The sequence below is a fragment of the Triticum aestivum genome, chromosome 1B, assembly GCF_018294505.1.
Source record: "Triticum aestivum cultivar Chinese Spring chromosome 1B, IWGSC CS RefSeq v2.1, whole genome shotgun sequence".
NCBI classification, from domain to species: Eukaryota; Viridiplantae; Streptophyta; class Magnoliopsida; order Poales; family Poaceae; genus Triticum; species Triticum aestivum.
The window spans coordinates 10593334-10663912 of NC_057795.1; the positions used below are offsets into that span (position 1 = coordinate 10593334).

The window sequence follows — 70579 nt, forward strand, 5'->3', positions numbered from 1 at the left end:
TGCCCATAGACTGGACAGTAGATAGTGGACTGAACCTGTGGCTTTAGTCTGATTGCGGACTTGGTTCAGCCCACTGCCAATAGACTAGACAGTGGACTGAACCAAGTCTACAATCACACTAAAACCACAAGAGCTCATCCTCAGGCGCTGGACAGTTCGACCGTGGCCGTGGCCGCAGCCGCTATGTCTGGCAGCATGATGAGAATAAGCCAGGTGGTGAAACAAAATAAATTCCGCCGTGGCCGTAGCTTTGAGAGACCAAATACCGAAATCCAGGTGGTGAAACAGAATCAATTCCACTATAGTAACCAAAGTAGTAAGAACATGATTCCACTGTGGAAGAGGGCAGCTTTTTTCTCGAAAAGGAGGATTACCCCCGGCCTCTGCATCAAGCGAAGAAGAGGGAAGCTGCTACTGGTGCTGAAGGTGGGATCCATGGCCCAAAAGTAGAAGCCGGGTAGTTGATGGTAGTCACATAGTATGTTTCTGTTGATGTGAATTGTAACCTTGCTACTGATACAACTCAGCTCGTATGCTTGAACGCCGCACTGCAGAGGATCACCTTACCAACTGAACCTGTAACTCATGTTCTTGTCTCTTTATACAAATCATCCCAGCTATATCGGAGCGTTTGAGATATACTTTAAATAAATGAATGGTTTGCATAATGGTGACAGCTACGCTTGTGCAAATGTTGCAAATAATTTGGGTACTTCCCAAATATTACAACGAAGTCGTGTCCGATGGTTCGGTGTTAAGTCTCGATCTAGAACATCGCAAGAGAGAAGTCGGTTTACTTATTCACCATTTAGCAAAGTGACAAATAAAATATTCAAGTTAAATTATTTAATTAATTAAATCAAACTTTAAATAGGGAAAAGTTCTGGGACGTTCTCATCCCGTGATCCAGGATGAGAAGGGGAAAGAGGGTTCGTGTACGAATATTCGCGGTCCACATTGATTACACCACTAACAAATAGTCCTTGCATCATATTGAACATGAGATCCTTCCATTGAAAGGTTGATGGCGCAACTAAACTATTAGGTTGGTCAAGCGAATGTCCCCACGATGAAATCTTAAATCATGCTAGACTCAACTTCAGTCGAAATACAAAAATATAAGGAACAAAAACAAAAGGGATTAGAGCTCTCGGACTGACACAACTCTCCCCAAATTATAAGAGTCTTGCCACAAGATTCAGAAAGAAAAAAAGAGGAAGAGGTTTGGCTATAAGTTGCTTCTTTGACAAAGAAGTGATACCAAAGAACCTTGGGAGTTTGAAAAACTTGAAAAAAAAACATGAAAGACAAGAAAAGAATTTGAAACGCTCCGGGTGAAAAGAGGGTGAAGGGACACAACAAGAACTTTGGCAAGAAGGGAATAAAACTTCGAGAGAAAGCAAAACACGATTGCTTACGAAACAAATGACTAGTGAGCACCCATATTCTCCACCCTGGGCATGATCTGCGGTAAAAACTGCAAAGAACGGAGAAGACAGTGAAGGATTGCAAAGTAATAGAAGGATGAAATGCACCAGAGTTCCCCATGAAAGATTCACAGATGCACTAGGGACTTGATATCCTATTTAGTTCTGTTATTAAGAGTCCTGATTAATCACTGGGCAAGGGGTCGACACCGACAAGTTGATCATATCCAGCTGTATATGTCAATTAATAGTGTGAGTAGGCACTGGTATATGCATGACGTGCAGAAGAGGGAAATATGCTCTCGATTGTGTAGCTAGGAGCAGAAGACGACCCAGACTTGGAGTCTTGTGTCCCGTCACTGTAATTCATTTTTTGCAGGGATTCTCCTCATCCTCAAGCCTATAGACGAATAAGTGCTGTTTCTTTTTGCACTTCTTCTTCTTCCTCTTGCTCAATATCTTGGTACAGCAGTACAGAAAGATGAGTAAGTTACTTGCCATAGCACTCCTGCTGCTGCCTCTGATCAACCACAGAATCTACTTGGCCACGGCATGGGATGATAAAGATTTCTTCAAATACTGCCCACCGTCCAACTGCAGCCAACATGGTCCAGAGGTCAGGTTTCCTTTCTGCCTTGAATCCAGCAATAAATCGTCGTCATCATCATCATCATGTGGATGTGCCGGCAGATCAATCAGCAAGTTAGCATGCTCTGGTCAAGACACCATCCTAGTTCACCCAGTTCTTGGCCCATACAATGTCAGCGCCATAGATTACATATATTCTTCCATGAAGATCATCCCGCTTGTAGACCCCTGTTTGGTGCTACAGCAGAAGCTCGTCATCTCCAGAAGCTCGTCATCTCCACAGGTTGATGTTATCAACGATGAGAAGCCACGTCTTTACCTATGGAATTCTTCCTTAGTACGCTGTTTAAGAGAGTTTGCACCTGGTGCTGCCGATGCGATTGCTGGCCCAGTCTCCTGCCTTAGCAACACAACAAACTTCTTTTATTTGGTGAATGGTTATGAAGACATGTCTATTCTTCCGTTGGACTGCAAGGTCGTCCCACTCTCAGATGGTGTCGGTGGCGGTCTGATACCCATGTATATGTTTGACGACCCAATGTCAGACAAGCTCCCAGTGTCCTTCAAGGAACGCATAGAAAGAATCCTCAGTTTTGCTGAGACGACAGTGTATTGGTACTACGGTTACTATTGCGCGGAATGTGAACGCAGTGGGGGACGCTGCGCGTTCAGCTCACAAAGGGATAGAGAATTCTGCATGCCAGGCCCACATGGTATGAGTCAAAAACCATATATAACATCATTCTGTTTTATTTTGTACTAAAGTTGTGAAATCAATTATGATTTTACTTTACAATTAACTCATTCTACAGCTCCATGTGTTTGAATCTCCATGGGATTTTCGGTCAACTAAGTTTTTTTCAAAATTAGCATCACAAATCCTCCTCGAGAAATCACACTGAAGGACCCGGACAAAAACCTGAGCAATAATCCAGCAGGAAAACAAATATGTTTTGTTCATCTATCAGACACTACTGGCCTTAAATAATCCGGAACTCTTTAGTCAATTAACATGCATGGCTGCACCTCCTGCTGCGCTTGAGCAGCCACCATTGGGCATGCCTACAACCGCAGGAAGCTGGGATTGATGGAATTTGGGCAGGTTTAGAGGGAGCGGCGAGCAGAGTAAGGGAGAAAACCGACTGCCACTGGGTGCAGATCATAGATTAAAATCGCGGGAGAAATGATTTCGCAGCGGCCTCTCCCAGCAGCTATAGCGGCCGCCATAGCGGGCAATCGCGGCAAATAGCAGAAATTTTTTCTGGTGGAAGAGATTATTTCTAGAGGGTTTTGCTCATTGTTGAGCCATTTAGAGGGATTTGTGGGGGATATCGCGGCAGCAGCCATAGCGTAGCGGCGAGGCTCCCGGGCAGCTATAGCGCAGCTATAGCGGCTATTTCGCGGGCTATTTTAATCTATGGTGCAGATGCATGTGACTGCAAGCATTTTCTGAACAAAAGTTGCCCAGTCGGTCAAAGGGCCTTAAGTTGACTCTAACTGTTCTATGCATGGCAAAAATGTTAGAAAAACTAATAGGCCAGTAGCACTATCATAAATAGCACCAAAACAATACAAATTTCCCCAAAAAGGAAATTTGGTTGATAAGTTGTGACAGATTCTCTCTCTCTCTCTCTCTCTCTCTCTCTCTCTCTCTCTCTCTCTCTCTCTCTCTCTTTCTCTGTCCCTCTGTCTCTCTCTCTCTTCTAGAAAAGGCATCCATAAATAGCATGGTATATTTGTTCCTCATATACTAGGGCAATGTACTGCAGCCACGGTAGACAACACTCAATTTGTCTGTTCTACATTTGTTTGTAAATATAATTTCTTTCTGCTTATCTCATTCTCTTTCTTGGTATTTGCAGGTTCACGTATCAAAGTCATTGCAGGTACTGCTCCAACCAAGTCTTTTTAGCTTCAAAATATAACGGAGAAAATAAAAGCTTTCTGTTGTACAAATTCTTATTACTCTGACTCTTGACATCCTCTTATCATAACAAATAGTACTAAATAACGGCATTTAAGTCCTGGTGCAATGTGCTGATGACGTATTGTTTGCTTATTCAGCTACATCATCGGTGGCTGCACTTGTTGTTCTTTTGTTGACGGTGGCCACTGTGCTTTATCTTTCACTCAAGACAAGATATAATGCGGAGATACATATGAAGGTTGAAATGTTTCTCAAGACATATGGAACATCAAAACCGACAAGGTACACTTTCTCTGAAGTTAAGAAGATGGCACGACGGTTTAAGGAAAAAGTAGGGCAGGGAGGATTTGGAAGTGTGTACAAAGGCGAGCTACCAAATGGAGTGCCTGTGGCAGTCAAGATGCTAGAGAACTCTACAGGAGAGGGAGAATCATTCATCAATGAAGTTGCAACCATCGGATTAATCCACCATGCCAATATCGTCCGCCTCCTGGGGTTTTGTTCCGAAGGGATGAGACGGGCTCTTATTTATGAATTCATGCCTAATGAGTCACTAGAGAAATACATATTCTCTGATGACTCTAATATTTTTCAGAATCTTCTAGTACCAGAGAAGCTCCTAGATATTGCTTTAGGCATCGCCCGAGGTATGGAGTACTTACATCAAGGGTGCAACCAGCGCATCCTCCACTTTGACATCAAGCCTCACAATATCTTGCTGGATTACAACTTCAATCCAAAGATCTCAGACTTTGGCCTGGCCAAGTTGTGTGCAAGGGACCAAAGCATCGTCACCTTAACAGCAGCAAGAGGCACAATGGGCTATATTGCACCAGAGCTATACTCTCGGAACTTTGGGGGAGTATCGTACAAGTCAGACGTGTACAGTTTCGGCATGCTGGTGCTAGAAATGGTGAGCGGGAGGAGGAATTTAGACCCAAGAATCGGGAGCCAGGACGATGTTTACCTCCCTGAGTGGATCTACGAGAAAGTGATCAATGGGGAGGAGTTGGCGCTTACTTTGGAAACGACTCAAGAAGAGAAAGACAAGGTGAGGCAGCTGGCTATGGCGGCACTGTGGTGCATCCAGTGGAACCCGAGAAACCGGCCGTCGATGACAAAGGTCGTGAACATGTTAACGGGGAGGCTGCAGAGTTTGCAGATGCCCCCGAAGCCTTTTGTCTCATATGAAAATGAACCTATGCCATAAATCAAAACAGGGACTACCATACTCTGTCAACATTCAGGGACTACCATGCTCTGTCAACACTGTATTTCTATACTTTCAGTCCATATAATAGGTCTGGAGATGTATGAATAATCACTGGTCACTACCATTGTAATAGTACTCTACTAGTTGTTTGCAAGACATGCAGATTCACAATTGGACTTGTATTTTAACAGCTACGCCCATATTTATCTTCAAAAGTAGCAAATACTCTGTTGATTACCTTATTCTGCCTCCACTCCCATATTTCTCTGCATATGACAGTTAGTAGATCTCCTCTTATGATGTCCTTTGGAGCACAAAGTGAATGTGATCCACATTCACTCGTTTCACTTATCTCATCTGCAATTCGATAAAATGACATCAAACATCCACATCAATTGGAGCTTCACTTATTTGCAAGATAGGCAGATTACCTTATTCGATCTCCACTCGCATACTTCTCTGCATTGCAGTCCGTCCACATCTGACAATTAGTGGATCTCCTCTTTGCACTTTAACATAGATTAAAATCGCGGGAGAAACGATTTCACAGCGGCCTCTCCCAGCAGCTATAGCGGCCGCCATAGCGGGCAATCGGAGCAAATAGCGGAAATTTTTCTGGTGGAAGAGATGATTTCTAAAGGGTTTGCTCATTGTTGAGCCATTTAGAGGGATTTGTGGGGGATTTTGCGGCAGCAGCCATAGCGTAGCGGCGAGGCTCCCGGCTAGCTATAGCGCAGTTATAGCGGCTATTTCGTGGGCTATTTGAATCTATGACTTTAAGTGATATCTGACGGAGCTTTTCCTGTCCAGCACAAGGTGAATGTGATCCAGGTTCACTTACTTCACTTGTGTCGTCTGCAACTCGATAAAATGGCATCGATGCATCAAACATCCACATCAATTCGAGCTTCACTTATTTCATCATCAGTATAATAACAAACTAATAAGGAGTAGGTCCGAAACTGTGGGAGGGATCGAAAATCTGAGGAGTGATGTACCTCTTGTTCTTGAAATGTGTGTGTGAGAGAGAGGAATCGAATCGCGGCTGCTGCTCCTTGCTGCGGTTGCGGACTGCTGCTACCTGACCGCTGATTCAGTCACCGATGTGGAGGGCGACGGCCGGGGGTCACCTCCCTGCCGGCTGCTCTTGCTGGGCTGGGGAAACCGGCACATGCTTGCTAACGTTGGAAGCGGACGGGCGGCGGAAGTCGTGGGCGAAGAACCGTGGAGGCGGCTGGGACGGATGAGAATGGTGGATATAGGATCCCCGGCCAGAAAGGCAGTTTGTGACAAAGCAGTGGATAACAACAATAGTAGCTTCAGTCTCAGGACCATATATCAGCACTGCTGTTGTTCGAGAACATCAGCAGTGTCCCATCTACTGTGTAACTGACAATGCTTTCAACTGTCAGCATTACTGAAATTTCCAAGCGGAACCCCTCGTTGCACTGCGCACAGGTGGCATTTACATGACGGGGTTGCACCAAGCCTATGCAGCCACCCTGCATAAGATCGAAGACTACATGCAAGAAGATCAGCCTTGGCTCTGGTTCTTGAAGGCAAATTATGTAGTTCCATGACCACCATGATTTCTTAGCTGCAAAGAAGAAGAAAAACTATATGTATCTTCGGGGTACTTGGTGGTGCGCAGTTCTGAAGGGGAGAATATTTGTTTAGTTTCTGCTGAGATGAGAGGCTCTGCAACAATGCAAATATTTGTTTAGTTTCTGCTGCCTAGCTAGTTTCTGTGGCATACTGAACTTTGTTCATGAGAGCATGCATGGCCATATGATGCTGGAAACTCGACCTGGATTGATGTTGTTGTAAGCCAAAACTGTAGCAAATCCACTGCAACTTACAGATTGGCGATCTGCTGCCGATTTGCTGGCTTCCAGGAGCTGAATTCCGCCGCCACCGAGACCTTGATGTCCTCCTAGAGTCCCTTGAGTAGCTACTTGAGACCAGCTTTGGTGAGGCTCCATCGCATCCCATTGTAGTCAATCTGCTCACAGCTCACTGTGGCCGTGTCTCGATGGTAGATGTCGCCATAGCGGTGTTGGTGGTGGGGGGAATTTCTGGCTCTGAATACCAAGTGTTAGCACGGCAATAGTTCACTGGGTGGAATTCAGAGAACTAGAGTATTCGTTTCTGAATCACTCGATTACAAGCACACTGGTGCTGAATTGGAGAACAAGAAATAGAAGGAAAGGTTGAGAGCCAGGTAGTTGGTAGCTGCCGTTGTTGCCATGCTGTGATCGAACTTCGATGCCTGCAGCTGATGTGACGGATTCTTCACTGATCCATCTTTCAAACTTTTCAGTCTGTGTATTGCCGTTATCACTTGTAATCTGTATAAGATGTAACCATTGCTCTGCAATATTCTGTCGGCATGCATGCATGATGGAACTTTGTTCATGAGAGCATGGCCATATGCTGCTTGAAACCCGATCTGGAATTATGTTGCTGTAAACTAAAACTGTGTTCATATTATTTTTTTGGTCTTATTTGTCGCACTGGAATCGGAATGTAAGTTAGCTTTCAGTGATTTTGATGGAATGTCCTCTGTTTTTCTAAGAAAAGAAACAAAGTTGTCCAAACAAAGATTTGTTTTTCCAGAAAGGAATATTTTCTCTCTCTCTCTCTCTCACCTTTCCCATCACAGGGGAAATCCTGCCTCAAGTGGTTCGAACATCTTTTTTTTTGTCTTGTCGGTCGGAACTTGCATCTATAATAGTAATAAGTAAATAAGCAATTGTGTAATTTAAAATTTAACTGAAATTACTCGATTTGTGTTCCTCTATGACAAGTGCAGATCCATGAAGGCAGTATGTGACAGGGGCTGCCATATACTCCCTCCGTCCAGAAATATTTATCGGAGAAATGAATGTATCTAGATGTATTTTAATTCTAGATACATCCATTTTTATCCATTTATGCGACAAGTAATTCCGGACGGAGGGAGTAGTACAAAGCAAAGTAGTGGACAACAACAATGGCAACTTCAGGACCACATCAGCATTTCTGGAATTGGAACAGAAGACTCTTCCGCCCCGTCTACTGGGTAACTGATAGTGTCCACACATTCTTCAGACTTGGCCAACATCAGTGTTACTGGAATTTCCACGCGGCGCTCCTCATCACACGCGCACAAGTGGCATTCGGCAGGACTGGGTTGCACCAAGTCTATGCAGCCACTACAGCACGGCAGGGGGTTCCATTAAATTAGATTTGGAATTTTCTTTTTCCTGCCTACGATCGAAGGCGACATGTAAGGAAGATCAGCTGTGGCCGGTGGCTCTGGTTATCAAATGCAATTATGTAGTTCAATGACCGCGGTGATTTCTTAGCAGCAAAGAGGAAAAAAGAACTATTTATCTATGTCTTCGCGCCTTGCGGGTGCACAATCCTGAAGGGGAGAATGTGAGGGACTCTGCAACGATGCCAATTATGCAACTGGAAACATAACCTGGAATGATGTTGCTGTACACTAAAACTGCACTTCAGTAAATTCGTGATGAAACTGGAGACCAATGGTTTTATGGATGTATCATATGCAAAATACAAAATGTATGCAAGCTAGCTTCTCAGTGACAATCTTCCATCCATAAACTGCATGTTACTGCCTGCAGAATGAAATACAAATTTTCTCTGAAAATGTTTCTCAATAAGAAAAAGGCGGTCTTTTGTCACCTCTCACAAAGTTATTTGTATCAAGAACTGGTATCAAGAATTTGTTGTTCAAGCAATATTTTCCATCAGAATTTATCGAGAGTAATGAACAAACAAATAAACTGATGTAACATTCCAAACTTATTTGAAGTTGCTCCGCGCAGCAACCAAGGCAGTTTGTACAAAGCCTTTATACTGGGTTGGTACTTTTACAACCGTAACTTTTACAGTGCATCACTCCATGATATATACTTATACATGCATAAGTTATAGTACCACACATTGTATATATACCTCACACATCGTCTTCCTCTGACACCACACTCAATTCCTCCTCCGAGACCGCCGACAGCTCGGAAGTGAACTGGTAAGACTCCTCCACATGGATATGCCCTTCATCACAGAAAAAAGGCCTCGAAGGCATCTGTAGGCCATCAACCCCAGCCTCCAGGATCTCAATGACCTCGCTCATCGTCGGTCGATCACGAGATCTCATCTGAATACACCACAATCCGACAACGCATAGCTTCTTCTCTAGCTCATGCATGTCAACAGCAACATCAGATATCTCGCCCGCTTCTTCCTGAGTCAGCCGGTCGTACACCCATGAAGGGTAGTACGCCTGGCTTGAGGACCCCATGTTTGGATCTGCATTCCTTCTCCCACCGGCCATCTCCAGCAGCAACATCCCAAAGCTGTACACATCAGACTTGCTGGATATGACGCCGAAGCTCCGGGATATCATCTCAGGAGCTATGTAGCCGACGGTTCCCCGCATGGCGCTCAAAGGCACGAAACTGTCGCCCCTCGGGTACAGTTTGGCGAGTCCGAAATCGGCGACCTTCGGGACGAAATTGCTGTCGAGAAGGATGTTGTGCGGCTTGATATCAAAGTGTAGAATCTGCATGTCGCACCCCTGGTGTAGGTAGTTGATCCCCCTGGCAATGCCTAGAGCGATCTCGTTGAGCTTGTCCCATGAGAAGCTCTTCTCGGTAGAGAAGATGTACTTGTCCAGAGAACCATTGGGCATGTACTCGTAGACTAAGGCCCTTCGCATTTCCTCCGAGCAGAACCCCACTAAACGCACCACGTTGACATGGTGGATCCTGCCGATGGTGGAGACCTCGCTGATGAAATCTTCTCCATTGCAGTTTGAGTTGCCCTCTAGCATCTTCACGGCGACATGGACACCACCTGGAAGAAGCACACCCTTGTACACAGAGCCGTAGCCCCCTTGGCCCAATTTATCTCTGAAATGGCTTGTGACTGCAACTATATCTGTGTAGGAGTACCTCGCCGGGCCAATCATTTGTTGAATCCTGAGGAACTTCTCAACTGCATCAATTATGATCCTTGTTTTCATGTACTTGTAGGCTAGGAATATCCATACAGCCAGGGGTGCCAACAAGAACCTGCACAGTACTGCACAACAAGTCGACAGATATGGACATAAGTTAAAAGAATGTAAATTCTTTTTCGAACATCAAATGTGTATACAATTCTCACGTACCAAAAAAGAACTGGGGGATCGCAATAGCAGATACTAAAGTTGGAACAATCAAAAACAACTTTGTTGTGTAGTAGTAATCATAGTTAACCAACTTTGTTGTGTAGTAGTAATCATCGTTAGAGCTCCCAGTCATGCATTCTAAGAAGTGCACCTCACTCCAGAAAATAGCATGAGTCCAATTAACAATGCTTGTGCCAGATATTTGCTCCTTGAAGTAGCTGCAAATGATACAATTGAAAATAAATTATAATGCAGGCTGCCACCGTCAGGTTGGCTTAACAGCCCCAAGTCAATTCTTCAAGAGAATAGGGAGGTGAGAAACTAAACTCGGGAGGAAATGGAACGACAGGGTGATCACCTGATTGAATTGTTGAGGCATAAATTGATGTCCTTTCTTAACATCACAGAAGTAGAAGGCCTCCTGTAAATGGTGTCCACAGGAAATCATACAGTAAACCCCTTACTTATGAATTGTGTGATATCTGCATAACTTGCATTCTGTAGCTGTCCCCAATCAGAGGAGTACTCGTCAGTGTCGTTACCAAATGGAATCTCTCCCAGGTATCCACAGTAAGGTTCAAGATCTTCAACCGCACAATATGCATAATTAGACACCCAGACATAAACATGTGAATTTTTGGCACTCTGGCAAGCAACAGGCTTGTATGCACCTTTATTCATTACTGCTCTTGAACAATTAGCAAAACATGCTCTGTAATAACTCCGAGTGGCCAAATACCGAAAGCCAGGTGGTGAAACAGAATCAATTCCGCCCAAGTATCTACCAAAGTATCCACCAAAGTATCTACCAAAGTATCCACCAAAGTATCTACCAAAGTAAGGAAGGTGATTCCACAGTGGAAGAGGGCAGCTGCTACTAGTATCGAAGTTGGTGTCCATGACCGAGAAGTAGAAACCGGTGTAGTTGATGGCAGTCACATAGTATGTTCCAGTGTTGATGTGAATCGTAGCCTTGCCACCGGTGCAACCCAGCTCGTATGCTTCAACACCACAATCAAGAGGATCACCTCGCTGACGGAAAGGAGGCAATATGTCTCGGAGATGTCCACAGGAGAAAGGTGAGCACCCATAATCTCCTCCCTGGACATGCTCTGCTGCAAAAACTACAACGAGGGAGAAGACAGTTAAGGATTGTAGGGTAATAGAATGATGAGATGCACCAGGGTTCCCCATGAAAGCTTCACATATGCACTATGAACTTCATATCCTAGTTACTTATGTTATAGAGTACTAAGGGGGGCAAGGAATCGACATCAACTAGTTGATCATATCCAGCTGTATATACCAATTAATAGTGTGGTTGGGATACTGATTATGACTTCATTGGTATATACATGAAGTTCAGAACAAGAGGAAGATATTTCTCTCCCATTGTGTAGCTAGGAACAAAAGACGACTCGGGCTTGGAGTCTTCTGTCCCATGGCCGTTTTCTCCAGAGATGACAATGAAAACATATAAGAACTTCCACGCAATGCAAAATACCAATTGACACATATTTATTGCTCATGGCCGTTTTCTCCAGAGATGACAATGACAACATACAAGAACTTCCATGCAATGCAAAATGCCAATTGACACATATATTTATTGCAAAAACAACAAACGGGATAAGACAGTTAAGGCTTGTAGGGCAATACAATGATGAAATGCAACGGGGTTCCCCATGAAAGCTTCACAGACGCACTAGGGACATGATATCCTAGTTTGTTCTGTTAAGACTACCAAGGAGGGCAATGGATCGATATCGACTAGTTGATCATATCCAGCTGCATATACCAATTAATAGTGTGGTTGGGAACTTGGGATACTGATTATGACTTCATTGGTATATACACGACGTGCGAAATAGGAAGATATTCTCTCAATTGTGTAGCTAGGAACAGAAGACGACCCAGACTTGGAGTCTTCTGTCCCGTCATTTTTTCCAGAGATACTCGACGCTGTAGGATAGATTTTCCACACTGTGACAGCTGCCCATAGACTGCACAGTAGATAGTGGACTGAACCTGTGGCTTTAGTCTGATTGCGGACTTGGTTCAGCCCACTGCCAATAGACTAGACAGTGGACTGAACCAAGTCTGCAATCACACTAAAACCACAAGAGCTCATCCTCAGGCGCTGGACAGTTCGACCGTGGCCGTGGCCGCAGCCGCTATGTCTGGCAGCATGATGAGAATAAGCCAGGTGGTGAAACAAAATAAATTCCGCCGTGGCCGTAGCTTTGAGAGACCAAATACCGAAATCCAGGTGGTGAAACAGAATCAATTCCACTATAGTAACCAAAGTAGTAAGAGCATGATTCCACTGTGGAAGAGGGCAGCTTTTTTCTCGAAAAGGAGGATTACCCCCGGCCTCTGCATCAAGCGAAGAAGAGGGCAGCTGCTACTGGTGCTGAAGGTGGGATCCATGGCCCAAAAGTAGAAGCCGGGTAGTTGATGGTAGTCACATAGTATGTTTCTGTTGATGTGAATCGTAACCTTGCTACTGATACAACTCAGCTCGTATGCTTGAATGCCGCACTGCAGAGGATCACCTTACCAACTGAACCTGTAACTCATGTTCTTGTCTCTTTATACAAATCATCCCAGCTATATCGGAGCGTTTGAGATATACTTTAAATAAATGAATGGTTTGCATAATGGTGACAGCTACGCTTGTGCAAATGTTGCAAATAATTTGGGTGCTTCCCAAATATTACAACGAAGTCGTGTCCGATGGTTCGGTGTTAAGTCTCGATCTAAAACATCGCAAGAGAGAAGTCGGTTTACTTATTCACCATTTAGCAAAGTGACAAAATAAAATATTCAAGTTAAATTATTTAATTAAATTAAATCAAACTTTAAATAGGGAAAAGTTCTGGGATGTTCTCATCCCGTGATCCAGGATGAGAAGGGGAAAGAGGGTTCGTGTACGAATATTCGCGGTCCATATTGATTACACCACTAACAAATAGTCCTTGCATCATATTGAACATGAGATCCTTCCATTGAAAGGTTGATGGCGCAACTAAACTATTAGGTTGGTCAAGCGAATGTCCCCACGATGAAATCTTAAATCATGCTAGACTCAACTTCAGTCGAAATACAAAAATATAAGGAACAAAAACAAAAGGGATTAGAGCTCTCGGACTGACACAACTCTCCCCAAATTATAAGAGTCTTGCCACAAGATTCAGAAAGAAAAAAAGAGGAAGAGGTTTGGCTATAAGTTGCTTCTTTGACAAAGAAGTGATACCAAAGAACCTTGGGAGTTTGAAAAACTTGAAAAAAAAACATGAAAGACAAGAAAAGAATTTGAAACGCTCCGGGTGAAAAGAGGGTGAAGGGACACGACAAGAACTTTCGCAAGAAGGGAATAAAACTTCGAGAGAAAGCAAAACACGATTGCTTACGAAACAAATGACTAGTGAGCACCCATATTCTCCACCCTGTGCATGATCTGCGGTAAAAACTGCAAATGACGGAGAAGACAGTGAAGGATTGCAAAGTAATAGAAGGATGAAATGCACCAGAGTTCCCCATGAAAGATTCACAGATGCACTAGGGACTTGATATCCTATTTAGTTCTGTTATTAAGAGTACTGATTAATCACTGGGCAAGGGGTCGACATCGACAAGTTGATCATATCCAGCTGTATATGTCAATTAATAGTGTGAGTAGGCACTGGTATATGCATGACGTGCAGAAGAGGGAAATATGCTCTCGATTGTGTAGCTAGGAGCAGAAGACGACCCAGACTTGGAGTCTTGTGTCCCGTCACTGTAATTCATTTTTTGCAGGGATTCTCCTCATCCTCAAGCCTATAGACGAATAAGTGCTGTTTCTTTTTGCACTTCTTCTTCTTCCTCTTGCTCAATATCTTGGTACAGCAGTACAGAAAGATGAGTAAATTACTTGCCATAGCACTCCTGCTGCTGTCTCTGATCAACCACAGAATCTACTTGGCCACGGCATGGGATGATAAAGATTTCTTCAAATACTGCCCACCGTCCAACTGCAGCCAACATGGTCCAGAGGTCAGGTTTCCTTTCTGCCTTGAATCCAGCAATAAATCGTCGTCATCATCATCATCATGTGGATGTGCCGGCAGATCAATCAGGAAGTTAGCATGCTCTGGTCAAGACACCATCCTAGTTCACCCAGTTCTTGGCCCATACAATGTCAGCGCCATAGATTACATATATTCTTCCATGAAGATCATCCCGCTTGTAGACCCCTGTATGGTGCTACAGCAGAAGCTCGTCATCTCCAGAAGCTCGTCATCTCCACAGGTTGATGTTATCAACGATGAGAAGCCAAGTCTTCAATTTTTCGAATGGACTTCTACTGCCCTAGTACGCTGTTCAAGAGAGTTCACACCTGGTGTTGCCGATAGAATTGCTGGCCCAGTCTCCTGCATTAGCAACACAACCCACTTCTTGTATTTGGTGGCTGGCTATGAAGACATGTCTCTTCTTCCGTTGGACTGCAAGGTCGTCCCACTCTCAGATGGTGTCGGTGGCGGCCTGATACCCATGTATGAGTTTGACGACCCAACGTCAGACAAGCTCTCAGTGTCCTTCAAGGAACGCACAGAGAGAATGCTCAGTTTTGCTGAGACGACAGTGTATTTGTTTAATTACTTTTGCGCAGAATGTGAACGCAGTGGGGGACGCTGCGCGTTCAGCTCACAAAGGGATAGACGATTCTGCATGCCAGGCCCACATGGTATGAGTCAAAAACCATATATAACATCATTCTTTTTTATTCTGTACTAAAGTTGTGAAATCAATTAGGATTTTACTATACAATTTACTCATTCTACAGCTCCATGTGTTTGAATCTCCATGGGATTTTCGGTCAACTAAGCTTTTTTCAAAATTAGCATCACAAATCCTGCTCGAGCAATCACACTGAAGGACCTGGACAAAAACCTGAGCAGTAGTCCAGCAGGAAAAAAAATGTTTTGTTCATCTATCAGACACTACCGGCCTTAAATAATCTGGAACTCTTTAGTCATTACTTATTCTACAAATTTCTATGCAACACTCAATTAACATGCATGGCTGCTCCTGCTGCTGCGCTTGAGGGAGCGGGGATTGATGGAATTTGGGCAGGTTTAGAGGGAGCGGCGAATTGGGGAGGACAGAGCAGAGTAAGGGAGAGAACCGACTGCCACTGAGTGCACATGCATGTGACTGCAGGCATTTTCTGAACAAAAGTTGCCCACTCAGTCAAAGGGCCTTAAGTTGACTCTAACTGCTATATGCATGGCAAAAATGTTAGAAAAACTAATAGGCCAGTCACTGTCATAAATAGCACCAAAACAATACAAATTTCCCTAAAAAGGAAATTGGGTTGATAAGTTGCGACAGATTTTCTCTCTCTCTCTTCTAGAAAAGGCATCCATAAATAGCATGGTATATTTGTTCCTGATATACTAGGGCAAGGTACTGCAGCCACGGTAGACAACACTCAATTTGTCTGTTCTACATTTGTTTGTAAATATAACTCCTTGTTGCTTATCTTATTCTCTTTCTTGGTATTTGCAGGTTCACGTATCAAAGTCATTGCAGGTACTGCTCTATCAGTGTCTTTTTAACTACAAAATGTAAAAGGAAAAATTAAAGCTTTCTTTTGTACAAATTCTTATTACTCTGACTCTTGACATCCTCTTATCATAACAAATAGTACTAAATAACGGCATTTAAGTCCTGGTGCAATGTGCTGATGACGTATTGTTTGCTTATTCAGCTACATCATCGGTGGCTGCATTTGTTGTTCTTTTGTTGACGGTGGCCACTGTGCTTTATCTTTCACTCAAGACAAGATATAATGCGGAGATACATATGAAGGTTGAAATGTTTCTCAAGACATATGGAACATCAAAACCGACAAGGTACACTTTCTCTGAAGTTAAGAAGATGGCACGACGGTTTAAGGAAAAAGTAGGGCAGGGAGGATTTGGAAGTGTGTACAAAGGCGAGCTACCAAATGGAGTGCCTGTGGCAGTCAAGATGCTAGAGAACTCTACAGGAGAGGGAGAATCATTCATCAATGAAGTTGCAACCATCGGATTAATCCACCATGCCAATATCGTCCGCCTCCTGGGGTTTTGTTCCGAAGGGATGAGACGGGCTCTTATTTATGAATTCATGCCTAATGAGTCACTAGAGAAATACATATTCTCTGATGACTCTAATATTTTTCAGAATCTTCTAGTACCAGAGAAGCTCCTAGATATTGCTTTAGGCATCGCCCGAGGTATGGAGTACTTACATCAAGGGTGCAACCAGCGCATCCTCCACTTTGACATCAAGCCTCACAATATCTTGCTGGATTACAACTTCAATCCAAAGATCTCAGACTTTGGCCTGGCCAAGTTGTGTGCAAGGGACCAAAGCATCGTCACCTTAACAGCAGCAAGAGGCACAATGGGCTATATTGCACCAGAGCTATACTCTCGGAACTTTGGGGGAGTATCGTACAAGTCAGACGTGTACAGTTTCGGCATGCTGGTGCTAGAAATGGTGAGCGGGAGGAGGAATTTAGACCCAAGAATCGGGAGCCAGGACGATGTTTACCTCCCTGAGTGGATCTACGAGAAAGTGATCAATGGGGAGGAGTTGGCGCTTACTTTGGAAACGACTCAAGAAGAGAAAGACAAGGTGAGGCAGCTGGCTATGGCGGCACTGTGGTGCATCCAGTGGAACCCGAGAAACCGGCCGTCGATGACAAAGGTCGTGAACATGTTAACGGGGAGGCTGCAGAGTTTGCAGATGCCCCCGAAGCCTTTTGTCTCATATGAAAATGAACCTATGCCATAAATCAAAACAGGGACTACCATACTCTGTCAACATTCAGGGACTACCATGCTCTGTCAACACTGTATTTCTATACTTTCAGTCCATATAATAGGTCTGGAGATGTATGAATAATCACTGGTCACTACCATTGTAATAGTACTCTACTAGTTGTTTGCAAGACATGCAGATTCACAATTGGACTTGTATTTTAACAGCTACGCCCATATTTATCTTCAAAAGTAGCAAATACTCTGTTGATTACCTTATTCTGCCTCCACTCCCATATTTCTCTGCATATGACAGTTAGTAGATCTCCTCTTATGATGTCCTTTGGAGCACAAAGTGAATGTGATCCACATTCACTCGTTTCACTTATCTCATCTGCAATTCGATAAAATGACATCAAACATCCACATCAATTGGAGCTTCACTTATTTGCAAGATAGGCAGATTACCTTATTCGATCTCCACTCGCATACTTCTCTGCATTGCAGTCCGTCCACATCTGACAATTAGTGGATCTCCTCTTTGCACTTTAACATAGATTAAAATCGCGGGAGAAACGATTTCACAGCGGCCTCTCCCAGCAGCTATAGCGGCCGCCATAGCGGGCAATCGGAGCAAATAGCGGAAATTTTTCTGGTGGAAGAGATGATTTCTAAAGGGTTTGCTCATTGTTGAGCCATTTAGAGGGATTTGTGGGGGATTTTGCGGCAGCAGCCATAGCGTAGCGGCGAGGCTCCCGGCTAGCTATAGCGCAGTTATAGCGGCTATTTCGTGGGCTATTTGAATCTATGACTTTAAGTGATATCTGACGGAGCTTTTCCTGTCCAGCACAAGGTGAATGTGATCCAGGTTCACTTACTTCACTTGTGTCGTCTGCAACTCGATAAAATGGCATCGATGCATCAAACATCCACATCAATTCGAGCTTCACTTATTTCATCATCAGTATAATAACAAACTAATAAGGAGTAGGTCCGAAACTGTGGGAGGGATCGAAAATCTGAGGAGTGATGTACCTCTTGTTCTTGAAATGTGTGTGTGAGAGAGAGGAATCGAATCGCGGCTGCTGCTCCTTGCTGCGGTTGCGGACTGCTGCTACCTGACCGCTGATTCAGTCACCGATGTGGAGGGCGACGGCCGGGGGTCACCTCCCTGCCGGCTGCTCTTGCTGGGCTGGGGAAACCGGCACATGCTTGCTAACGTTGGAAGCGGACGGGCGGCGGAAGTCGTGGGCGAAGAACCGTGGAGGCGGCTGGGACGGATGAGAATGGTGGATATAGGATCCCCGGCCAGAAAGGCAGTTTGTGACAAAGCAGTGGATAACAACAATAGTAGCTTCAGTCTCAGGACCATATATCAGCACTGCTGTTGTTCGAGAACATCAGCAGTGTCCCATCTACTATGTAACTGACAATGCTTTCAACTGTCAGCATTACTGAAATTTCCAAGCGGAACCCCTCGTTGCACTGCGCACAGGTGGCATTTACATGACGGGGTTGCACCAAGCCTATGCAGCCACCCTGCATAAGATCGAAGACTACATGCAAGAAGATCAGCCTTGGCTCTGGTTCTTGAAGGCAAATTATGTAGTTCCATGACCACCATGATTTCTTAGCTGCAAAGAAGAAGAAAAACTATATGTATCTTCGGGGTACTTGGTGGTGCGCAGTTCTGAAGGGGAGAATATTTGTTTAGTTTCTGCTGAGATGAGAGGCTCTGCAACAATGCAAATATTTGTTTAGTTTCTGCTGCCTAGCTAGTTTCTGTGGCATACTGAACTTTGTTCATGAGAGCATGCATGGCCATATGATGCTGGAAACTCGACCTGGATTGATGTTGTTGTAAGCCAAAACTGTAGCAAATCCACTGCAACTTACAGATTGGCGATCTGCTGCCGATTTGCTGGCTTCCAGGAGCTGAATTCTGCCGCCACCGAGACCTTGATGTCCTCCTAGAGTCCCTTGAGTAGCTACTTGAGACCAGCTTTGGTGAGGCTCCATCGCATCCCATTGTAGTCAATCTGCTCACAGCTCACTGTGGCCGTGTCTCGATGGTAGATGTCGCCATAGCGGTGTTGGTGGTGGGGGGAATTTCTGGCTCTGAATACCAAGTGTTAGCACGGCAATAGTTCACTGGGTGGAATTCAGAGAACTAGAGTATTCGTTTCTGAATCACTCGATTACAAGCACACTGGTGCTGAATTGGAGAACAAGAAATAGAAGGAAAGGTTGAGAGCCAGGTAGTTGGTAGCTGCCGTTGTTGCCATGCTGTGATCGAACTTCGATGCCTGCAGCTGATGTGACGGATTCTTCACTGATCCATCTTTCAAACTTTTCAGTCTGTGTATTGCCGTTATCACTTGTAATCTGTATAAGATGTAACCATTGCTCTGCAATATTCTGTCGGCATGAATGCATGATGGAACTTTGTTCATGAGAGCATGGCCATATGCTGCTTGAAACCCGATCTGGAATTATGTTGCTGTAAACTAAAACTGTGTTCATATTATTTTTTTGGTCTTATTTGTCGCACTGGAATCGGAATGTAAGTTAGCTTTCAGTGATTTTGATGGAATGTCCTCTGTTTTTCTAAGAAAAGAAACAAAGTTGTCCAAACAAAGATTTGTTTTTCCAGAAAGGAATATTTTCTCTCTCTCTCTCTCACCTTTCCCATCACAGGGGAAATCCTGCCTCAAGTGGTTCGAACATCTTTTTTTTTGTCTTGTCGGTCGGAACTTGCATCTATAATAGTAATAAGTAAATAAGCAATTGTGTAATTTAAAATTTAACTGAAATTACTCGATTTGTGTTCCTCTATGACAAGTGCAGATCCATGAAGGCAGTATGTGACAGGGGCTGCCATATACTCCCTCCGTCCAGAAATATTTATCGGAGAAATGAATGTATCTAGATGTATTTTAATTCTAGATACATCCATTTTTATCCATTTATGCGACAAGTAATTCCGGACGGAGGGAGTAGTACAAAGCAAAGTAGTGGACAACAACAATGGCAACTTCAGGACCACATCAGCATTTCTGGAATTGGAACAGAAGACTCTTCCGCCCCGTCTACTGGGTAACTGATAGTGTCCACACATTCTTCAGACTTGGCCAACATCAGTGTTACTGGAATTTCCACGCGGCGCTCCTCATCACACGCGCACAAGTGGCATTCGGCAGGACTGGGTTGCACCAAGTCTATGCAGCCACTACAGCACGGCAGGGGGTTCCATTAAATTAGATTTGGAATTTTCTTTTTCCTGCCTACGATCGAAGGCGACATGTAAGGAAGATCAGCTGTGGCCGGTGGCTCTGGTTATCAAATGCAATTATGTAGTTCAATGACCGCGGTGATTTCTTAGCAGCAAAGAGGAAAAAAGAACTATTTATCTATGTCTTCGCGCCTTGCGGGTGCACAATCCTGAAGGGGAGAATGTGAGGGACTCTGCAACGATGCCAATTATGCAACTGGAAACATAACCTGGAATGATGTTGCTGTACACTAAAACTGCACTTCAGTAAATTCGTGATGAAACTGGAGACCAATGGTTTTATGGATGTATCATATGCAAAATACAAAATGTATGCAAGCTAGCTTCTCAGTGACAATCTTCCATCCATAAACTGCATGTTACTGCCTGCAGAATGAAATACAAATTTTCTCTGAAAATGTTTCTCAATAAGAAAAAGGCGGTCTTTTGTCACCTCTCACAAAGTTATTTGTATCAAGAACTGGTATCAAGAATTTGTTGTTCAAGCAATATTTTCCATCAGAATTTATCGAGAGTAATGAACAAACAAATATATGGATGTAAGATGTCAACCTTATTTGATGAAGTTGCTCTGCACAGCAAGCAAGGCAGTTTGTACAAAGCATTTATACTGGGTTGGTACTGTTACAACCATAACTTTTACAAATAAGCGCATCACTCCATGATACATACATATACACGCACATATTGTATATATACCTCACACGTCGTCTTCCTCTGACACCACACTCAATTCCTCCTCCGAGACCGCCGACAGCTCGGAAGTGAACTGATAAGAGTCCTCCACATGGATGTGCCCTTCGTCGCAGAAAAACGGCCTCGAAGGCATCTGCAGGCCATCAGCCCCAGCCTCCAGGATCTCAATGACCTCGCTCATCGTCGGCCGATCACGAGATCTCATTTGAATACACCACAATCCGACAACACATAGCTTCTTCTCCAGCTCATGCATGTCATTAGCAACAGCAGATATCTCGCCTGCTTCTTCCCGAGTCAGCCGGTCGTACACCCAGGACGGGTAGTACGCCTGGCTGGAGGAACCCATGTTTGGATCAGCGTTCCTTCTCCCGCCGGCCATCTCCAGCAGCAACATCCCGAAGCTGTACACGTCGGACTTGCTGGATATAACACCGAAGCCCCGGGATATCATCTCGGGGGCTATGTAGCCGACGGTTCCCCGCATGGCGCTCAAAGGCACGAAAGTGTCACCCCTCGGGTACAGTTTGGCGAGTCCGAAATCGGCGACCTTCGGGATGAAATTGCTGTCGAGAAGGATGTTGTGCGGCTTGATGTCAAAGTGTAGAATCTGCATGTCACACCCTTGATGTAAGTAGTTGATCCCCCTGGCAATGCCCAAAGCGATCTCATTGAACTTGTCCCATGAGAAGCTCTTCTCGGTAGAGAAGATGTACTTGTCCAGAGAACCATTGGGCATGTACTCGTAGACTAAGGCCCTTCGCATTTCCTCCGAGCAGAACCCCACCAAACGCACAACGTTGACATGGTGGATCCTGCCGATGGTGGAGACCTCGCTGATGAAATCTTCTCCATTGCAGTTTGAGTTGCCCTCTAGCATCTTCACGGCGACATGGACACCGCCTGGAAGAAGCACACCCTTGTACACAGAGCCGTAGCCCCCTTGGCCCAATTTATCTCTGAAATGGCTTGTGACTGCAACTATATCTGTGTAGGAGTACCTCGCCGGGCCAATCATTTGTTGAATCCTGAGGAACTTCTCAACTGCATCAATTATGATCCTTGTTTTCATGTACTTGTAGGCTAGGAATATCCATACAGCCAGGGGTGCCAACAAGAACCTGCACAGTACTGCACAACAAGTCGACAGATATGGACATAAGTTAAAAGAATGTAAATTCTTTTTCGAGCGTCAAATGTGTATACAATTCTCACGTACCAAAAAAGAACTGGAGGATAGCAATAGCAGATACTAAGGTTGCAGCAATCAAAAACAACTTTGTTGTGTAGTAGTAATCATCGTTAGAGCTCCCAGTCATGCATTCTAAGAAGTGCACCTCACTCCAGAAAATAGCATGAGTCCAATTAACAATGCTTGTGCCAGATATTTGCTCCTTGAAGTAGCTGCAAATGATACAATTGAAAATAAATTATAATGCAGGCTGCCACCGTCAGGTTGGCTTAACAGCCCCAAGTCAATTCTTCAAGAGAATAGGGAGGTGAGAAACTAAACTCGGGAGGAAATGGAACAACAGGGTGATCACCTGATTGAACTGTTGAGGCATAAATTGATGTTCTTTCTTAACATCACAAAAGTAGAAGGCCTCCTGTAAATGTTGTCCACAGGAAATCGGACAGTAAACCCCTTACTTATGAATTGTGTGATATCTGCATAACTTGCATTCTGCAGCTGTCGCCAATCAGGAGAATACTTGTTACCAAATGGAATCTCTGCCAGGTATCCACAATAAGGTTCAAGATCTTCAACCGCACAGTACGTGTAATTAGACACCCAGACATAAACATGTGAATTTTTGGCACTCAGGCAAGCAACAGGCTTGTATGCACTTTTATTCATTACTGCTCTTGAACAATTAGCAAAACATGCTCTGTCATAACTCCGAGTGGCCAAATACCGAAAGCCAGGTGGTGAAACTGAATCAATTCCGCCCAAGTATCTACCAACGTATCCACCAAAGTATCCACCAAAGTAAGGAAGGTGATTCCACAGTGGAAGAGGGCAGCTGCTACTAGTATCAAAGTTGGTGTCCATGACCGAGAAGTAGAAACCGGTGTAGTTGATGGCAGTCACATAGTATGTTCCAGTGTTGATGTGAATCGTAGCCTTGCCACTGGTGCAACCCAGCTCGTATGCTTCAACACCACAATCAAGAGGATCACCTCGCTGACGGAAAGGAGGCAATATGTCTCGGAGATGTCCACAGGAGAAAGGTGAGCACCCATAATCTCCTCCCTGGACATGATCTGCTGCAAAAACTACAACGAGGGAGAAGACAGTTAAGGATTGTAGGGTAATAGAATGATGAGATGCACCAGGGTTCCCCATGAAAGCTTCACATATGCACTATGGACTTCATATCCTAGTTACTTATGTTATAGAGTACTAAGGGGGGCAAGGAATCGACATCAACTAGTTGATCATATCCAGCTGTATATACCAATTAATAGTGTGGTTGGGATACTGATTATGACTTCATTGGTATATACATGAAGTTCAGAACAAGAGGAAGATATTTCTCTCCCATTGTGTAGCTAGGAACAAAAGACGACTCGGGCTTGGAGTCTTCTGTCCCGTGGTCGTTTTCTCCAGAGATGACATACAAGAACTTTCAGGCAATGCAAAATACCAATTGACACATATTTATTGCTCATGGCCGTTTTATCCAGAGATTACAGTGACAACATACAAGAACTTCCACGCAATGCAAAATGCAAATTGACACATATTTATTGCAAAATTGCAACGCGGGATAAGGCAGTTAATAGTGTGGTTGGGATACTAATTAGGACTTCATTGGGATATACACGAAGCGCAAAAGAGGAAGATATTCTCAATTGTGTAGCTAGGAACAGAAGACGATACAATCTAGGAGTCTTCTGTCCCGTCACATGGTAATTCATTTTTTCTAGAGATTTTTCACACCGTGACAGCTGCCAGAGATTATGACTTCATTGGTACATACGTGACGAACAAAAGAAGAGGAGGATATTTCTCTCCCATTGTGTAGCTGGGAACAGTAGATGACTCAGGCTTGGAGTCTCCCATATTTCTCTCACATAACATGATAATTCATTTTCTCCAGAGATGACAATGACAACATACAAGAACTTCCACACGATGCAAAATGCCAATCGACACACATTTATTGCTCATGCAACAAGGGACTGGACTGAAGCAAGTCTGCAATCACACTCAAACCACTAGAACATGGCAGGCGTTAGCATTTGAAATCTACTCCTCAGGCATAATAACTATGAGCAGAGCACAACTCTCACTGCTCGATCAGGACATTTCTCCCTCTCGGTTGCAGAAGCATAGAAAGATGAGTAAATTACTTGTCATAGCCCTCCTGCTGCTGCCTCTGATCAACCACGGAATTTACTTGGCCACGGCATTTGATGATTAAGATTTCTTCAAATACTGCCCACCTTCCAACTGCAGCCAACATGGCCCAATGATCAGGTACCCTTCCTGCCTTGAGTCCAGCAATACATCAGTAGCAGCAGCAGCAGCAGCAGCATCATGTGGATGTAGCAGCACGGATGGATTAATCTGGAAGTTAGCATGCTTTGGTCAAGACACCATCCTAGTTCACCCAGTTCTTGGCTCATACAGTGTCAGTGCCATAGATTACAGACGTTCTTCGGTGAAGCTCATCCCGCTTGTAGACCCCTGTTTGATGCTACAGCAGAAGCTCGCCATCTCCAGAAGCTGGTCGTCTCGACAAGTTGATGTTATCGACGGCATGCAGCTGCCTGATCGGCAATTCTCAATTTGGTCAGATATGTATGCAAGCCTGGTATGCTGTTCAAGCCAGTTCACACCTGCTGCAGCCGAAAGCATTGCTGGCCCAGTATCCTGCCTTAGCAACACAACCCACTTCTTTTATTTGGTGTCTGGTTATAAAGACATGTCCAGTCTTCCATTGGACTGCAAGGTTTTCCCAGTCTCAGATGGCGTCGGTGGCCGCCTGATACCCATGTATAAATTTGGGGACCGAATATCAGACACATTCTTCTCACTGTCCTTCAAGGAAAGCGCAGAAAGAATGCTCAGTTTTTCTGAGACGACGGTGTATTGGTTTGGTGGCAATTGCATGCTATGTGAACTCAGTGGGCAACGCTGCGCGTTCAGCTCAGAAAGGAATGAACAATTCTGCATACCTGACCCTCATGGTATGTTCAGTTATAATAGTCAAAACCATATATTAAGATTTTACTATACAATTTACTCATTCTACAGTTCCATGTGTTCGAATCTCCATGAGACTTTCTGTCAACTAATTTTCTTTCAAAAATAGGATGACAAATCCTGCTCGAGCAATCAAACTGAAGGACCCGGTAAAAAAATGTGAGAAATAATCAACCAGGGAAAAAAATTTAAGTTTTGCTCATCATTCAAACACTACTGGCCTTAAATAATCCGGAACTATCATCATTTATTCTACAATTTTCTTTGCAACACTCAATTAACATGCATGGCTGCACATGCTGCTGCTCTTGAGCAGCTACCACCAGCATGCCTACGACCGCAGGGGCGACGAGAAACTGGGATTGATGGAATTTGGGCAGGTTTAGAGGGAGCCGTGAGAGCTAGCTAGTCATTTTGGGGAAGTGAATCGGGGAGGCATAAATAGCATCGTGTATTTGTTCCTCATATATTAGGGCAATGTACTGCAGCCACGGTATACAGCACTCAATTTGTCTGTTCTAAAACTTCTTTTAAATATAATTTCTTTCTGCTTATCTCATTCTCTTTCTTGGTATTTGCAGGTTCACGTATCAAAGTCATTGCAGGTACACTGCTCCAACCGAGTCTTTTTAGCTTCAAAATATAAAGGAAAAATAAAAGCTTTCAGTTGTACAAATTCTTATTGCTGGTTACACTGACTCTTGACATCCTCTTATCATAACAAATTGTACTAAGTAACGGCTTTTAAATCCTGACGCAATATGCTCATGACATATTGTTTGCTTATTCAGCTACATCATCGGTGGCCGCATTTGTCGTTCTTTTGGTGACCGTGGCCACTGCACTTTATCTTTCACTCAAGACAAGATATAATGAGGAGATACATTTGAAGGTCGAAATGTTCCTCAAGACATATGGCACATCAAAGCCCACGAGGTACACGTTCTCTGAAGTTAAGAAGATAGCAAGACGGTTCAAGGAAAAGGTGGGGCAGGGAGGATTTGGAAGTGTATACAAAGGTGAGCTGCCAAATGGAGTGCCCGTGGCAGTCAAGATGCTAGAGAACTCTACAGGAGAGGGAGAGGTTTTCATCAACGAAGTTGCAATTATCGGACTAATCCACCATGCCAATATTGTCCGCCTCCTGGGATTTTGTTCCGAAGGAATGAGACGGGCTCTTATTTATGAATTCATGCCTACGAGTCACTGGAGAAATACATATTCTCTGGTGACTCTAATATTTTTCAGAATCTTCTAGTACCAGAAAAGCTGCTAGATATTGCTTTAGGCATCGCCCGAGGAATGGAGTACTTGCATCAAGGGTGCAACCAGCGCATCCTCCACTTTGACATCAAGCCTCACAATATCTTGCTGGACTTCAACTTCAATCCAAAGATCTCAGACTTCGGCCTTGCAAAGTTGTGTGCAAGGGACCAAAGCATCGTCACCTTAACTGCAGCAAGAGGCACAATGGGCTATATTGCACCAGAGCTATATTCTCGGAACTTTGGGGGAGTATCGTACAAGTCAGACGTGTACAGTTTCGGAATGCTGGTGCTAGAAATGGTGAGCGGGAAGAGGAATTCAGACCCAAGAATCGGGAGCCAGGACGATGTTTACCTCCCAGAGTGGATCTACGAGAAAGTGATTAATGGGGAGGAGTTGGTGCTTACTTTGGAAATGACTCAAGAAGAGAAAGAGAAGGTGAAGCAGCTGGCTATGGTGGCACTGTGGTGCATCCAGTGGAACCCGAGAAACCGTCTGTCGATGACAAAGGTCGTTAACATGCTAACAGGGAGGTTGCAGAGTCTGCAGATGCCCCCGAAGCCTTTCGTCTCATATGAAAATGAACCTATGCCATAAATCAAAACAGGGACTACCATACTCTACCAACATTCAGGGACTGCCATACTCTGTCAACACTGTGTTTCGATACTTTTAGTCCATATTAGGTCTGGAGATGTATGAACAATCACTGGTCACTACCATGTAATATAGTACTCTACTGGTTATTTGCAAGATACACGATTCACAGTTGGGCTTGTATTTTAACAGCTGCTCCCATATTATTTATCTCCAAAAGTGGCGAATAGCATTGTGTGCAGTTCAATACTCCGTTGATTACCTTAATCATTCGGTCTCCGCACCCATATTTCCAGTCCGTCCACATCGGACAGTTACTGAATCTCCTCTTCGCAGCATGTAGTGATATCTGACAGAGCTTTCCCTCTCCGGCACAAGGTGAATGTGATCCACATTCACTTATTTCACTCATCTCATCTGCAGATCAGATAAAATGCCACCAATGAATCGAAAATCCACACCAAATCGAGCTTAATGGATGATAAAATGCCACCCACCACAATATTTCTCAAAAAAAAAACCACCATGATGATACGTCAGCTGGCACCGGCCGAATCGTCGTCTCCTTCTACCCATGGATGACGTTGATATCGCCGTCGCCCCGTCCTCGCCGTAGTTGACCACACATGACTTAAATGGGTCACGACCACCACGGCCCATTAACATAGATACTTTTTATTTATTTATTTCCTTTCGTGGAATTGTTTTGAAAATATAAATTATAATCCAATCTATACTAAAAAGGAGTAAGAACATTCATTTAAAAAAAATATTTAAACATAAAAAACATTTGCTTTCAAATTTTCATCTTTTAAATAAAACTTAATGCAATTGAAACAATGTTCATGTATATTAAAAAGTATTAATGTAATTTTCATATTTGTTCATACCTTTTTTAGAAAAAAACATATACTTTTAAAATGTGTTCAAACATCATGTAAATAAAAAAATGTTGACCTGTTTGAAAAGGATGCTCTTATAATTTTAACAAATGTTCATGTAATTTAAAAACATGTGCATGTATTTAAAAAGATAGTCATGCATTTCTCTATAAATGTGTGTATTTCTTTTGCACAAGAGAAAGAAAATGGAACATGGAAGAAAAGAGGAAAAAAGAAAGAAAAGAAAAAGGAAAGGGAAAACCCAAAGAATGTAAGAAGATAACACCGAAAATACCAACAGGGTAAACCAAAAAGACAAACACAAACCGAAAACCCGGTACACGCAGCACAAAAAATGTGCCTCGGTCCGTGTAGGTCACTCTGCGGGTGATTCCTGTGCTATATACTTCTGCAGTCCATCTTCTTTGTATAAGAGGTTATCATGATCAAACTTGTTTGAACAACGGAGGACGAGTGTACATCTAAGCTCCCAGACTTGTTGAATTTTGATAGGAATTGTTGGATATTGTCTTTACACACTATCCAACACAAATATGGTCACCAAGTTCAGTACTCATCATCCAATCAAACTCCATTAATCTTGATGGGCCTGGTATGTGTATAATTATATAGAAGTTCAAAATAAATATAAATGTATAAAGTACTGAAACCTATGTATTTAGATGACACAATAAAGTTTAATTAACTATGACTAGTCAAATCTTGCCTTCCAAGCAATATGCATGCACACACAACCACATATATATCATGCACTACCTATCTTCTAATTGACCTCATGTCGAATCCCATGGACACGAGGTGCCCGTACATCATCTGGTTCCACGTGTCCGGCACACCCGGTAGGCACCAGTGGCTGCAATCCTCTGGCGCATCCGATGGCGTCTCAGGCTCCCGGTGCCGCGACGGATGTCCGTCCTTCCTCAAGCCCGTCATGTACGTTATGTTCAAGAAAACCGCATCATTGTTCATCCCATGTCGTCTCCTCATGCTCCGTGCCACACTCGAAATCATTGTGTTGATCCACAAGTGCTCCTGCTGGTCACTCTCACTGGCAATCATCGTTAGCGGATCCCATTGGTTCACGCAGGAGCCACCTGTGTCCCATGTCCCGTTGCCGTAGTGCGATGGAGAATAGCTCCTGAAGATGTAGCTGCTCTTGGAGAGTCGTGGATTGCTTAGTGCCCAATCTTTCACCGTCCGGAGAGACCGTCGGAATGCTTCCTTGATGTCCGTTGTCATGTTGAACCGATCGCCCACCATGAAATAGTTTCCACTGCGACCATGGATTGCAACTCTAGTCAAATAATTAATCATTGTCATAACAATGTAAATATGTACTGCAATAGCTAGCTAATTACATACGATTTGATGGTCTTGTGTAGGTTCCACCAGTGGCCCGTGTTGAGGATGAGCACGTCAGCGCCAGCCCAGCGGGCAGCATGTCGCGGTAGTGCGTCAAGCCGGATGGCCCTCCTGATGGCACCATCTCTCGCCGGAGGGAGGCGGTCGACCATGACGAGCATTGGTGCGCGGTAGTACTCCACGGAGAGGTTGTAGTCCGCAAAGACCATGGAGAGATAGCCTTTGTGCCGGCTCAGAGGCTTCCCGAACTGCTCGTATATCCTCGAACCGGGCGGCATGGCGGCAGCGAGCATGCACAACATGGACTCCCACTGGTTGCGGCCAATGGAGTCACCGACGAACACGATCCGGCCGTTCCGGCTCCTCTCCAGCATATCCGTCGCATTGAACCTATAGAACATGATCACATTTCCTTAGAATTCATGGTGGCAGAGACAAGACAAGAACTTTTGTTCTGTAATTAGAGATGTCAACAACAGTGGTTACCGGCGTACTTAGGGAGGCGGCAGCTGCCGCAGCGAGGTTGCCAACGCCAGTGGCGGAAGGAAGAGTCATTCCGCCCATTTTGCACGCAGCGGAAGCCGGGGTCGAGGAACGGGCAGTCCTCCCTGTATGTCATAGCATCCGTGGCGCGGCTCCTCACCCATTTCCCGTCAGAGTAATCGCAGCCACAGGTGGCGGCGTCCTTGGTGCGCGCCGTAGCGCGGCCACCGCCATCATCGCTAATCAGACGTCGAACCCGGAAGAATGGCGCCTGCGTGACGACGATGGAGAGCACAAAGAGGATGAGAAAAATGGAGGAGACTGGAACATCTCTAGCACGCATGGGATGGATCTATGGCTATAGGTGGGTAGTAATTGATGGGTTGAGAGGGGAAGGAGGAGCTGAGAAGTAAGAGTTAGAGAGCGGGCGGTGCTAATGCCACGCCAAGAGCACATGCAAACCTCTCCTTTGCCTGTTGTCCAGCCCTGCTTTGAATATTTCTTAACAAATTAATTAGTTACATTTACATATGACAATAAGAAAGAGCTGGGGGCTACATCCATCATCTTGTTGTGACTGCCTTTCCTGGAGCTGGAAGGATGGATAGTATGTTCTTATATCCAGTCACTGCATGAAAGTTGCATGATCTTTGATTTCAGAATTATTTATTGCATCTACTTTATAGAATGTTCAGTTGTGAACTTGTGATCTTTCCTTACGTAAGTGTGCGTGTGCAACTGACTTGTAATCTTAGGAATTTTCTCGTTCATCCTAGTTAGCAGTCATATATTTATCATCATGTATGAACGAAGATGTGAATAAGGTGCACACAACTTCAACGCGCAACTTTTCGTTATTACAATTGTGATGGACCCCTCCATCTCTTATGAGCCGGCCCAATAAGGATCGGCAACTATAGGCGTCAAGTCTTAATGACCACAGTAAGCGCTACTAGTGAAAAAAGATGGCCATATCAGTCATAGATCGAAGATCTTCAATAAACATAACTCGATCTTCACATTAACATGGGCTTATCTCTGGAGACAACACCACTGGAATTGAAGCTCCCAAGTATTACCCCATCCTTCCAGGTTCACCAAGCCTGCACACATTTTGAACTTTGGTCATCAATAAGAGCAATAAGAGTTATGAAGTTGTACAGTTGAAAACATCTTTAAATGTAACATAAAATGTTCATCAGTTTCAACGAAAATGTCCACCTTATGCTAGAAAAATGCGAGTTAAGAGAGAATCGGATAGCATTGAATTAAAAGTGGTCCAAGAAAAATGCTCCAACCATTGAATTAAAAGTGGTCGTCTAGCTTAAGAAAACATGGCACCAGCCACCAGCCCAAAACAAAAACGTTCCAAGTATTTAAAACACAACCAAAAATGTTGTAGAAACTGTTCATTAATGTTGGTAACAGATAAAAAAACTGACATAACAAATAAAAGGTCCATGGAACATAAAGAAATGCGAGGTAAAAGACAATCAGATCGAAAATGAAAAACACCATCACATTGCCAAGTGTATAGGTGAAAAATAGGGACAGAAAAGAAATAAGTAAATATAAATCAAGCAAAAAATGACAAAAAAGAACACCACCACATCATCGAGTATAAGTATAACTAAAAAAGAGGTAAAAGGAACCAAATAACCAAATAGGGAGATGAAAAACAAATAAGAAAAATAAACAAGGTGGGCACATAACTTGAACCCATGACTTTAATTTCATCAGAATTGTGATGAACCTCTTCGCCTGTTATTGAGCCCACCTGACAACGATTTTCTATGGCCGAGCGTCGAGTCGTAATGCCCATAATAAGCACTATACTAGTGAAAACAAATGGCCAGAGCAGTCGACCATAGATCAATGATCTTCAACAAACATAGCTTGATTTTCATATCAACATGGACTTATATCTCAAGGTGACATCTCAAACCATAAACCCCATCGGAACTCCAGCTCCTAGTTATTACCCCATCGTTCTAGGTTAACGAGGACCGCGGGAATTTTGAATTTTGATCGCCAATAATGCCAATAAAAGCTATGTATCATAAAATTACGCCAATGAAAACAATGTTTAAACGCAATCCAATGACATATGCTGCAAGAATTAGTTAAAGAAAATAATTCCAGCTGTAATACTTCCTCTAGCATCAGAAAGCATGCTACTAGCTCAAAAAATGTTATTCAAAACACAACATAGTGCCTTGTCGAATTTTTCATCGATGTTGGTAAACAAATAAAACGCAATGGAAAAACAAATCAAAAACCCACGGAACACATAAAGAAATGTAGGACTTGAAACAATCAGACAAAAAATGAAAAAAAAACACTAAAACACCGAAAAGCACATATAGGTGAAAAGGAAGGAAAAGAAAAAGCGAAAAAAAAGATAGAAAACAGAAAAGAAACACTCCCTCCAATCCATATTAATCAGCAACAATTAATATGGATCGGACGGGGTAAGTAAATAAAATCAAACCCAAAATGAGAAAAAAGAACATTACCACATCATCAAACTAAATAAAAAAAGAAAAAAAGAAACCAAAATAGGGAGATATAAACAAATAAGAAAGCACATAAGTAGAAATAAAAAGCAAGGTGCTGTGCACACAACTTGAACCCACAAGTTCTAATCAGAATTTCGATGAACCTCTTTGCCTCTTATTGAGTCGGCCTGGACAATTGATGCCCATGCTAAGTCTGTTAGAGCAAATCAATCAGCTTCCTGCTGTATGTAGGCGACCTGCACACGAACTCACGAGAGGAAAAACTACAGAAGAAGATATTCAACGATGGCTCAATCGCCCTCCTTCCTATTCTTTGCTTTATATAGGGGTTTACAACGAATTCACGTCCAACACGGCACACGTACTTTCCCAACACGACGTGACCCTGATAAGCAGGTTTGAACTCTGCTATCTCCTTATCTGATCGATTCCTAGATGCACACGATACTTCCGAAACTGTTTTATACTTCAACAGTTCGGTTACAACCAGACTCCTAACACAATGTGCTTACTCCTAACATTTACCCCCCTAAGCATGTTGTGTTATCATTTCACAGCTGCCACTCCAATTCTCTTCCTCATCTCCAAAAATTTTCTGTTTTCCAAGAGATTTAGTCAAGATGTCAGCTAGCTGATCTTCAGTGCATACATGATCGACTTCCACCTTTCCTTCCTCCACACAGTCCCTTATGTAATGATACCTTGTATCTATATGCTTGCTTCTATCATGATGAACAGGGTTCTTGCACAAGGAAATTGCAGATTTGTTGTCGATCTTCAATAGCACCTTCTCTGGTTCTTGGTCTAGGAGATCACCAAGTAGTCGTCCAAGCCAAACTCCCTGACACGCAGCTGTCGCTGCTGCTATATATTCAGCCTCACAAGAAGAAAGAGCTACAACCTTCTGCTTATGTGAGAGCCAACTGACCAAGTTTGGTCCAAAGAAAAATGCAACGCCGGATGTGCTCTTCCGATCGTCCACGTCTCCCGCCATGTCACTATCACTGTAACCATGGAGCTGCTCATCTTTTGCACCTTTCTTCTTGACATAGCTACACCCAAAATTGAGTGTTCCTTTCACATAGCGCAATATGTGTTTTACTGCAGCCAGATGTTCAGATGTCGGGGCCTCCATAAAGCGACTCACAATGCCCACTGGATATGCCAAATCAGGCCTTGTATGTACGAGGTACCGTAAACTTCCCACGATACTACGGTACTTTGTTGAGTCAACTTCAGGGGCTTCACTTCTCTTACTCAGCTTGAGACGAACTTCCATAGGAGTTTGAGCAGAATTGCAATCTGTCATGCCTGATCTCTAGGATCTTTCTCGCGTATGCCTCCTGACATAGCGTTATACTCCCTGGTTTTTGATGCACTTCTATGCCTAGATAGTAGCTCAATAAACGCAGGTCGGACATCTTAAATAAGTCCTTCATCTGCTGTTTGAACCTTGCCAATTCTTGCTCATCCTCTCCTGTTATCAGTAGGTCATCCACGTATACTCCAACTATTAGGCGAGATTTTTCTTTCCCCCTTTTGTACATAGCATGCTCAAATGGACTCCTCTCAAATCCGAGAGATATCAGCGTGTCATTTAATTTAATGTTCCACGCTCTCGGAGCTTGATGTAAACCATACAGAGCTTTGTGGAGTCTCAACACCTTTTCTTCACTACCCACCTTGATGAAACCTGGAGGTTGTTTTACATAAACTTCCTCCTCTAACACACCATTCAAAAATGCCGACTTGACATCCATATGATGTAGCTTCCACGCTTTCTGAGCTGCAATTGCAATTAGCAGCCGGACAGATTCCATCCTCGCAACTGGGGCAAAAACCTCATCAAAGTCCACTCCTTGCTGCTGTACAAATCCTTTCGCGACAAGGCGAGCCTTGTTCTTGATCACCGATCCCTCTGAATTTTTCTTTTCTTTAAATACCCACTTCAGACCTATAGCTCGGTGTCCTTCAGGAAGATTGGTTAAGGACCAAGTCTTGTTATCAATGATCGAGTCCATCTCCTCTGTCATTGCTTTCCTCCAAGTTTCTTCCTGGTTTGCTTCTTCAAATGATACAGGTTCCTCTGCACCTAGAAAACAGAGCTCTGCAATTTCTTCTCTTAAACTTGCAGATGAACTTCTTCTACTCGCAACCTGACCTCTGTTGCGTCCTCTTCCCCTGGTTGCTGGTGGATTCGTGGCTTCATAAATGTCATCGATTGAGCGCAGCCGAACTGGAGTTGGCGGTCCTCGAGGAGGTTCGCTTGCTGCTTCTGCATCACCTTGTTCTGTCATATCTGTAGCCTCATGTGGATGTCCTGCCATTGCAGCATTTTCTGTTGCCATGGCAGCTGCGCTGGGGCTTTTGCTGCCGCTCTCAATGAATGATGAAGGGGTTGTTGGTGAGCCTAAATCCACAAACTCCGGAGCACCGCCTTGTACAACGGGCGTGCTCGGTACTTCCCCTTTGTCCCCATGGTCATGATTGTGCTCATCGTGACCTGCATCATGGTGATCATAAAACACCTTAAATATATCACCTGAAGAATGCGGAGCTGGTTCAGTTGCAGAATCCCAATTCCATGCTTTTGCTTCTTCAAAGACAACATCTCGAGTTACTCTTAGCATCCTTGTACGAGGGTCATATACTCGGTATGCTTTTGATCCAGGCTCATATCCAAGCAACACAATCGGTGTGCTGCGGTCTTCTAGCTTTCCAATGTGACCTCCTACTGTTTTTACATGAGCTACACAACCGAATGTGCGCAAGTGTTCCACAGTAGGTTTCCTCCCGCACCATGCTTCGTACGGAGTCTTTCCGATCACACTTTTGGTGGGCGCTCGATTGAGCAAATAGAGTGCTGTGGTAACAGCCTCCCCCCAAAATCTTCCGGGCATATTTTTACTCTTTAACATGCTCCGTGCCATAGCTACAACCGTTTGGTTTCTTCTCTCTACCACGCCGTTTTGCTGCGGTGTGTAGGGAGCCGTCAAATACCTTCTAATGACATGTTCTTCACAATAGGCATTGAACCTCTTGGATCTGAACTCACCACCTCTATCCGTTCTGAGAGCTTTCAACTTTGCTTCAGCTTCTACTTCGGCTGCAACCTTGACCTTTTTAAATGCTTCAAAAGCCTGATCTTTGGTCTTCAACAACACGATCCACATGAACCTGCTATAGTCATCGACAATGAGCAAAAAATATCGATTACCAGCTGGGGTAGCAGGTGTGATTGGTCCACACAAATCACCATGCATCAAGTCCATAACCTTGCTTGCTCTGAAATTTGCTTCATAGGGGAACGGGTTACGCTTCTGTTTCCCAACAAGACAACCATCACAAAGCTGCTCGACATGCTCAATTCTTGGTAGACCATGCACCATCTCCTTCTGCCCTAGTGTACGCAACGCTCGGAAATTCAGATGACCATAGCGTGCATGCCATCTCCAGGCATCCTCCTGCATACCAGCGAGCAAACAAACTGGGTCGGCACGATCAAGGTTCAGTATGTAGAGGCGATTCCTCGAGCGCTTCACCCGTGCGAGCAGTGTACGCTGACGGTCAAACACCAACATCATGCCATCCTCAATGACGATCTTGCAACCGCGCTCTTCGAGTTGGCCGAGACTTATAATGCTACTCTTCAGTCTCGGGATGAAATACACATCCGTCAGCACCTTGTGTTCTCCCTTTCGTGTCTCAAATAACACGGTTCCGCGACCACAAATCTGCACGGTCGAGGCATCTCCAAATTTTACAGTGCCTCCACCTGAAGTATTCAACTCAGAAAATTGATCAGTATCGCCGGTCATGTGATTACTCGCTCCTGAGTCCAAGTACCAGACATTCCCACCAGCTTCAACCTTTTCCTTCTGCTGCAGATGCACTTTATCATCTACAAGTGTCACATATTCATTGAGCTTTCTCTGTATTTTCTCTTCCTGAACCTCTTTAGGCACGAGCGTGTGCTTTGGACGTTCTTCAATCTGCTCATCTTCCATGAGCTCGCATAGCTCTACCATCAGCATCTCAGGCTGATCATCACCTCCCTTTGCTAGGAAAGCTTTTTCCTTCTTTGGTGGCTTGCGACATTCAGATTTAAAGTGTCCAAAAATTCCACAGTTATGGCACTTAATTTTCTTCCGATCAAACTTTGGTTTGGCTGGGGCCTCAACCTCTTCTTCTGATTTCTTCGGGTTAAGCCGATATTCCTTCTTGCCACTGCCGCTTGCTCCTGTCCCCTTGTTTTTCTTGTTGTTTGACAGTTCCATCCACTGCGTCTTGGTCAGGAACAAATTTTCACTTTCCTTCGGATCCCCGAAGTTCAACCTGATCCTCTCATCATGGGCTTTGAATCTCCCGACGAGTTCTGCGACCGACAAGGTCTTCAGGTCCACGCACTGTTCGATTGAGGTGACAATCTGCATGTATCGTGGTGCTGCAGCACGGAGGAAGCGACGTACAATCGCGATATCTGTCAAAGTCTCTCCAAGGTCCTTGATGGAGCTGGTGATCTCAACCACCCTCATGGCAAATTTATCCACGGATTCACTTTCATCCATCTTCAGACTTTCATAATCCCTCAACAGAGATTGTAGACGAGCCTCACGAACACGGTTGTGCCCTTGGTGAAGTTCCTTGATCACCTCCCAGGCTTCTGCTGCTGTATTCTTCCCGGATACATGACGTGCTACATCATTGGGGATGACAGAGTAGATCGCAGACATGGCCTGCCGATCCTTCTTATATTCTGTACCTCCCTTCTTATATGCATCGCCTCCAGGATCGATCGCATCCCAGATTTCGTGAGCCTCCATGGCGCACTCCATCTTGATCGCCCACATAGCATAGTCCTCTCCCTCTAGCCGCGGGAAGGTCGTCGGGGGTAAGGTTTCTTTCTTCACCGCCGAACTGCCTCCCATCGCAAAATGCTTGGTCTTGCTATCGTCGTCGCCCATTGCTCTCTCGTGATCGAGGATCTAGCAAGGCTCTGATGCCAATTGTTAGAGCAAATCAATCAGCTTCCTGCTGTATGTAGGCGACCTGCACACGAACTCACGAGAGGAAAAACTACAGAAGAAGATATTCAACGATGGCTCAATCGCCCTCCTTCCTATTCTTTGCTTTATATAGGGGTTTACAACGAATTCACGTCCAACACGGCACACGTACTTGCCCAACACGACGTGACCCTGATAAGCAGGTTTAAACTCTCCTATCTCCTTATCTGATCGATTCCTAGACGCACACGATACTTCCGAAACTGTTTTATACTTCAACAGTTCGGTTACAACCAGACTCCTAACACAATGTGCTTACTCCTAACAAAGTCATATCAGTAAAAAAGATGGCCAGAAGCAGTCAATTTCTTTTTTCTTTTTGACACAAAATAGTAGGAACTTCCTACTTTGCAGATTTTAAATTTCCAAATAATAGTTTGTACATCTGTACAGAAAATAGAAAAATGAAACAGAATAAGGAAACGAGTCCCTGAAACACCGAGGCCCAGACCGGTAAGGAGATATATTTCTTTCTCTTTGTTCTAAAGAGGACCAAGATGAGAAGCTACCTTGTAATTTCAAGGCCCAGACCTTCAAATTCTTTATGCATCTGCAGAAGCTAGCTTGAACTCCTTCAAAGGTCAAATCATTTCTTCACGTCCAGATGGCCCATGAGATGAGAATAAACAACTCTAGGAAGAATGGCACTGAAATCAGAGGAATTAGATGGTGATTAACATAAATATTTCATGATTTTTCAAGGACATATAGTAGCGCATTGATTTTTCAAGGTTTCAAATTATCCTCATTTTCACAATTAAACAAATGATGATAGGCAGTGAACATGATGCACATTACAACCCCTAGTAACTACAGTAATTACTAAACTGGGGATGTTACAGTAGAACCTCTGCCAGTTGCCATAAAAAAAAGACAATCCCCAAGCTCTCAGACCACACACGAGGTATTAGCTCTACAATTTCTTGCTAATGGTTAGAAAATCACAACCATAAGAAAGTAACTTTGCAGATGAACCCAATAGTTGTGTTTTTATGTTACATCCTCATTAGCTGCTCATCGGGAACAACCAGTTGAAACATGATCATCTTGGCATGAGTGAGGAACTCCCCTCCAGCGCTCAGCTGCTTGGCGTGGAACCCGTGATCACAGTTCATTGCGATGTAGCAGAGCATTTCCAACCATACCATTGCGATCATCTCCCACTGATCAGCAGCCGCTGCTTCACTGTTAAGTAGAAAGGCCACCTTAGCAGCTTTCCCAACTGCTGGACGGACTGGATCATGAGAGAATCTGTCACTGCGGTATCTCAGGAGGAGGTCCCTCTTATCATAGTTGGCATCTTTGCAAAATTTTCCCATCAACCGTATATAGTCTTCAAATAATGAACACCCCTCAGCATCAACCATCAAGTCGCACTTGTAGACCAGGTGCATGATGTAATTGGACAGGTGCTGGCTGCAGGTTCTAAGCTTAGAGGGCGTCTCGTCCCGCAGTAGGCATATGTCCGTCACAAAGTGCCAAAGAAAGGCACTTGATACAAGATCCATGCCTTCCAAGATGCCTCTGACTTCCTGTTGAGCTGCACCAAACCTAGAGGAGGAAGAAGTTGCCCACTCGGCACGGAAGCTGGCCAAGTTCAACCTCCCGTAATTCTCACGTAGTTTATCAAGGAACACCTTCTTTACCTCTGGGGAGATGGCAACATGTTTGGTTGTGGCGTCGTCTTGTTGCTTGATGCCCATATGCCACATTATCCATTTCAACCATCCATATTCCTTTCTCGCCTTCTCCTCTTGGATGATTTCATCGGTCAAGTTGTACTGCTGCAGCTTACCTGACCATTCCAATCTGTTGCTTCCCTGTGCTGGGCGGAGGCGCTTGAGGATGCTAACCACAATTCTTGGACTATGGTCTCCTCTTGGGAATACCTTGTATGGCCAATATGATGTTATGAGCCAGATCAGTATAGAGGATATCTCCAACGCCACGGCACCCACAAGCAATATGTAAGAGATGGCAACATCAGCTACACCAGAGTTGGACTTGACAGCTTCTGATCGCCTCTTCCCTCCCTTATGATGAACAACAAACAGGGCCAGAGCTGTAGAGTTTAGGACAAGGATGGTGAGCCGGTGCAACACACCATCGAGGCTTCCAAACTTGGTGTACAAGTAGTCATAGATCAATGAGAGTTGGATCTCAGCTAACTTATATGCCAAGTTAACTCTCTCCTCTGAGGAAGTCACAGTACCTCGTCCCCACCGCCACCAATCATCATTGACATACAGTTTAGGAGTCCTGTTCATGAAAAAGCCCATGCTTCTATAAAATATGTCATGAGCCACATCCTCTATGTGAAACCCGGATTTTTTGTCAGAAGAGAACAATGGCTGGATAGCACGTTGTTCGCCAAGCCTGACCCTCGGGAGTCTTTTCTGCCCAAGCAACGGACCCCAAGGCCTGCTTATAGGTCCCCATGAGCCGGCTCTCCCAAGTATCCATATTCTCTCCATATATTTGGCTGTCCCAGAGATGAAGATTAGCACCATGGGAGCCACAAGCTGCTTGTCCCCTTGCCATTGCTTGCTGACGACATAGATGGCCAGTGCAACCTGGGTGGTGAGGTTCAGCAGGTGCCTCTTCCACAGTGCACAATCCTCCATGGAGAAGGCTGTGATGGTCTCCTGCCCTCCTAGGTGGAGCAACATGAACGGTGCCCAGAAGAGCACCATCTGGTGCCGTGGGTCATCACGCACGACACATGTGAGGTGCCCGAGGACGAAGAGTGCCATGGTGTCCGCCAACAGGTAGGCAAGCCACAGCAGCACGCTGAGCACGCGGGAGCAGTAGCGCTTCCGGAACCCCGCGAAAAAGAGTAGGAACACTTGCAGGGAGAAGCTCACAAGCACCAAGCACTGGATCTCCCACTCGTTCCAGAGCTGCTGAATGCTCGCTACTGTCAGTCTGCCAAGAAGCTAAAATACTTCAACTTGCTCCAAAGAATCATCTTTAACAAAAATAAATTATGTTGGTACACTATATTTAATTTTTGAGACCGACCATTTAGTGATCAATTATTTTGCAATCGTCCAGCTTTTCTGTGATGTTTCAGTTCTTGCGCACAAATTAGCGCTTGGGTTTATTCATATTTCATGCTATATAATTGAAGATAAACAACTCCCCCAGACTCTACAGATACGTCATTTACTGAAAATACCATATGCGCACGTATGAAACGCACCTAGTTTCCGAAGCCCCGTGGCCCCGTTTCATTACCGGAATATTGGAAAGGGAGATCCAGTACATGCAAAGAGTAAAGCAGAAAGAAAAGAAAATCCAAGCAGTAGCACACAGACCACATTCAGCAGCACCCAGACACCAGAGAGGGGTTCAATATAGTTTAAAAAAATGCACATAACTTAATTATTACACTAGTTTTGTCTATACTTCGAATTACGTACCTGTTGTGTTGAACTCCAGGAGGGTAGCCATACTGGACATAGATAGAGTGTTGATGATCCTTCAACATTCTCATGTTGCTCAAATAGAGGAACACTCGGAACAGGGCCATATATATGAGGGCACACCTAGAGGATTGCATTAAACTAATGGAATTGATCCCAAAGCCAGTAGGGTGTGCAAGGTCTCTGCTAGCTTTTCTTTGCTTGCAGTTGGAGAAGATGCAACATGCTTATACTCTAGAGTGTTTGTGTCTTTTTTCTTTTGCTTGCAGTTTGAGACGATGCAACATTCTTCTTGTCAATTGCCGGATAAAATAACAGGTTCTCATACCCCAGGCTCTTCACTTTTCTTGGAGTTGAAAACAAATTGAAGAGGATAAATTTCAGAACCTGAATGGAGATGATGTCTCGGCAAAAAAATTCAGAACCCCTGGAGTCTACAGATACATTATTTACAAAAAATACCAGAAACATGTGCAAATACCAGAAAAACATGTGCATATAGCTTGAGAAATGCAAGTAGTTCTTTTTTCATATGAAGCCCCAGGTTTCCCTACCAAAATAATGAAAGGGTGGTTCAGTACATGCAAAAGGTAAAGCAGAAAGAAGAAAAATATCCAAAGAGTAACAAGTAACAACACGCCGCGTTAGCTGCCAGGAACCAAACAGTGGTTTAATCTAATTTAAAAATCACCAAATTTGTACAATACTTTAGTCTATACTTTGAGTCACGTACCTGCTGCGTTGGGCTTCGGGAGGGGAAAAGTGCTGCAGATAGACTTGAACAGAGGAACATGATGATCCCTTCGCATCCTTGTGAGTGAGGAGAATGGATTGATTAGACAAATATAGTAGATATGGATATGATAAATTACTGTGCGTGTCTGATTTGTTTATAGTACTCATATTTCAAATCAGTATAGATAGGGCCATATATATGAGGGCACAACAATCTGTAGGATTGCAGCAAAATAATGGAATTGATCCTAAAGCCTGCTGTTTGCTTTGCTTCCCCTTGCTTGCAGTTGGAGACGATGCAAGATTCTACAGTCTAGAGTCTTTGCTTTGCTTGAAGGTTGAGACAATGCAAGATTCTTCTAGTCAACTGACAAGAAAAGAACAGATTCTCATAGTCTAGGGTGTTTCTTGGCTTGGACATGGAGACGAAATGAAGAGGCTGAATCAACTGCAGGGCATGTCTGTCCAATCAGCAACACCTCCTTGCCTGGCTTCTGACGACACATAAGAGCACGTTAAATAAACCACATACACAAGAACAATATGTGGTTACCTGTGGCATGAACAAAAAAATATGTTGAGAAGAACATGATCGCCAATGGCTATCCAACATTAATATACAAAAATAGGCAATATTCTTCACCATTTTGATTCCTAGCACTGTGATTTATATATTGTGTCAGGTATATTCTCATGTAAATTAGTGGTCAAAATTGTACAACCTCCGTTCCAAATTAGTTGACTAAGATTTGTCTAGATATGGATGTATCTGGACACATTTTAGATACATCTGTATCTAGACAAATCTGAGTCAACTGATTCAGCACGGACGCAACAATACATAGAAACTCTAGTCGCACAAATGCACATCACACTACTAGTTGTAGATAAAGAGCTCTGATCCGCCAGCCTCTATATAGATATGTAATAATACCAGATGAACATGCATATAATTTAAGAAATGCACCCGTTATTTTTTTAATCCATATAGCCCCATAGCCCCAGGTTGCATTACCAAAATAACAGAACAGCGGCTCAGTACATGCGAAGAGTAAAGCTTCATCCAAACAGCAGCAAGCATTCAGCTGCTGCAAGGCACAAAATAACGGTTCAATGTAATAATAAAAATAGTACCTAATTTATGCAATAGTTTTGTTATCTTTGACTTGTGTACCTGCTGTGTTGAGCTTTGGGGAGGGTAGCTGTGCTGGAGATGATCCCCCAGCATCCTCATGTTGGCCAGACAGAGGAACACTCAAAAACTATGGATTGATTAGAAAAATACCGGAGGGTGATATGATCAGTATGCATATGTGATTTGTTTATAGTACTCATATTTCAAGTCGGTATAAATAGGGCCGTGTGCGTGAGGGAACACCTGTAGATTGCAGCAACATAATGGAATTGATCCCAAAGCCCGCAGGGCATGGCAGGTCTCTGCTGGCTTCCCTTTGCTTTCCTTCGCTTTGCTTGCGATTGGAGGCGATGAGATGCTTACTTTCATAGTCTAGAGTCTGCTAGATTTGGCCCGAAGCTAGATTTTTCATTTGCCTTCTATTTTCTTCCAAGGATCTAACTTTAAACACAACCTTCAACTGGTAGTAAATACCGGAGCAGTGTTAAATGGTTGGTTCTGTTGTGCACTTCATTTACGTCATTGGGATGAAAAAATCTGCTATATTCAGAAAAAAAAATAGATATCAAGCAGTCATCTGATTGAACGCTCTGTAACTGCGGATAGCTAATGAACACTTACGCAGCTAACTGTGTGATAATCTGTAGTAGCAACAGCTCGCATGTCTGCAATGCAGAATATCCCTAAAGCATAACAGACCATCTTGCCAAAAGCAGAGGAACTAAATCATATGCCACCTTTTTAAAGCAAGCAGAAGCACAGAGAGAAAAGGCGTGCCATCAAATCTCAGAAGTTTGCAAAGAAGCAATGTAAAGAAAACCAACAGCCACATCATCAAATGGACAAACAAATGCCAGCCTACAACCATTATCAGTCACTCTTGCCAGCATGGCTAATTTGGTCCTAAACATCACTTGCTAGCAGATAGGCAATTCAACCTTTCTGTGGGAACCATAGCTAATTTGTTGAAGCAGAAAACAGCAAATCTAACGTACACATCACAGTTGCCTCATGGCTTCCATGCACATACGTATGCCATATCAAACGATGGCTTGAATAGTCAGAGATCAAAGTGCGTTGAAATTACTACTTTCTAATTATAAACACTTCAGCATTCCAAATTCCTTTGCATACCTGTTGTATCAGATCATGACCAACAACCGAATCAGACCACCACTCAACTCCAGCACGAAGGTACAACCACTAGCGTTGGCCGCATCACCATGGGCCCTGAAGGGTAATATTTTTACCAGATGTACAAGGTTTCTTAGGACAACTTGTAGAGAAGAATAACAGTATGAGCACAACTTATAATGCATGTACAAAAATGAGCATTAGGGCCTACGGGGCAGTTTGGCACTGCCAAAGCTTTACTGTGGAACCTATTTAAATATATTTCTAAGATGGGGTTACAAATTAGTGAGTATGAATAGAAGGAAAAGAAAGCATAAAAGATGAACATGGAAGTTAATGCGCTATGGCAAGATGCCTTTCCATGTGCCTTGATATGTCATTTCAATTTGAAATCACTTGTAAATCTTTTGCCACATGCTGGGAATGGGCGCACATGATTATTTTCTACATCACGTGATTTGAAGGGTGCACGTAAGTTAAATCCAAATAGAAGGCCTGAAATTCAGAGGTATTGTGATGCAACATGTACCAAAATGGAAGGATTCACCAATAAGAATCCATGATCATTTACACTACTTTTGTTTTGTCACTTGCAGATATGCAAACAGGAAAGTGTTACATCGTGGAAATCACGAAGTTCTACAGTTAACAATAGTCCAGGATAGCAATTGAACTCGGTTTACAAACAAAAACTAGCTCAAAGTATCAGATGGGTTTCATTAATTTCATTTAATCAAATCAGCGGAACATGTCGAGTTAGATAGAATTGGCATCCCACTACTTAGTTATGCACCATTAGACAGAAGAACACTGTAACGTGAGCTGTATTTTGAGAACTACAAAAAATGCAATACAAACTTTGTGAAGCCATACCTTATGACAGCCTGGATGTGGGCAAATATAATCCTTTGTCCATTGTCCTGCGTGAATAAGATGACGCATCTTCAAATTTCTACAGAACAAAATTCACCATGTGTGCCACGACATGATACCTTTCCATGTTGAGTTCCTTGGCGCAGGCGGTCGGCATAAATCAGCGCTTGAATAAGCAGAAAAGAAGGAAATATCTATAGCTACTTCATCACCATCCAGAAATGATTAACTACCACAAGGTGGAGGGCAGATATATTACATAAATGAACCATCTCAACAAAATGACCAAACAACATCAGTAAGTGTCTGCTCACATCCGCGCAATCTAATTCTACCATAATTATAACGCCCGCTTAGTTTCATTCGCTGCTAGTTCTCAGCATACACCAAACTTACTAAAAGGAAGCAGACAACCACATCTAAACAACCTAGGGCACACGCTCCAGCAGAATGTCAGTAAACAGGAAAAAGGCAAATGTCCAGCTAGTCTTCATCTTCTTCTGTTTCCTCATCATCGGCGTTCTGGTTACCGTACCTCCAGCCATCCTCTACATTGTTACCACCAGGATCTTCCTCGGTCTCTTCACTGTCATCGTCATACATACCCTTGCCTGGCCACTGGTTCTTTGCACCACTGGTATCAACACCCATCCTGCTGGAAACCTTGACATTGTAGGCGTTCGATGGAGGGGCCCTGTGCCCTTGGTTTGTCTTGCTCCTTTTCGGGTTTGGCGCGATGTCACCGCCGGCAGCATAGTTATACTCCGCTGCAGGTGTGGCGGACCTACCATTGTTTTCTTGATTGTGATCAGGGTGCTGAGTCTTGAGATGGAGGTTGAGTTTGTAACCATGGATGTAGGCTTTCCCACAGCCTTCGTAGGGGCAGACATAAGGGCGCTCACTGGAAAAGCTTGGTGGTGTGGGCGCAGAAGGCTTTGGGGTTGCTTGTATGGAAGGCTTTATGGTGCTTTGTGGTTTTTCTGCTGGTGGTGTATGCTGCACTGCAATAGGAGATCCAGTCTGCATCATGGCCACAAAAGACACGGTAAGTAAAACATAAGACTGACAAGATTCATATACACAACTGCAAACCGCGTCATGCAAGTGTGGCACCATGGGCATTTTAATAAATGATTATGTAGTTCGGATAGTAGGACACTAATCTGATAAACTAGATCACACTCCAACTTAATGTATTTGCGTCATCCATAGTTCCAATCGGAAAACAGTTAACAAAGTTCCTCAGTGGATCAAGTATGTCAGGGATAAAACTGAACATGTACCATAGAACTTCATGGAACTAGCATGAATAGAAGGAAAAGATAATCCAAAAGATGAACATGGAAGTCGGTGTGGTATAGCAACATACCTTTTCATGTGTCTTAATATGGCATTTTAATTTGAAGTCGCTTGTAAATCTTTTGCCACATGCTGGGAAGGGGCATATATGATAATTTTCCACAGCATGTGTTTTGAGGTGTGCACGCAAGTTAAAATCCAATGAGAAGGCCTGCAATTCAGAGGATTTGTTTGTTAGAACAGGTAAAATATACCGTAGTGAAATGATTAACCAATACAAAAGCATAAAACAACCAGACACTTGTAAATATGCAATTAGGCATAAAACTAGCTTGAGGGATCAGGGGAAGTTTCATTAAGTTCATCTAATCAAATCAACGGAACATCTTCAGTTCGATAGAATTGGTGCCACTCAACTTAGATTTGCATCACCAGATAGAAGAACACTGTAACTAGTAATGTAAGTTGTATGGTGAGAATTAGAAGCAAAGAATGCTGCCGTGAAATAGAAACTGTGTGAATCCCTACCTTACCACAGCCTGGATGTGGGCAAACAAAATCCTTTTGTCCTGTGTGAGTAAGGTGGTGCCTCTTCAACTTTGAGCTGTCTACAAATTTCTGCAAAACAAACAGAAAAAGGATTCATCATTTCTGTACAAAAAGAACAGTCAAGTAGTTAGGAATTACATTATCCCATCAAGAGTGAGCACACATACAACAGTTGTTTCGTTCATGATTTATCAATATAGGACATAGCCAAACGTCTTATATGTATAGAGTCAGTGAAACAAATCTATTGGGCCTCAAATCCATCAATAATAACTATATGGAACAGAGAAAGGTCCTTGTGGATAATAAGAAAGATAAAGAGGTTAAAACCGTTTCGCATATGAGCCTGAAATCACAGAGAAGTCCGTCAACGGTAGCAAACAGATAAGTTCATCAACACGAGCATAAACATTGTAAATGTGTAAGGTAATTTTGGAGGTACCTTCCCACAGCCGGGCTCCTGGCAAACATACTGCCTCTCGCCGTGCACGTGGGCATGCTTCCTCAAGGCAGCCACGTCAACAAAGGTCTTGCCGCAGTTGTCGTAGCTGCAGAGGAAGAGGATTTCCGTGGCCGGCTCGACCTTGCGCGGCTGCGCCTCTGGCTCCTGCCCCGCGCCGCCGTTCTCCTTCAGATTCTTGTACACGTCCTCTGCACACAGGCAATAGCACAGTCTGCTCAAACTACTGGCTGAGAATGACTAACTAGTAACTACGGAGGATAAGATAAAATTTGCTGTACGATTGAGGATAAGATGCAATAAATTTGCATCAGTCATCGCAGGCAAATCGCACAATCTGCTCAAACTGTAGAGGATAAGAAAAGATCAAATTTGCTGTATGATTCATGATAAGATGAAAAACAAATTCATCGCCATTGCCGATCCGCTCAACTCTAGCATTCAGTTCAAGCTGCTCAAACTAATGGGTTAGAGCAACCAACCACGGAGGATAAGGCAAAATTTGCTCTATGATTCAGGATAAGATAAACTAAAATTTGCAGTAGTCATCGCAGGCAAATCGCGCAATCTGCTCAAACTACAGCGGGCGGGATGAAATCTGTCCTATGATTCATGGTAGGATGAAGGGCAAATGCATCGCCATTGCCGATCCGCTCGACTCTAGACCGCGCACCTACTGGTCCACGAGGAAAGGGGAGGGGAGGAGGGAGCGCGCGGTACCTCTGACCCACTTGAAGAGGGCGCACTTGGAGCCGGGGGAGGCGAGATCCTGCGGGATCCTGCAACGCGACGAAACACAACGGCGACGGCGCCGGTCGGTCAGTCAGTCCCGCGCGGCGGCGGAAATCTCAGAGACGGGCGGGCAATAGAGGGGGCGGGGCGTACCAGTGCTTGACCCAGCGGGCGGCGGGGCGCGGGCGGCGGCGGAGCGTCTGCGGCGGCGGCGGCGGCTGCTGCGCGGGCGGGTAGTAGTAGTACCCCCCGGCGCCCGCCGCCGCGTACTCCATGCCGCCGGGGCTGCGAGCTCTCCCCTCTCCCTCTCCCTCTCCGTCCCTCCGCGCTCCGCGACGCGGCCGCCGGCGCCGTCGAGCGAGCTCTCCCCTCCCCTTCTCTCTCTCTCTCTCTTAGGGTTCTTCGGCTCTCTCTCTCTCGCTCCCTCGGCCTTGGCCGGAAAAACGTCACATGGCTCCGATTTGTATCCGAGAACAATTTTCTGGACAGGTTTTTCCTCAGCGTCCAATTAAGAAAATTACAAGCATTTTTTTATTGCGGTTGTGATTCGGTAACATGGAATATTTGCGTTCAGATATACCGACTGTTTTTACTTACATCGATATACCCATTGTTAATTGTACGCGATTGTTTTGTCTCGATCCAATAAAATGCGCCTTACATTTTCGAGGCGGAGGAGGAGGGTGCAATGTAAAATGTGTATTCGAGCACGGAGAAGGGACACAAAACAAAATATCAGCCTCATGGTCAAATGGTGTTGGAAATTAGAGACACAAAACGGGCTTTGGCAGGATATAGTCCGTGCCAGGTATCTTCGCAACATCTCTATTGCTGAAGTTTCCCCCAAATTCTCCGACTCGCCCTGTTGGAAGGCCTTACTCAAAATCAAAAACATATATATGATGGGGAGGAAAATCGAAACTGGTGCCGGAAACCTGATAAGATTGTGGAAAGATCCAATCAATGGGCTGGCCCCGTTTCAGGATCAATACCCACGTTTGTTTGAGATATGCAACTACCCTACGAGTACCCTGAATAGGAAAGATAGACTTGAGGACACCGATATGTTCAGACGTAGGCTTACCCCTGAGCTGTCCAAGCAATGGGAGGATATGCGTGCTGCGGTTAATAGAATCCACCTCGTTGAGAGGAGCGATCGTGTCTTCTGGGGACTCAACCAGAATGGCAAGTTCACCACTAAATCAGTGTATAAGATGTTGGAGGAGCCTCTTAGTGGTTGCCACTACAGATGGATTTGGAAAGCCAAAATCCCTCTCAAAATCAAAATCTTCCTATGGCAGATGTCGCAAGACGCAATTCTCACTAGGCAAGTCATGAGAAAAAAAATGGCCAGGGAACCCTGTTACTCCTTTTGCAAACAGGTTGAAACGGTGCAACACCTATTTTTCAATTGTCCTGTGGCTAGAATTGTATGGCGATCGATTGGAGTTGCTCTTGGTACTGATAGATGTCCGTCGAATTACTGGCAGTACTTTGTGTGGTGCAACAAATTCCTTCCTGGAAAACAAAAGTTTTACACAGTAGGTCTGGCGGCTGTATGTTGGGCGATTTGGTTGGCGCGCAACCGAGCTACCTTTTTGAAAAAAAAACAAATCAAGACTCCTTTTGAGATTGTGTTTTCTCTGTGTTCCTTTCTACTTTACTGGACAGGGCTACAGCAAGGGGAGGACGCCAAAGATCTTCGTTTCGGAGCCGAGATGATCAGGACTGGCACGATGAAGCTGATGAAGGTGTGTGGCGTTGTCAAGCAACCAATCCAGGGCACTTGAAAGGAAGACGGGCGCGCAACCTCGATGCTGGATTCTCTCGGCGAGGATTACCATCTGAGTACTTGACTTTGCAGCTGTGTTCTGATACTTGATCTTGAGCTTTTGAGATTGTAATAGGATAGATGTTATGTTGTGCTACCAGGGTTTTGCCCCATGATACTCGTTTCGATGGCGAGCGAGTATGGTGGGTTTTCTGGTAGTGCTTGAACTCGCTTTACTTCTTTCCCTCCTCCTGACATTCTCGCTCGAACTGGTTGTATTTCCGTTCTTTGCAACGGAAAGGGGTAAAGCCCGGTTCAAAAAAAAAAGCACGGAGAAGGGACGAGTCAATTTCCCTTTTGAAGCACACACGGTGTACTGTTTCGCCGCCTATGGCACCGGCGCTAAAGGGCTGCCTCTAAGCCTATATATAGTTGCCCGAGAGATAAGAGGCACGCAACCTTCAGACTTCTGTCATGCTTAGTGGTATATATTATTTTTCTGTCGATCTATAAAAGAACTACTCCCTCTGTAAATTAATATAAGTCAGTTTTTTTCTTTTTTTTTGAAACGGAGGCAAAAGATTTGCCTCATCGATTAATTAAGTAGAAGATAATTGCCCAGTTAATCAACAGAAAACCGGGCGAAAACCGATACAAACCAACCACATGTGAACTACTTACGGAGCATGCAACCCCGTAAACACGTGATCAACCCTACAAACATACGCAACACATAACGGCCACTAACCCTCACACTGCTACATCGCAAAGAAACCCTCAACAAGAGTAACACGGTCGAAGACCACATGCACCACCAAATCCATGATGACCAATCAGACCAAAAGGACCCAAGAGACAGGTGACCATCCATCAAGAAGCTGCAGACGCCTTTCTTGTGGCGCCACTCTTCATTCTCTTGCTCCTGAGAACCTCCTCCACAATCGCCTTCCCAGATCCAGGGCTAGCCGCCTCCAAATGTTTGAGCAAGCTATGAATCTATATCCGAAAGAGAATATTATTGACCTTGTCACGCACAGAAACCTGCCCAATGGTCTCATGCGAGTGAGAGACTGTAACATCTGAACCTTCACTCTACCGTTCACTCTACCTTCGTCTAGACCACCTTCTCTTCCCTCAAGCACCCGCCTCCTCGAGAAGAGGAGCTGACACCATCCAAGCCAATCTCTTTCAAACACCTGAGCTACATGGCCCGCGGGACAACACGTTGAGGCTATGCGGATGCGCCAGGTTGGGGGAGAATGTGCGAGTGGGGAGGAGGGTGACATGGTGTGAGGGGTGATTGGAGGAGGGTCGGCCAGAGGGTGGAGGCGTCGACGGCCGTGCGGGGAAGATAACACTGAGGTGAATCTTTTTTTTCACATGCATCAACCATGGAAAGGACATTACCTCTTCTCCCGTAGAATTTAAGGTTCATTCTAGGGTACTTTTCTTCTCCAATCTCGATAAGTTGTATAGCTATATGGGGCCTGTTTTAGAATCTTTGGCAGAGATGCTCAAAGCTAAAAAGCGAAAAAAATATCATGCAATTTTGCGGATTCAACTTATAAAACAACACAATTATAAAATATCATGTAAAAACACATATCACTTAGCTTGGGAGCCTAGAAAACAACTATATATGCAAGTCGTTCAATCCCCCTTATCTACCAACAACACAATGAGAAATTTCCACAAAACCATAAATTTCAAAATCTTCAATTTTATTTTCATAAACAAACTATCAAACGGTGTGCTTGATACATCTAGTACTACCTTCGTCCGGGTTTATTGCCCCCCTTTGTATTCTGTGCCCAACTTTGCCCATAGATTTTTTTCGAGAAAACGCAAAGGATTTGCGCTTCATTGCATTGAAAAGATGGGAGATTACAATCCTCCAAGGAGGCTAGTGCTACAAGGGTCAAGTTCCCCTTCGGTGGACGTCCCAGGATGTGGGCAGGACAATCCTGAGCCCCTGTGCCCCGGCTTGTGCCTAGCACTTGGCCTCGGCCTTAATCCTATCCACTAAATCTTCTACCGAGGTCGCGCATTTTCAAAGACACATTCGTTCCGGTGCTTCCATATCATCCATGGGATGAGCATGGCGATGGACTGCAGGCCTTTGCGCAGCGCGTGGGGCGTCTGCCTTTTCGTTTTCTGCCACCAGTCCATGAGCGTCGGCTCGCTGTTCGGTGGTTGCGAGGGGATGCGTGTCCAATCCAGGATGGCGTGCCAGATCTGCCTGGAGAATGGGCAGGCCAGGAGCAGGTGCTGGATTGTCTCAGGGGCCTGATCGCATAGGAGGCATCTTGGGTGGTGTGGCAGGCCGTGGCGCGCTAGGCGTGTCGCCATCCAGCAGCGGTCCTGGTTGGCAAGCCAGTGAAAGAACCGTACACGCGGCGGTGCCCGACTCTTCCATGTCAGCTTCCAAGAGGGGCACCTCGTGGATCCATGGAATGTCGCGGCATAGCAAGATTGTGATGTGTAGGTGCCGCTGGGCGTCCACCTCCAGCGCAATCGGTCAGGCTCGTGCGTGAGGGAGACGTGCTGCACGGCCTGCCATAGCATCAGGTATTGCCCAATCTCGTGGATCCCAAGCACCCCTTGGATGTCTCGTGCCCAAGCATTGCCCATTAGGCCTTCCGCCACCGTTCTCGCTTTGCGTCGCCGCTTGGGGATGCATTGATGTAGCGCAGGGGCGAGCTCGCAAACTGACTGTCCATGTAGCCAGCGATCTTCCCAGAACAGGGCCGTCGCTCCATCCCCAAGGACCATGGTGGTGGAGGCGAAGAATAGCGTGCTTGACCATAGATTTGGCTAACAAATTGTAAGTTGTATGTCACAAAACTTATATTGTTGGATTCGTATTTAAAAGAGGTTTGCAATGATACTATTTTTACAATATATAACTTATTTTTAATGTTTAAATCAAAGGTCAAAGTTTGACCCAAACCTCATTAACCAGGACAGAGGTAGTAGTTGGCATCAGAAAATATACACTAAACATAACAAACACAACATTCACTCCACAAATAGAACAAAATGAATCAAGACACAGGAGTTACACACAAAAGTGGAACTGGGTCTAGCTTTGCTTATTCATTCATCGCATTCGCATCCCAAGAGGCTCAGCGCCGATTATTACTCCAAACAATAAATACAACAGGTGCTAGGTACGACGAGTAGATACAGGTAGCTTTGCGTTGTCGAACATAGAATAAAATTACAGATGGCGGGCGTGGAAATCCCCATGATCCCAAACCACATTATGTTCCTTGATTGATCTGTCGAGGAGCATGAACACACAAGTAGAACCACAGCGTAATGCCAAACAGGTCTCTAGGAAGAAATAAACCCCTTTCAAACAGAATTACAATGATGGACCGTATGCCCCTTGCTTGCAAGCGCTTTTGTTTCTAGTCGGCGCGGGATTGGCCGGCGCGCGAGGAGAGGATGATGCCGACGATGAGGCCGTACAGGGCAAGGGCTTCGGCAAAGATGAGGATGAGGATCATGCCGACGAACAGCTTGGGCTGCTGCGCGTTGGCCCTGCAGAGAAGGTAAAAGGACAGAATCAAATCATTAGTTCAAGAGCTTGCAAACAAAAGGTGGTTATCTATATAATGATCAATCTACCCCTATGTTTTCCTTTTCACCCTTATGGGTAAACACTTGGTGAGTATAAGCGTATAACTGTGTAACAAGTTCCCCCTTTTCTAGTAATTTATTTATGCAATAATCTCTGTTTAGAAAAAAATAATCAGATGGCATGTTCTGGTGATTGCAATACTTGTAGCCGTTGTTCGGAGCAAAGCAGTTATTAGTGGCACATTCTCAACTATCAAAGAGTGGTGTTCCTTAAAATGCTTCCCAAGGGTGAAGAATGTGCATACATCCTCTAAATTATATGGCCAGATATACATACCAGACTTCCAGAGATCAATTGGATCTTGATGATACTATGCCTAGCTATTACCATAGTTATACGCTTAAGAGACATGGAGCAGAAGGTTGAAGGCTAATAACAAAAGTACAAAACCAATACATGCTGGCAACCGAAGGAAATAATAACCAATTATTCCACCTCTATTTGAATATATTTGGTGTACAAATAAACCCAGACGCAAAAAAAAGTAGATAGGAAAATCACCATGCAAATCCAAGCTGAAGTTATTATAGCAGGCCAATGTAGAATCAAGTTAAATTGCTTCCACAAACACGTGCAAACCAAAGAAGTATTAACATGGATATGGCTCAAACAGAAGAAGCCATAATTTCAGACAATGTAAAGGACCCACCAAAAATTATGAAGTGGAACTAGATGATGGACTATGAATTACGAAATCTCGTATCACAGCTAAAAGACAAAGCTATTGGCGCAAAAGCATAAATATATCCACCACTAGAATGTCTACCAGATTCACATTGTTGACTAATTCACAAAAGCTATTTCCGTTCTGCACGAACAGCAAACTTCTATCTGCAACTCATATAATAGCAGTGTATAGTAGGCTGCCATGACTCACCACCCCATGGTGTTCTCTCCATGCCAAACTGGTTCAGAGAAATAAGCCAGTGTACGTGGTTTAACAAGTGAGACACATAACTTCATCTGCAAATTCTAGTCAAGCATGTCCCAGGTGACAACATATTATTTTTTAATCTTATTTTCATCGATTATTACTCTTCTAATATCTGGTTGTAGTCTGTCAAGTTGCCAACCCCTGACCCAAATCCCAAATGAAGCAGTAGTAGCATGATTCCCTGCTGTAACTCACCCTTATCAGAATGTAGACTATTTTACCTATTAGTACAAGATTTACATACACAGCCTTGACAATCTACGTAGCAATCCCAAGTGTTCACAAGCCTCGCAATAATGGAAGGTATCTATTTACATTAGCAGCATCCTCCCCGCACGCCACATTTGACAGGCTTCATATGTAAACTCTGGTCAAGCATGTCCCATGTGAACAGCCCAGAACCAAGTAGCATGATTGGTTCCCCGCTGTAACTCATCCTCATCTGATTTATACTAGTTTTTAGTAGCAACTACCACAAGATTCACATCACATCCTCCCACACAATTGACAGGAAGATACGCAGCAGAAGGAGGGGTGTATGTATGTATGCATACCTGACGCCGGCGTCGCCGACGATGCCGATGGCCATGCCGGCGGCGAGGCCCGCGAGGCCGCAGGCGAGGCCGGAGGAGAGGTGCGCGTAGCCGTCGAAGAGGAAGTAGGGCTTGGCCTTGGGGTTGATCCCGGTGGAGATGATGACGGCGATGATGAGGCCGTAGATCCCGAGCACCCCGGCCATGACGACGGGCACGATGGACTTCATCACCAGCTCCGGCCGCATCACCCCCATCGACGCCACCCCCACCCCGCTCTTGGCCGTCCCGTACGCCGCCCCCATGCCTGCATCGTGTCACCGGATCAGATCGGTCGGCGGAGCGCCGATCTGGAGGAGGAGAGGGAGGTGAGATCTGGGGGGGGGGGGGGGGGGGGGGAGGGAAGGGGCCTTACAGGAGAAGACGAGGGCGGCGGCGGCGCCGAGGAAGCCGAAGAAGGGGGCGGTCTCGTCGCCGCTGAAGGTGGAGGCCATGGCTGCCGGCGGGGGAGGGGATCTCGCCGGAGATTGGACGGCGGCGACGGCGGCGACGAGTGGTGGGGAGAGAGGGGATGGGAGAGGGAGGAGAGAGAGATATTATGGGGGACGGACGTGTGGACCAGGAGGAGGAGATGTAATGGGAGACGACTACTGCGTGGCGTGGGTGTCCTGTCCATGGTGGGCCAACGGGCCGTGTGGGCTTTGGGCTTCTCCGATGGGCGTGGGCTTTGTTCTCCATCATGAAAAAACTGGGAAAAGAATAGTTACTCAGAAAAAAAACTGGGAAAAGAATATCAACATGGTGATATCCGAGAAGACGATGAAATTCGCAACCCTGACCCGTATGATTTCGTCTACATCAACATACCAAAACACACACACACACCTTCTCAAAAAAGAAGAACATTGCAGATTTTGCCGTGTAACAGAATTCAAGTATGAAACTAAGGGGTTATGCTGCAGAAAAGGACATGTAAGACTAGCCAATCCAGAAACACCACGTGAACACATGAGACTTTGTACAAGCAACGACTCCAATGCAACAAAGTTTCGGCAAAATATAAGATTTTTCAATGGGTACTTCTCATTTACTACTCTATACTGCCACCTTGACAGAGACACAAGTGACATGCGAACAACTAGTATTTACACCTTTCGAGCACATGGTCGGGTATATCAAAATATACACGCATTTGGAAATAGTCACCCATATCCAAAGCATATGGAGCTATACTTCTACGACGATGATCCAAGCTTAGAGCATCAGTCCCGCCGTTGTAGTGAGGAAATGTATGAGCAAGACAAGCATGTGATTGGAATAATAACAGACATCCTACACGGTAACCTGTACTCTCAACAATTTAGGAGATTGGGCAAGCTCAAAACCTTGAGGACTAGAGACTCATCTTGAACCCTTGACCAAAGATTGGACCAACATACAACACGCTAGTCAATTCAGAGGTAGCTGCAATGTGGATTGAAGAAAATGAAAGAAGATATACTTATGACAAGAATGTAATACTTCATGGAATAACAACGAAATAGAGCATATTCAATCATATTACGGGTGCTATGATCCGTTGTCGTATCCTCTATTCTTTTCAAGAGTTGAACTGGGTTGGTATAGGAAAATCCCAAAGAGGAAGGGGTTGTCAGATTAACTGGATGTATGGACTTGTCCCTTTACAACCAACAAGTTGTGTTGCATATCATTTATTTATTAGTCACCTAGATCTTCGTAGTAGTTCCTCTGAATATTGTAACGGTCGTCAACATATGTGTGAAACACGCCCCACACTCCCCTCATCATGTTCTTGCCGTTTCGATATTCAGAAATGGAATGTAGGATGTTAAACATTAAATAAAGGTTAGTTATAAGTAACATGTACCCCATTATCGATGCGTCATTCTAGACACTCGACACACACGAGTGCAATTCCAATGCTTGATTTTTCTATTCCCTTGCCTCTAGTAGTGAATCAAAATCAAACCAATCATACTTTTATTCTGGTTCTTTCACATAAATCTAGCCTTGACGTATGACCTTAAATTTTCACTTAACTTGATTCTTGAAATCATTCTAAATGACACTATAACTTCATTTATCCACTCTCATTCTTGTCATGACCCCCCCCCCAAAAAAAAACATGTGAACCACCACACTTACCTTCTCCATGTTTAAGGCAGACCCATTTGTGGGGTCTGTAAAACATGGAAGGATTACATGTTTAGGATTGAATACCACCTAAAACACATGCCTTCTTATCATTTAGGTAGACTGGAAACATAGAACCACTTGGTATACTCAAAGTATATTCACCTTGTCAACTTGTTACAACTCTAGCCATAAGTCATAAATTGTATGCCTTTTGTACACATTGCACTTATCCCATTATCATAGGTATTGTCTCACACCATTTGCCATCCTATTCTCATCATGCTAGGCCTTGAACATTGCAGTTGTTGGGGAACGTCGCAGAAAATTAAAAATTTTCCTACGGTTTCACCAAGATCCATCTATGAGTTCATCTAAGCAACGAGTCATGGGAGATGCATCTACATACCACTTTGTAGATCGCGAGCGGAAGCGTTCAAAAGAACGGGGTTGAAGTAGTCATTCTCGTCGTGATCCTATCACCGGAGATCCTAGCGCCGAACGGCACCTCCGCGTTCAACACACGTACGGAGCGGATGACGTCTCCTCCTTCTTGATCCAGCAAGGGGGAAGGAGAGGTTGATGATGATGGCTCCAGCAGCAGCACAACGGCGTGGTGGTGGTGGAACAGCAGCACTCCGGCAGGGCTTCGCCAAGCACGTGACGGAGGAGGAAGAGGTGTAGCAGGGGGAGGGAGGCGCCAAAACTTCAGGGTGCGGCTGCCCCCTCCCCCTCCCTTTATATAGGCCCCCAGGGGGGGCGCCGGCCCTGGGAGATCCAATCTCCCAAGGGGGCGGCGGCCAAGGGGGTGGAGTACCCCCCAAGCCAAGTGGGGCGCCCCCCCCCCACCCTAGGGTTTCAACCCTAGGCAGAGGGGGTGGGCCAAGGGGGGTGCACCAGCCCACTATGGGCTGATTCCCCTCCCCACTTCGGCCCTTGGGGCCCTCCGGGATGGGTGGACCCACCCGGTGGACCCTCGGGACCATTCCGGAACTCCTCGTGACGTCCGGGATCTCATCCGGGACACCGAACAACATTCGGTATGCTGCATACTCATATTCATACAACCCTAGCGTCACCGAACCTTAAGTGTGTAGACCCTACGGGTTCGGGAGACACGTAGACATGACCGAGACGGCTCTCGGGCAATAACCAACAGCGGGATCTGGATACCCATGTTGGCTCCCACATGCTCCTCGATGATCTCATCGGATGAACCACGATGTCGAGGATTCGAACAACCCCGTATACAATTCCTTTGTCAATCGGTACGTTACTTGCCCGAGACTCGATCGTCGGTATCCCAATACCTCGTTTAGTCTCGTTACCGGCAAGTCACTTTACTCGTACCGTAATGCATGATCCCGTGACCAAACACTTGGTCACTTTGAACTCATTATGATGATGCATTACCGAGTGGGCCCAGAGATACCTCTCCGTCATACGGAGTGACAAATCCCAGTCTCGATCCGTGTCAACCCAACAGACACTTTCGGAGCTACCTGTAGTGCACCTTTATAGTCACCCAGTTACGTTGTGACGTTTGGTACACCCAAAGCACTCTTACGGTATCCGGGAGTTACACGATCTCATGGTCTAAGGAAGAGATACTTGACATTGAAAAAGCTCTAGCAAAACGAACTACACGATCTTGTGCTATGCTTAGGATTGGGTCTTGTCCATCACATCATTCTCCTAATGATGTGATCCCGTTGTCAATGACATCTAATGTCCATAGTCAGGAAACCATGACTATCTGTCGACCAACAAGCTAGTCAACTAGAGGCTCACTAGGGACATGTTATGGTCTATGTATTCACACGTGTATTACGATTTCCAGATAATACAGTTATAGCATGAATAAAGACAATTATCATGAACAAGGAAATATAATAATAATCCTTTTATTATTGCCTCTAGGGCATATTTCCAACAGTCTCCCACTTGCACTAGAGTCAATAATCTAGTTACATAGTGATGAATCGAACACCCCTAGAGTTCTGGTGTTGATCATGTTTTGCTCGCGAGAGAGGTTTAGTCGACGGACCTGCAACATTCAGATCCGTATGTACTTTGCAAATATCTATGTCTCCATCTTGAACATTTTCACGGATGGAGTTGAAACGACGCTTGATGTGCCTGGTCTTCTTGTGAAACCTGGGCTCCTTGGCAAGGGCAATAGCTCCAGTGTTGTCACAGAAGAGTTTGATCGGCCCCGATGCATTGGGTATGACTCCTAGGTCGGTGATGAACTCCTTCACCCAAATTGCTTCATGCGCTGCCTCCGAGGCTGCCATGTACTCCGCTTCACATGTAGATCCCGCCACGACGCTCTGCTTGCAGCTGCACCAGCTTACTGCTCCACCATTCAACATATACACGTATCCGGTTTGTGACTTAGAGTCATCCAGATCTGTGTCGAAGCTAGCATCGACGTAACCCTTTACGACGAGCTCTTCGTCACCTTCATAAACGAGAAACATGTCCTTTGTCCTTTTCAGGTACTTTAGGATATTCTTGACCGCTGTCCAGTGTTCCTTGCCGGGATTACTTTGGTACCTTCCTACCAAACTTACGGCAAGGTTTACATCAGGTCTGGTACACAACATGACATACATAATAGATCCTATGACTGAAGCATAGGGGATGACACTCATCTCTTCTTTATCTTTTGCCGTGGTCGGGCATTGAGGCGAGCTCAATCTCACACCTTGCAATACAGGCAAGAACCCCTTCTTGGACTGATCCATTTTGAACTTCTTCAAAATCTTATCAAGGTATGTGCTTTGTGAAAGACCTATGAGGCGTCTCGATCTATCTCTATAGATCTTGATGCCTAATATATAAGCAACTTCTCCAAGGTCCTTCATTGAAAAACACTTATTCAAGTAGGCCTTAATGTTGTCCAAAAGTTCTATATCATTTCCCATCAAGAGTATGTCATCTACATATAATATGAGAAATGCTACAGAGCTCCCACTCACTTTCTTGTAAACGCAGGCTTCTCCATAAGTCTGCATAAACCCAAACGCTTTGATCATCTCATCAAAGCGAATGTTCCAACTCTGAGATGCTTGCACCAGCCCATAAATGGATCGCTGGAGCTTGCATACTTTGTTAGCGTTCTTAGGATCAACAAAACCTTCCGGCTGCATCATATACAGTTCTTCCTTAAGATGTCCGTTAAGGAATGCCGTTTGGACGTCCATCTGCCATATCTCATAATCATAGTATGCGGCAATTGCTAACATGATTCGGACGGACTTCAGCTTCGCTACGGGAGAGAATGTCTCGTCATAGTCAATCCCTTGAACTTGTCGATAACCCTTAGCGACAAGTCGAGCTTTATAGACGGTAATATTACCATCTGCGTCCGTCTTATTCTTAAAGATAAATTTGTTTTCTACCGCTCGCCGTTCATCGGGCAAGTCTGTCAAAGTCCATACTTTGTTTTCATACATGGATTCTATCTCGGATTTCATGGCTTCAAGCCATTTGTTGGAATATGGGCCCGCCATCGCTTCTTCATAGTTCGAAGGTTCACCATTGTCTAACAACATCATTTCCAGGACAGGGTTGCCGTACCACTCTGGTGCGGAACGTATCCTTATGGACCTACGAAGTTCACTAGCAACTTGATCCGAAGTACCTTGATCATCATCATTATTTTCCTCTTCAGTTGGTGTAGGCATCACAGGAACATTTTCCTGAGCTGCACTACTATCCTGTTCAAGAGGTAGTACTTCATCGAGTTCTACTTTCCTCCCACTTACCTCTTTCGAGAGAAACTCTTTTTCCAGAAAGGATCCGTTCTTGGCAACAAAGATCTTGCTCTCGGATCTTAAGTAGAAGGTATACCCAATGGTTTCCTTAGGGTATCCTATGAAGACGCATTTTTCCGACTTGGGTTCGAGCTTTTCAGGTTGAAGTTTCTTGACATAAGCATCGTATCCCCAAACTTTTAGAAACGACAGCTTAGGTTTCTTCCCAAACCATAATTCATACGGTGTCGTCTCAACGGATTTAGACGGTGCCCTATTTAAAGTGAATGTAGCTGTCTCTAGAGCGTATCCCCAAAATGATAGCGGTAAATCGGTAAGAGACATCATTGACTGCACCATATCCAATAGAGTGCGATTACGACGTTCGGACACACTGTTACGCTGAGGTGTTCCAGGCGGCGTGAGTTGTGAAACGATTCCACATTTCCTTAAGTGTTTACCAAATTCGTGACTTAAGTATTCTCCTCCACGATCTGATTGTAGGAATTTTATCTTTCGGTCACGTTGATTCTCTACCTCATTCTGAAATTCCTTGAACTTTTCAAAGGTCTCAGACTTGTGTTTCATTAAGTAGACATACCCATATCTACTCAAGTCATCAGTGAGAGTGAGAACATAACGATATCCTCCGCGAGCCTCAACGCTCATTGGACCGCACACATCGGTATGTATGATTTCCAACAAGTTGGTTGCTCGCTCCATTGTTTCGGAGAACGGAGTCTTGGTCATCTTGCCCATGAGGCATGGTTCGCACGTGTCAAATGATTCATAATCGAGAGACTCCAAAAGTCCATCAGCATGGAGCTTCTTCATGCGCTTGACACCAATGTGACCAAGGCGGCAGTGCCACAAGTATGTGGGACTATCGTCATCAACTTTACATCTTTTGATATTCACACTATGAATATGTGTAATATTACGCTCGAGATTCATTAAGAATAAACCATTGACCATCGGGGTATGACCATAATACATATCTCTCATATAAATAGAACAACAATTATTCTCGGATTTAAATGAGTAGCCATCTCGCATTAAACGAGATCCAGATACAATGTTCATGCTCAAACTTGGCACTAAATAACAATTATTGAGGTTTAAAACTAATCCCATGGGTAAATGTAGAGGTAGCATGCCGACGGCGATCACATCGACCTTGGAACCATTCCCGACGCGCATCGTCACCTCGTCCTTCGCCAGTCTCCGCTTATTCTGCAGCTCCTGCTGTGAGTTACAAATATGAGCAACGGCACCGGTATCAAATACCCAGGAGTTACTACGAGTACTGGTAAGGTACACATCAATTACATGTATATCAAATATACCTTTAGTGTTGCCGGCCTTCTTATCCGCCAAGTATTTGGGGCAGTTCCGCTTCCAGTGACCCTTCCCCTTGCAATAAAAGCACTCAGTCTTAGGCTTGGGTCTATTCTTTGACTTCTTCCCGGTAACTGGCTTACCGGGCGCGGCAACATCTTTGCCGTCCTTCTTGAATTTCTTCTTACCCTTGCCCTTCTTGAACTTAGTGGTCTTATTGACCATCAACACTTGATGTTCTTTCTTGATTTCAACCTCTGCTGACTTCAGCATGGAAAATACTTCAGGAATGGTCTTCACCATCCCCTGCATATTGTAGTTCATCACAAAGCTCTTGTATCTTGGTGGGAGCGACTGAAGGATTCTGTCAATGACCGCCTCGTCCGGGAGGTTAATGTCCAGCTGGGACAGGCGGTTGTGCAACCCAGACATTTTGAGTATGTGCTCACTGATAGAACTATTTTCCTCCATGTTACAACTATAGAACTTTTTGGAGACATCATATCTCTCGACCCGGGCATGAGCTTGGAAAACTAGTTTTAGCTCCTCGAACATCTCATATGCTCCGTGTTGCTCAAAACGCTTTTGGAGCCCCGGTTCTAAGCTGTAAAGCATGCCGCACTGAACGAGGGAGTAATCATCAGCACGAGACTGCCAAGCATTCATAATGTCTTGGTTCTGTGGGACGGGCGCATCACCTAGCGGTCCTTCTAGGACATATTGTTTCCTGGCAGCTATGAGGATGATCCTTAGGTTCCGGACCCAGTCTGTATAGTTGCTGCCATCATCTTTCAGCTTGGTTTTCTCTAGGAACGCGTTGAAGTTCATGTTGACATGAGCGTTGGCCATTTGATCTACAAGACATATTTGCAAAGGTTTTAGACTAAGTTCATGATAATTAAGTTCATCTAATCAAATTATTTTAATGAACTCCCACTCAGATTAGACATCCCTCTAGTCATCTAAGTGTTACACGATCCGAGTCGACTAGGCCGTGTCTGATCATCACGTGAGACGGACTAGTCATCGTCGGTGAACATCCTCATGTTGATCGTATCTTCCATACGACTCGTGTTCGACCTTTTGGTCTCCGTGTTCCGAGGCCATGTATGTACATGCTAGGCTCGTCAAGTTAACCCTAAGTGTTTTGCATGTGTAAAACTGTCTTACACCCGTTGTATGTGAACGTAAGGATCTATCACACCCGATCATCACGTGGTGCTTCGAAACGACGAACTTTAGCAACGGTGCACAGTTAGGGGAGAACACTTCTTGAAATTGTTGTAAGGGATCATCTTATTTGCTACCGCCGTTCTAAGTAAACAAGATGCATAAACATAATAAACATCACATGCAATTATATAGTAGTGACATGATATGGCCAATATCATAAAGCTCCATTGATCTCCATCTTCGGGGCTCCATGATCATCTTGTCACCGGCATGACACCATGGTCTCCATCATCGTGTCTTCATGAAGTTGTCACGCCAACGACTACTTCTACTTCTATGGCTAACGCGTTTAGCAATAAAGTAAAGTAATTTACATGGCGTTCTTCAATGACACGCAGGTCATACAAAAAATAAAGACAACTCATATGGCTCCTGCCGGTTGTCATACTCATCGACATGCAAGTCGTGATTCCTATTACAAGAACATGATCTCATACATCACAATATGTCATTCATCATTCATCACAACTTCTGGCCATATCACATCACATGACAATTGCTGCAAAAACAAGTTAGACGTCCTCTAATTTTTGTTGCATCTTTTACGTGGCTGCAATTGGGTTCTAGCAAGAACGTTTTCTTACCTACGAATAACCACAACGTGATTTTGTCAACTTCTATTTACCCTTCATAAGGACCCTTTTCATCGAATCCGCTCCAACTAAAGTGGGAGAGACAGACACCCGCCAGCCACCTTATGCAACTAGTGCATGTCAGTCGGTGGAACTGGTCTCACGTAAGCGTACGTGTAAGGTTGGTCCGGGCCGCTTCATCCCACAATACCGCTGAAGCAAGATAAGACTAGTAGCAGCAAGCAAGTTGACAAGATCTACGCCCACAACAAAATTGTGTTCTACTCGTGCAATAGAGAACTACGCATAGACCTAGCTCATGATGCCACTGTTGGGGAACGTTGCAGAAAATTAAAAATTTTCCTACGGTTTCACCAAGATCCATCTATGAGTTCATCTAAGCAACGAGTCATGGGAGATGCATCTACATACCACTTTGTAGATCGCGAGCAGAAGCGTTCAAAAGAACGGGGTTGAAGTAGTCGTTCTCGTCGTGATCCTATCACCGGAGATCCTAGCACCGAACGGACGGCACCTCCACGTTCAACACACGTATGGAGCGGATGACGTCTCCTCCTTCTTGATCCAGCAAGGGGGAAGGAGAGGTTGATGATGATGGCTCCAGCAGCAGCACAACGGCGTGGTGGTGGTGGAACAGCAGCACTCCGGCAGGGCTTCGCCAAGCACGTGACGGAGGAGGAAGAGGTGTAGCAGGGGGAGGGAGGCGCCAGAACTTTAGGGTGCGGCTGCCCCCTCCCCCCTCCCTTTATATAGGCCCCCAGGGGGGGCGCCAGCCCTGGGAGATCCAATCTCCCAAGAGGGCGGCGGCCAAGGGGGTGGAGTACCCCCAAGCCAAGTGGGGCGCCCCCACCCTAGGGTTTCAACCCTAGGCACAGGGGTGGGCCAAGGGGGGTGCACCAGCCCACTATGGGCTGGTTCCCTTCCCCACTTCGGCCCTTGGGGCCCTCCAGGATGGGTGGCCCCACCCGGTGGACCCCCGGGACCCTTCCGGTGGTCCCGGTACAATACCGGGTGACCCCGAAACTTTCCCGATGGCCGAAATATCACTTCCTATATATAATTCTTCACCTCCGGACCATTCCGGAACTCCTCGTGATGTCCGGGATCTCATCCGGGACTCCGAACAACATTTGGTATGCTGCATACTCATATTCATACAACCCTAGCGTCACCGAACCTTAAGTGTGTAGACCCTATGGGTTCGGGAGACACGTAGACATGACCGAGACGGCTCTCGGGCAATAACCAACAGCGGGTTCTGGATACCCATGTTGGCTCACACATGCTCCTCAATGATCTCATCGGATGAACCACGATGTCGAGGATTCGAACAACCCCGTATACAATTCCCTTTGTCAATCGGTACGTTACTTGCCCGAGACTCGATCGTCGGTATCCCAATACCTCGTTTAGTCTCGTTACCGGCAAGTCACTTTACTCGTACCATAATGCATGATCCCGTGACCAAACACTTGGTCACTTTGAGCTCATTATGATGATGCATTACCGAGTGGGCCCAGAGATACCTCTCTGTCATACGGAGTGACAAATCCCAGTCTCGATCCATGTCAACCCAATAGACACTTTCGGAGATACCTGTAGTGCACCTTTATAGTCACCCAGTTACGTTGTGACGTTTGGTACACCCAAAGCACTCTTACGGTATCCGGGAGTTACACGATCTCATGGTCTAAGGAAGAGATACTTGACATTGAAAAAGCTCTAGCAAAACGAACTACACGATCTTGTGCTATGCTTAGGATTGGGTCTTGTCCATCACATCATTCTCCTAATGATGTGATCCCGTTGTCAATGACATCTAATGTCCATAGTCAGGAAACCATGACTATCTGTCGACCAACAAGCTAGTCAACTAGAGGCTCACTAGGGACATGTTATGGTCTATGTATTCACACGTGTATTACGATTTCCGGATAATACAGTTATATCATGAATAAACACAATTATCATGAACAAGGAAATATAATAATAATCCTTTTATTATTGCCTCTAGGGCATATTTCCAACAGTAGTAATCCTACATCTCTTCCAACCTCTTTTGCACATCCATTTACTTATATACCATAAGAAGAGATAGTGTCAAATGTAAAGTTTTAAAGGTCAAGTAGAAACATAATTTGTTGCATATAATAGAAATGTGTCTACTTGTGCTACACCACTAGGAGTGGAAACACGTGGAGGAACGAATATAAAGTGTCTCGGTAGTTGGAAAGGAGACCGATGGAGGATGACATCTCCTTACCAACTCTGCTTTCTAATATGATTATTTACATGATGTATTACTTTGAAGTGTCAAAATGGAGTTGAATGTATTTCTCTGGTTGCTTCTTTATGATAGGTTCAATGCGCTAAATATGCAAAAGCGGGGACAATTTAATGTCATTAACAATTATGCTTACATCCTATGTAATGTTGTTGAAGAGACCGTTGAGAACCTCATTTTCCATTGCCCCTTAGCATTTCTTGTTTGACACGCCTTTCTAGTAGTCTCCGAATGCCTTGCGGATTGCTTCGGTACTATGCTAAAGTGGCATTTGGTAAATTGAAATATTTGTTATAATAGCTTGGAACATTTCGAATGAGCTCATTAATTTATTTCAAAGGTATTAAGACTTCGAGATTGGCATGGAGTGAAATCACCAAATAGGTATTATTGATAAATAGTTATTCAAACTTCTTACCAAGGATGAGGTATGACATGATATATTTGGTACTAAATATATGGGCTCTAAGGTTCTATCCTAGGTCTAGAGGAAACCCAAGAACTCCCATTTTTTGGTTGTTTTGGTGAAGCGAACACGACTTCTCCTGGTCTAAAACTATCCCTATCAAGGACAACTTGCATGTTCGGTTTTGGGAGGACTCATGGTTGGGAAATACCCCCACTTAGCGTCCAGTACCCAGGTGTTTTTTCTTATAGTTCCTCATAAGCATGTCACAATAGAAGAGGTGGTTCTTAAGGAGTTCTTTACCTAACACGGATGAAGGTGTAGTCGTCGGATTGGTCTTCCATTTCTTGAAGTTTTTCTTATTTTTGTGTCAAAAAGTTTCATGTGTTGAGTGAACCCTTCATGGTTGTATCACTTGATGCAATGTTAAGTGTCAACAAAAACTATCATTGAAAAGGTATGCCTGACAAAAAAAGCATGTTTACACAAAGAGTAGGTGCAACATACAAGTTAGAACCAGCTAAATCACAGAGATCAAACAAATAGACCATTGAAGAGATCCATAATAACAATTCCAATGACTAAATGAAATATGCTTTCGCTCAAAGAGCACAACCAAGACTAAATGTCTCTTATTATTTTAGGTATTACATGTAGAGATCCTCTCCTTGCTTACATTGGGGGGAAAAGACTTGAAGAAGACGCTTCAGGATCAGTGCCACCGAACTGCCAACCAAACCCAACTTCAAACGATTTCTTTGAGTTAACATCACCGCTAGGCAAGCTAGTTCTTATGCTGGTGTCATTACAACCACTAGTATTGTAGCCACTGTGGACCAGGGCGTTGAGGTCTCCTCCATACCTCATCATGTCAAGTGAATCCTCTTGTTGCTGTGGTGAGGCCTTAAGCATCGCCGAAGGCCCCATGTCCATGCAACCAGTGACATAGGGAGCTGGTGATGGCGCTTGATACATCATCGAAGACCCCATGCCCATGTTGTCAGTCGGTGGTGGTGCCTGAAAAGTCGACGGAGACTCCATGTCCATGTATGGAGCTGGTGGTGTTGCCTGATAAGTCGACAGGGACTCCATGTGCATGTAGTTGGTGATGTATGGAGCTGGCGGTGGTGCGGAGACTAGTGTTTGGCCACTAATTTTTGTGATGCTTTCCCCCATGCTCTGGAGGATCACCTCCAGCTTTCTGCCAACATTGGCGAGATCCTCGATGTTGAGGCCATCGAGGCTCGAGAGGTTGCTTCCAAGCATAGCCTTGTGCAGGAGGATTCTGGTCTCATTGTCTTCACAGACTCCTTGGAACTTGTGGCCCTTGGCCTGGAGCTTGTTAAAATGTTGGTTGAGAAAGCTTTCATGACTCACCGTCTTCTTAAACTTCCCCTCCGGCATATTCTTGTACCGAGTCAGGATAGCCACCGCCTCGGAGTGGGACAGGAACACCTCTGGTACCGACTTGCCCTCGCCATACACTAGCACGCAGGCCTTCGCATTGCACATGATGGCCAACTCGTCCGCCTTTTTCTGTAGGCCCTCATGACGTTTCTTTAAAGTACTGCATCGAGACTTTTTATCAAGGATGTACCGGAGGGCCACCTTCTTGCGAGCCATTTGCAACAAAGGAATAGAACAACAAAGGAGATTTGCTTTGTTTTGGTGAGTTGAAAGCAATGGGGTGGATAGATATATAGTGGAGGACCAACCAAGAGGCCCAATACGAGGAAACTATTAAATGTACGTTGATAGGATAAGGAGGTGCTTCATAAAAGCACAACATTTCTTGAAATTAACACATAGAATGCTCATAATAGTCAGTCAAGGAAAAAAAATACATTAAAAGACTCATTTCTCTCAAGAGCCACATGAATCTTTATTAACAGGATATGCTTATACTATACATTATCAAATTGATTTTAATGTTTAATATGTTCTAAAGATGGATGCTTATTCAAACGTGTACATTCAATTGTAGCCAAGTTATTATAAAAAAGCAGTGTATAACGTACTTAAATTATCTCTTAATGCATTGGTGAACTAAAATTACTTATTTGGAAAGATATGTACGCAATTAAACCGATTGGTCATGCACGTTGTGTGAATTAAGTTCTACCAATTTTTCCTGTATGTGAATTAAATGTGGTTCCATATATTCAGGATTGGCCACAGTTGCTAGATGACCACTAGTGGTTCATGGTAACCGAAACGTAATTACTAGCAGTATATATTCCAAGGCAATAATTACTTCCATCTAGAAGATATGGACTGAAATTTTTCTTTAGATGCCTAGTTGAGCTAGCTAGTGCACCTTTGTTATAGTTGTAAACATTAGCGTCTCGAAATTATTTGTACTTTTTTTTGAACACACTACAGATGTAGACGCTCATACCTACACACATACGCACACACACTCTACCATATGAGTACCTTCGAGAGACTTAGCCGGCGCATTATCTTGAGAAGTCGCTACAAATGCCTTTTGTAGTCGACGGAGACGTCTCTTTCCACTGAATGCACATTGCTGGAAGGCCTGAAATAAATCTAGTAATATGCGATCACCAATGCCAAGTTTAGGACTTCAACCCTGGTGGGTTGGTTCTACTACAAGGAAACGAACCATATGAGCACTGCTACGTTTCCTCACAAAAAAAGGTTGATTCCGTGTACTTAGAGGCCACATATAGATAGATATATTCAAAGTAAATATGAAAATGATAGCCATATCAACAAAATGTTCAATCATAGAAGCAGACACAAGTACTCACAATAATTGTAACGTTCTGCGGAGGCAATCGAGCTAATCTGACATAAACCTGAAATATTCAGGTCTAGTCATCTATTTTTTGTGGCTAACGAAGCTTATGCCTTATTTGGGTCGCTATGTGGCAACTCAACATTATACAATAACTAGCGGGCCGCATTTGCACAGCTAGATTTTTTATGTTTTGTTATGTTTGTATTTTTCATGTATGTTGTGTTTGAATTGACGTTTAGGCCATTACATACTTTATATAAAATTTAAGTTACCTGTTCATTTAACTCTTTATTTAGTATTTTTTAATAAATATTCTCTGGAAAATTAGGTTCCTTTTGGACTTCATGCAAGTACCATATTTGTATCCGTTTTGAATATTTCGGTTGCTATTATTTTTACAAAGATTTCTATCTAGTTCACATTGAACTAATGTGTTTTCATCGTCTGTTTATTTATAGGTGCATCACCTTTTCATTCCCCTTCTGAACATGTTGCTGTAAGTCCACCATGCTCGTGTCGTACTCGTTTTTAGTATTGTTAAATTGATCATCGCACGATCCATTACATTATTTTCTCTTCTCTCCACTATTTACCCGTCAACATTTGATTATCCTCCTTCAACAAAACACCACACCTAATCGTAGCCGTGACTATGGAACAACACAAACTGTTACCCTGGGTCACGGACTTCTGTTGTTTCATATAAGTTTCGCCTTCCCCAAACATTTCATAAATCCCTATTCCTAGCAATATCTTCTCAATGGTTTCATTATTTGCCTTCTCACATGACATGGGTGGAGTAGCCAACTGTGAGGTCAGTCATTCCTCACGGTCACTGTCCTTGTAGCTTTTGTTTTTTAAGTGCCTACTATGCTCTTTTGCAATAGCATGCTATTCAGAAGACCTTAATCATCTATGATTTTTGGTTTCCATCTCGTGACATTGTTTGATTTTTTGGTACAATACACTTGATTGCGCAACATTAACATGTTGATATTCATCCCAATATTCTTCTTATCCAGTGTGATATATGCCATATATGTGCTGCTTGTATATGTATTTGATACTTCAATAAATATCGTTATAAAAAAGTATCTGGTGGACAATTGTTTTCTATGCATAGGCTAACAACCTATTCCTCATGACTCAGTTCAGTTTTCGGCTACTATTTTTTTCTCGCCTATTTTTATTCTTGTGCATGCATGTCCGTATAGAAAGACATCCCTTTTGTTTCAAATGACTTCCTAATTACCTGTCTAGTGTTCCTTAAAAATACACATCGAGTGCAATTGAGTC

At 44.3% G+C, this 70579-nt stretch overlaps 6 protein-coding genes and 2 pseudogenes across 7 annotated transcripts; 3 read left to right on the forward strand and 5 right to left on the reverse strand.

Moving 5' to 3' along the window:
• The first annotated feature begins 1908 nt into the window (after positions 1–1908).
• Positions 1909–5378, forward strand: LOC123103567 (rust resistance kinase Lr10-like). Its single transcript, XM_044525196.1, has 3 exons — positions 1909–2728; positions 3878–3901; positions 4080–5378. Exons 1-3 carry the CDS (start codon positions 1909–1911, stop codon positions 5150–5152), a joined length of 1917 nt encoding a protein of 638 aa, XP_044381131.1. The 3' UTR covers positions 5153–5378.
• Positions 5379–9010: 3632 nt separating this feature from the next.
• On the reverse strand, positions 9011–23573 carry LOC123103504 (LEAF RUST 10 DISEASE-RESISTANCE LOCUS RECEPTOR-LIKE PROTEIN KINASE-like 2.3). Of its 2 annotated transcripts, XM_044525124.1 has the most exons (4): positions 22661–23573; positions 22336–22520; positions 21114–22247; positions 9011–9112 (listed from the first exon to the last, which is right to left on the reverse strand). In XM_044525124.1, the coding sequence occupies exons 1-3, from the start codon at positions 23461–23463 to the stop codon at positions 21121–21123; spliced, it is 2115 nt and encodes a 704-aa protein (XP_044381059.1). In that variant the 5' UTR covers positions 23464–23573; the 3' UTR covers positions 9011–9112; positions 21114–21120. The 2 variants fall into 2 exon arrangements, with proteins under 2 accessions (XP_044381059.1, XP_044381051.1); XM_044525116.1 differs by lacking the exon at positions 9011–9112 and having other exon boundaries at positions 20834–22247.
• LOC123103495 (LEAF RUST 10 DISEASE-RESISTANCE LOCUS RECEPTOR-LIKE PROTEIN KINASE-like 2.3) lies at positions 9091–11743 on the reverse strand (annotated as a pseudogene).
• On the forward strand, positions 13821–17388 carry LOC123103551 (rust resistance kinase Lr10-like). The gene is made up of 3 exons (XM_044525172.1): positions 13821–15063; positions 15888–15911; positions 16090–17388. Exons 1-3 carry the CDS (start codon positions 14238–14240, stop codon positions 17160–17162), a joined length of 1923 nt encoding a protein of 640 aa, XP_044381107.1. The 5' UTR covers positions 13821–14237; the 3' UTR covers positions 17163–17388.
• Positions 23574–24460: 887 nt separating the features above from the next.
• On the forward strand, positions 24461–27605 carry LOC123103533 (rust resistance kinase Lr10-like; annotated as a pseudogene).
• Positions 27606–28709: 1104 nt separating this feature from the next.
• On the reverse strand, positions 28710–30426 carry LOC123084236 (protein trichome birefringence-like 8). Its single transcript, XM_044505948.1, has 3 exons — positions 29951–30426; positions 29457–29846; positions 28710–29367 (listed from the first exon to the last, which is right to left on the reverse strand). The coding sequence occupies exons 1-3, from the start codon at positions 30280–30282 to the stop codon at positions 28851–28853; spliced, it is 1239 nt and encodes a 412-aa protein (XP_044361883.1). The 5' UTR covers positions 30283–30426; the 3' UTR covers positions 28710–28850.
• A 14622-nt stretch (positions 30427–45048) lies between these two features.
• On the reverse strand, positions 45049–48327 carry LOC123103591 (zinc finger transcription factor YY1). The gene is made up of 6 exons (XM_044525234.1): positions 48020–48327; positions 47855–47913; positions 47117–47325; positions 46654–46743; positions 46196–46336; positions 45049–45846 (listed from the first exon to the last, which is right to left on the reverse strand). Exons 1-6 carry the CDS (start codon positions 48139–48141, stop codon positions 45310–45312), a joined length of 1158 nt encoding a protein of 385 aa, XP_044381169.1. The 5' UTR covers positions 48142–48327; the 3' UTR covers positions 45049–45309.
• A 4368-nt stretch (positions 48328–52695) lies between these two features.
• Positions 52696–55400, reverse strand: LOC123103600 (V-type proton ATPase 16 kDa proteolipid subunit). Its single transcript, XM_044525245.1, has 3 exons — positions 55166–55400; positions 54772–55057; positions 52696–53183 (listed from the first exon to the last, which is right to left on the reverse strand). The coding sequence occupies exons 1-3, from the start codon at positions 55242–55244 to the stop codon at positions 53051–53053; spliced, it is 498 nt and encodes a 165-aa protein (XP_044381180.1). The 5' UTR covers positions 55245–55400; the 3' UTR covers positions 52696–53050.
• Between the last annotated feature and the right edge of the window lie 15179 nt (positions 55401–70579).

Bases quoted from the DNA above. Each gene is read 5' to 3' on its own strand.
- LOC123103567 (XM_044525196.1), top strand. From the start codon at position 1,909: ATGAGTAAGTTACTTGCCATAGCACTCCTGCTGCTGCCTCTGATCAAC. The intron at 2,729-3,877 runs GTATGAGTCAAA...TGGTATTTGCAG, and splicing joins CTGCATGCCAGGCCCACATG to GTTCACGTATCAAAGTCATT. The intron at 3,902-4,079 runs GTACTGCTCCAA...TTGCTTATTCAG, and splicing joins ACGTATCAAAGTCATTGCAG to CTACATCATCGGTGGCTGCA.
- LOC123103551 (XM_044525172.1), top strand. From the start codon at position 14,238: ATGAGTAAATTACTTGCCATAGCACTCCTGCTGCTGTCTCTGATCAAC. The intron at 15,064-15,887 runs GTATGAGTCAAA...TGGTATTTGCAG, and splicing joins CTGCATGCCAGGCCCACATG to GTTCACGTATCAAAGTCATT. The intron at 15,912-16,089 runs GTACTGCTCTAT...TTGCTTATTCAG, and splicing joins ACGTATCAAAGTCATTGCAG to CTACATCATCGGTGGCTGCA.
- LOC123103504 (XM_044525124.1), bottom strand. From the start codon at position 23,463: ATGGGGAACCCTGGTGCATCTCATCATTCTATTACCCTACAATCCTTA. The intron at 22,521-22,660 runs GTGATCACCCTG...TATCATTTGCAG, and splicing joins TGCCTCAACAGTTCAATCAG to CTACTTCAAGGAGCAAATAT. The intron at 22,248-22,335 runs GTACGTGAGAAT...CTTGTTGTGCAG, and splicing joins TATCCTCCAGTTCTTTTTTG to TACTGTGCAGGTTCTTGTTG.
- LOC123084236 (XM_044505948.1), bottom strand. From the start codon at position 30,282: ATGCGTGCTAGAGATGTTCCAGTCTCCTCCATTTTTCTCATCCTCTTT. The intron at 29,847-29,950 runs GTACGCCGGTAA...CATGTTCTATAG, and splicing joins GGCAGCTGCCGCCTCCCTAA to GTTCAATGCGACGGATATGC. The intron at 29,368-29,456 runs GTATGTAATTAG...CCATGGTCGCAG, and splicing joins CTACACAAGACCATCAAATC to TGGAAACTATTTCATGGTGG.
- LOC123103591 (XM_044525234.1), bottom strand. From the start codon at position 48,141: ATGGAGTACGCGGCGGCGGGCGCCGGGGGGTACTACTACTACCCGCCC. The intron at 46,744-47,116 runs GTACCTCCAAAA...TTTGTTTTGCAG, and splicing joins AGGAGCCCGGCTGTGGGAAG to AAATTTGTAGACAGCTCAAA. The intron at 46,337-46,653 runs GTAGGGATTCAC...TCTGAATTGCAG, and splicing joins CACATCCAGGCTGTGGTAAG to GCCTTCTCATTGGATTTTAA.
- LOC123103600 (XM_044525245.1), bottom strand. From the start codon at position 55,244: ATGGCCTCCACCTTCAGCGGCGACGAGACCGCCCCCTTCTTCGGCTTC. The intron at 55,058-55,165 runs GTAAGGCCCCTT...GACACGATGCAG, and splicing joins CGCCGCCCTCGTCTTCTCCT to GCATGGGGGCGGCGTACGGG. The intron at 53,184-54,771 runs GTATGCATACAT...CCTTCTCTGCAG, and splicing joins GTCGGCGACGCCGGCGTCAG to GGCCAACGCGCAGCAGCCCA.